Here is a 60,948-nt window from a genome sequence, read left to right as displayed (position 1 = left end):
TAGCAAAGATTTGCTACGTAGGCCTCCACACATAGGGACCAACAGGGGGGCAGTTACATCGAATAGAACAAGGAGTACAGTGTTTTTATTCATTACAGAATTCTCATGCTCTTTTCGAAATGATTTCCCATGACTCTGCTAAACCTCTCGTTTAGCCAATTGGAGCACGACGTGGCTGAACGCAGTGAAGCTTCTCGGAGATGACCAACTCATTTATATGAAATATGGCAATTTTAGAGCCTCGTCCCCCCCTTCCCCCTGCGCCCCCCCCCCAAACTACAGGAAAAATTATTTCTGCTGAAGTCCCAGAGTATGCTCTTACGCACGGGAAGCTCGTTTAGTCTATTCGGGGCGAGTGGCTGTGACGTCACGCTGAGCGAGTCGCAGCGACAGGAAGGGGCGATATCGGGACCGGAAGCGGCCGGGGTGATGTCGGGTATCTGGCAGTGCCAGCCACGCGGGCGAGCCGTCCAGTCTGCAGACATGAGGCGCTGCCTGTTCGTCGCCACTCTGGCCCACGTCGCAGGTGAGTGCTACGTTTCAAACTGCCGTGCTCATCTTCAGGAGTACCAATAACTAAACACTTTTGTAAGGTGATGCACAACTACAGCTTTTTTCGCGAAAGACACACACTTTCAGCTACTGTCATAAACATTATTATATTGCTGCTGGTTGTGGGCTTGTTTTGACACTGGTCAAAAAATTCGTAATACCGTGTTGCATCCTTGTACGTTACATGTAACTGCCTTAACATTACATTAAGTAGACAAGCGTTATTATTGACATGTAATAACAACACCCGATAGAACATTTATTTTATTAGCTAATGCAGCTATAAATGAAAAAAATGGCATTTTTTCACTCTGCCGTCCACCGAGCCATTTCTGTACCACTTTCAACAGAAAAGCTTAATGAGGAGATTAATTTACTTAAAAACATAGCAGTCCATAATGAATATACGCCTAACATAGTGGACGATATCCTAAAAAAGAAAACTGCAAGAACTACCACGCTCAACACCTCATGCGCTGAAATTAAGCCCAAAAAGAAAAAGTTTTTCTATTCCTTTCATAGGATCCATTTCCTATCAGATTCAGCGCATGCTTCGCAACAAATACAACTGCAATGTTGCCTTCTCTACTAATAATAATCTAAAGAGAAACTTCATTCATAATTTGAAATCCATTCGCTCCCCCACAGAAAGTTCTTGCGTTTATAAGATCATCTACGATACATGCTCCTCCTGTTATATAGGACAAACCGGACGTGCTTTCACCGTCAGATATAGAGAACATCTTTTGAGAAAGAACGGCACCAGTCCCCTAAATTCGTCCTTCGCCGATCATCTCTTAATTACTGGACACGTGCCTAAAGCCAGAGGCGGTAGCAGTATTCTGCATACCGAAAAGAAGGGGCGTAGGTTAGATGTCTTAGAGGAATTGGAGATTTTCAAACATCTCTCTCGTCATGATGGCCTCATTCTCAACAAACAGCTGCAGCTGCGAAATAAAAACTCTTGCGACTGCATAAAGCCATTGCTTGATCTTTGATTCAGATTTCCTCATGCAGTTTACCGAAATGTTGTTTTCCTGTTACATCTTTGCTGTTTTCTTGAATGTCATAACTGACTTTTTTTGCGTTACAAAATGTATTTCTGTTTAAAGCAGATAAATATGTAACTTCATCTTATTATTATTAGTGCTTACGTTATACCTGAATCAGCTGCATCACAATTTGATGTGTCTAATTTTGAATGTACAGTAGCCTAGTTGTTTCTGCGGCTACTAGATGGCGCTCGTAGCAACACCATGTTTACTTGGCCACACTTTCTAACGTGGGCACCTCAGTCTTGTTGCAACCCTTGTTCACTCAAGTACGAGCAGCCCTTAGCGGCTCGCCATCTTACTTACAACTATTCATGACGTCGCCTTTCCGGCTTAGATCTTTTTTTAATATGTGACTTGTAAGTACTGCATCTTTCTCCAGTCAGTACAAACTTTAATTTTATTAATGTATTATATACCTAATATGTTTTAGAACAGTTAGTCTAATTCTGAAGACGACGCTCATAGTAGCGTCGAAACCTGGTCAATTTTGACTCAATATTTGTGAGCGAGGGCTTATTTGTTCTAATATAAAATAAAGACTGCCTACTGATTTTCACTGTGTCCCTGAGACGAGAGAGAGAAGTAAATTATTTAACGTTATTACCTTTCTACAGATGTAATTTTGAGTGAGGTTAATTTTAAGGCGGCGCCTATGAAAATACAAGTGTTGGTTACTTGTGGATGCAGTTGGGGATAAAAATCGTGGGACAAAACATTCATCTACATCTGTATGGATACTCTGCAAACCATACTTAAGTGCCTGGCAGATGGTTCATCCAACCATCTTCACAATAAATTTCTATTATTAAAGTCTCGAACAGCGCGCGGAAAAGGGGAACACGTGTATCTTTCCGTGCGAGCTCAGATTTATTATTTTATTATGATGTCCGTTTCTCCCTATGGAGGTCGGTGTCAATAAAATATTTTCTCATTCGGAGGAGAAAGTTGGTGATTTAAATTTCGTGAAAGGATCTCGTGGCAACGAGAAACGCCTTTGTTTTAATTATGTCCACCTCCCCAATCCTGTATCATGTCCGTGAAACTATCTGCCCTATTTCTCGATAATACAAAGCGCGCTGCTCTTCTTTGAACTTTCTCGATGCACTCCGTTAAACCTATCTGGTAAGCCTCGCACACCGTGCAGCGGTACTCCGAGAGAGGACGGACAAGCGTAGTCCTAGACATCTCTTTACTAGATCTGTTGCTCCTTCTAAGTGTTCTGCCAACAAATCGCAGTCCTTGCTTTGGCTTCCCCACAATATTTTCAAAGTGTTCTTTCCAAATCAGCCGGCCGGAGTGGCCGGGTGGTTCTAGGCGCTACACTCTCGAACCGCGCGACCGCTACGGTCGCAGGTTCGAATTCTGCCTTGGGCATAGATGTGTGTGATGTCCTTAGGTTAGTTAGGTTTAAGTAGTCCTAAGTCTAGGGGAGCCATTTGAACCATTAATTACCTTGGTTCCTGAAGACGAGTGCGTGGTGCTGGAAAAACATCGGAAGCAACTTAATGCTGATGTGTTGAGTATACCTAAACATAGCGACTGCTTGCGGTACATACTTTGTTGTTGTGGTCTTCAGTCCGTAGACAGGTTTGATGCAGATTCCGCGCTCGTCTATGCTGTGTGAGTCTCTTCATCTATTTGACTCTCCTTACCTTACTCAAGGCTTGGTATCCGTATACAGCTTTGAAGTCCCACACTTCATTACCAACCGACGATTTTTGGGTGCCTCAGAACGTGTTCTGTCACCCGATGAATTCTTTTGTAAAGTGTCCAATAAATTACATTATTCCCAATTCGATTAATACAGAAACGTTTATTACAGAACACTCGAGTGAAATTACACTACTGGCCATTAAAATTGCTACACCACGAAGCTGACGTGCTACAGACGCGAAATTTAACCGACAGGAAGAAGATGTGATATGCAAATGATTAGCTTTTCAGAGCATTCACACGAGGTTGGCGCCGGTGGCGACACCTACAACGTGCTGACATGAGTAAAGTTTCCAGCCGATTTCTCATACACGAACAACAGTTGACCGGCGTTGCGTGGTGAAACGTTGTTGTGATGGCTCGTGTAAGGAGGAGAAATGCGTACCATCACGTTTCCGACTTTGATACAGGTCGGATTGTAGCCTATCGCGATTGCGGTTTATCGTATCGCGACATTGCTGCTCGCGTTGGTCGAGATCCAATGACTGTTAGCAGAATATGGAATCGGTGGGTTCAGGAGGGTAATACGGAACGAGATGCTGGATCCCAAAGGCCCTTTATTACTAGCAGTCGAGATGACAGGCATCTTATCCGCATGGCTGTAATGGATCGTGCAGCCACGTCTCGATCCCTGAGTCAACAGATGGGGATGTTTGCATGACAACAACCATCTGCACGAACATTTCGACAACGTTTGCAGCAGCATGGACTATCAGCTCGGAGACCATGGCTGCGGTTACCGTTGACGCTGCATCACAGACAGGAGCCCCTGCGATGGTGTACTCAACGACGAACCTGGATGTACGAATGGCAAAACGTCATTTTTTCGGATGAATCCAGGTTCGGCTTACAGTATCATGATGGTCGCATCCGTGTTTGGTGATATCGCGGTGAACGCACAATGGAAGCCTGTATTCGTCATCGCCATACTGGCGTATCACCCGGTGGGATGGTATGGGGTGTCACTGGTTAAACGTCTCAGTCATCTCTTGTTCACATTGACGGCACTTTGAACAGTGGATTTTACATTCCTAATGTGTTACGACCCGTGGCTCTATCCTTCATTCGATCCCTGCGAAGCCCTACATTTCAGCAGGATAATGCACGACGACATGTTGCAAGTCCTGTATGGGCCTGTCTGGATACAGAAAATGTTCGACTGCTGCCCTGGCTAGCACATTCTCTACATCTCTCACCATTTGGAAACGTCTGGTCAATGGTGGCCGAGCAACTGGCTCGTCACAATACGCCAGTCACTACTCTTGATGAACTGTGGTATCGTCTTGAAGCTGCATGGGCAGCTTTACCTGTACACGCCATCCAAGCTCTGTTTGACTGATTGCCCAGGCGTATCAAGGCCGTTATTACGGCCAGAGGTGGCTGTTCTGGGTACTGATTTCTCAGGATCTATGCACGCAAATTTCGTGAAAATGTAGTCACATGTCAGTTCTAGTATAATATGTTTGTCCTATGAATTACCGTTTATCGCCGTTTATCATATGCATTTCTTCTTGGTGTAGCAATTTTAATGGCCAGTAGTGTAAAAAAAAAAAAAGAAAAAATCCGAATCTATACTCGGTAAGGCACCTTACTGTGTGTGTTGGAGGATACTTAAGATACTGCTGTCTGTCCACCATATTCTGTTGCACCCGTGAATGCGCACGTGTTGTATCATTGTCGGAAAAACACGGTTCTCCTTAATTTCTTTTTTTTTTTAGTCTGTCTTCAGACATTCGTCTGTAGCATCATATCTCAAATTCTTCGTTTGTCTTCTACTCCGATTTCCCCACAGTACAGGTTTCACTACATTACAGTGCTCTGCTCCAAACGTATATTCACAGAAATTTCAACCTAAAATTAAGGCTTATGTCTGACACTACCAGACTTCTCTCTGCCGTAAATGTTCTTTTCGCCAGTGCTACTCATTTTTTCATGTCCTCCTTGTACCGACTGTCATGGATTATTTTGCTGCCTTTAAATTTTCCTCGTTCCTGTTACTTCTCGTTACTTTCGTCTTTCTTCGATTTGCTCTCAGTCCATATTTCGCACTCATTGGACCTATCATTCAGCGTTCAGCAGGTCGTGCAGTTCTTCCTGTCTCTCACTGACGACAGCTATATCGTCAGCGAATCTTGTCAACGATATCCATTCATCCTGAATTTTGATTGCTTTCTTTAATCTTTCTTTTTCTTTCCGCAATTGATTCTTCGATGTATAGATTGATTATTAGGGACGAAAGACTGCATCCATTTCTTAGACCAACTTTAATCCGAGCAACTCGTTCTTGGTCTCCCACTCTTATTGTTCCCTCTTGGTTCTTGTACATATCGTATATTACCCGTCTTTCCCTAGAATATCGAACTTCTTGCAAAATATTACATTGTCGAACGTTTTTTTCCAAATCCACCACACGTATGATTTTTCTTCAGTCTTACTTCCATTATCAACCGCAACATCGAAACTGCGTTTCCTAAAGTCAAACTGATTATCGCCTAACACATCCTCAGTTTTCTCTTCCATTCTTCTGTGCACCATTCTTGTCAGCAACTACGTAGGATGCATGAGCTGTTAAGCTGATTGTACAGTAATTCTCGCACTTGTCGGTTCTTGCCATCTACGGAATTGTGTTTTTTTTCTCCGAAAGTATGATGGTATATCGTCAGTCTCATACATACCAATATTAGTAGTCGTTTAGTTGCCACTTCACCCAGTGATTTTAGAAATTTAAGAATCTTATCTATCACTTCTGTCTTATTTGATCTTAAGCCTTCCAAAGCTGTTTTAAATTCTGATTCTAATATTTGATCCCCTACCTCTTCTATATTGGCTACTGTTTTTTCTTCTATCACGTCATCAGACAATTTTCCACCTCGTGGTTGCCTTTAATGCGCTTATTCCACCTATGCACTCTCTTCACTGCACTTAACAGTGGAATTCCCAATGTAATCTTAATGTTACCATCTTTACTTTAATTTCATCGAAGGTTGTTTCGAGTTTTCTACATGATGGGCCTATCCTTTTTCTATTTCTTCACATTTTCAAGCAGTCATTTCACCTTGGCTTTCCTGCACTTCAAATTTATTTCATTCCTAAGTGACTTGTATTTCTTTGTTTCTGAATTTCCTTGAATATTATTGTACTTCCTTCTTTCGTGGATTAACTGAAGAATTTCTTCTGGTAGCTCTTGTTTCCTAGCAGTTACCGTTATCGTACCTATAATTTTCTTGGAAACTTCTGTGTTTGCCCGTTTTAGATGTGTCCATTCTCTTCAACTGAACTGCCTACCGAGCTATTCATCTTCGCAGTTTCTATAGCCACAGAGAACGTCAAGCATATCTCGTCATTGTTTAGTATTTCCGTATCCCGCTTCTTTTTGCAATGATTCTCCCTGACTAGTCTTAGTCTACAACCTGCTCTTCAGCATTATTAATTGGTGATCTCAGTCTATATCTGATTCTGCATACGCCTTACGATCCAGTATCAGATTTCGCAATCTCTGCCTGATCATGATGTAATCTAAGTGGACTGTTCCCATATTATTCTCATTTTCACAGAGGATAGGAATGTCATCCGCAGATCTTACCATTGATAACTTTTCACCCACAATATTGTTCCAACTTCTGAAACTTCCTTTTATTTACTTTATTGCTTACTGAGCATACAACTTCTACAGTGGAACGGAAGCAATGCATCCTTCGCTTACATACTTTTGCAAACGACCGCTTCTCTCTTCATCTTCTGTTATTATTGATAAATATTGTTTCTTATAGTTCTTGTGTGTTATTAGTTTTCCCCTGCAGCGTGTAACTGTTATTCAAAAAATTCCAAATATCTAGCATAGCTTTATTTGGTTCGACAAACTTTATGAAATTGTGTTGATGTCTCTCAGATGTTGCTTCGATAATGAAACCTAACGTCAGAATTTTCTCTGTGCTCTCTTCAGATTTCCTATAGCCAAACTAATCGCTATCTACCACATACACAGTTCTGTTTTCAATTCTTGAGTGTACTACTTCTGTCAGCAAATCGGGTGCGTGAGCTATGAAGCTGATTGTACGATAGGCCTCGCTTTTATCAGTCCTTGCTATCTTAGGGACTGTGTGGATGATACTTTCCCGAAAGTCTAGTGGTGTATCTAGAGACTAGCGCGAAGTGAATACAAGCGAATGAGAATTATCTCTGGTGTAAACGGTAGGCGTGCGCGAGAGAATTGCATTCGGTCGTGTTCGGTTCGCACTTGTGTTCGTTCGTGTTTCGCTGGTTGTCGGTCTTTTAACGATTACGCAAAGGAATTTCCTGTCCTCTCCGCTTCGGCGCTAGCAGTACAGAAACGTCCGCTGTCTTGCCCGCTTCTGTTGTTGACATTATTGACGTGAGTGATAGTGTGTCGGTCAGAACTTGTAATGTTGCAGGTGGGGTGGAGTGGTCTGAAGAGAATGAAGAGAATGTAGATTAGATTTCTAAAACTACCGCAGGCCGAAGTAGACTATCATAAGTAAGAATAGACTACGGTAGTTTTACTAACAGCCCTGGTCACTTAACATCGTATACGCTTTACCTGTACGTTAGGAGTGTTGTACATCTGTCGCGCGTTACCTCATTTCGATCGCTTTGTATGCGTATTTACTAGATTCTCCGAGAAACAGACAGCCTTGAATTACTTAGGATATATAAAGGGCACCGTAACCTACGTAATATTTTTCTCCTACATAATTATTCTCCTGTCTTTTACTTAAAGATAAACATTATGTATAGCAAAACTGAAACTGTCAATGTTTCATTCTAGTTTTATTGTTGGTTTGCAACGTGTAACTGTGGGATGCGTATAAAAACAAAAACGAATACGGACTTTTGTTAATTTATTTATTTAACCTGATCAGATTAGGGCCATCAGGCCGTCTCTTACATCGGACCAGTGTTTCACACATGCAGCATTTCACACATCAGAGTTACATCATGACAATTGTTTAAATAAGAACATTAGATCTCTCTAGCGACAATATTAATAAAGAGTAATGACTAAGACCTAATAAAGTAAATGCTCGTAGTATTTTTACATCAGGTGCTATACATACAAATTATGATAAAAGCAATAATAATAACAGTTAAAAATCTAATAGTAATGATAAACATGAGAAAAACTGGCAATAGTAATGAAGATTTGTGCAGATGTACATTAATATCTTGGTGTGTAAAGTAGATGTTTACTAGCATAGCGAGTTTTGGGGAAGGGAGATTTAAGGAGGGGGGAAGAGGGAAGTAATGAGGTAAAGTGCATTCATGTACAGAGGAAGGCATTACTGTTGCATAAGTAGATACATTAACTGTATTTTGAAGCCGGACTTGTTTTTAAGTTCTCTAACATAACAAGGGAAGTTATTCCAGAGTCGGGTTCCCGCTACTGTAAAGGACTTGGAGAAGGTGACTGAGCGATGCAGTGGAACAGAGAGGATTTTATTATGACGGGAACGTGTGTTTCTATCATGTTGTTCTGACATAAGCGTTAAGGACGAGGAGAGATATGAGGTACAGTGTACATTTTTAAGGTAGTAGATGAGACAGAGTGTATGGAACTCTCTGCGTTTGTCTGCATGCAGCCAGGACAGTTTTGGATATGCTGGTGAAATGTGATCAAAACGTCGAACGTCGCAGATATATCGGACACAGGCATTTATGACCAGTTCCAGACGTCGCGAATTTTCCTGAGAGGCCTTGTACGATAATATCGCTGTAGTCATACGATGTGACAAAACGCATCCTCAAACAAAAAGGTTAACTTAAAAAAAAGACTGCAAACCGGAAACGTATCAGACATCGCTTGAATACTTCGTCTCGTTTGTATAAAACATGTTTCTGTTATTCACAAACAATTTTTCACTTGCCAATAACAGGAAACCATTGCCTTTGACCTAGTTGAAGAATATTCAGTTTACAAAATAATGTAGGTACGAGGCGTATTAGGAAATTAAGGTCCGATAAGGCGTGACGTGGAAACCACTGTGAAAATCCGATGAAACTTTGCACAGATGTGTTGGGCAGTGTCTTTAGTGTGCCTGTTTATCCCTTCATATCGCTCTTTTCAGTTCTGAGCACAAAGTGATCACGTAGAAAGGCCTAAAACAACAGCGTCTCCCGCCAAGTATGTGGATCTGGTGAGAGATTTCGCCTGAAGCAATGCAGCCCACAAAACATAAATGTCATGCGTTTCTTTCTTCAAGACAATTTTAAGCCGCATTCTGCAGAGGCAATAAAGACGCTGCCGCAGGGTTTCCGATGGGAAGTGTTTGATCACCCACAATACAGCCTTAATGGGCTCCCTTCACTTCAAAATGTTGGATGTGATTCACCATGAGGTATTAGGCTTTCGACGGGGGCTTATCACACGAGTCCAGTTGCTGGTCTATGTTTCGAGGCTGGAGAGCCTGCGCTGTCCATTCGGCGTCTTCTCCTTGTGGTACGGCAAGCATACACCTTTTCACAGCCGGCACTGGAACGTCTCTTCCGCCACCGTCCGAAGGCAACAAAGCCGTTTGGCATCCGTGCAAAGGAGAGTCTCGAGTCAGTACACCTGGAGGGCATTAAGGTCCTCCACCAGGGATGGAGTAGGGGATCTCCCTGGCTACTACAACGGCCGAGATTACTTCTTGGTCTGGCTGCTTCCAAGAATTATTGACCCCGGACCACCTTTTAAAAATTAAATTTACTGAGATTTTAGACAGCCATTCAGATTTTATTACTGTTTACACAGATGGGTCTAAACAGGGGGATTTTATGGGCTGCTCTGCTGTGTTTCCCGATACTGTCCGTAGGATGGGGCTCCCAGAGCAGTTCTCAGTGTACTATGCAGAACTGTTTGCCATTCTGAAAGCATTAGAGCATATGCGACGACATCGTGGCAAGAAATTCATCATCTGCTCAGATTCCCAAAGTGCTCTACCCGCTCTTGAACAGATGCACCCAGCAGATCAGATGGTGCAAGAAGTGCAGGACGCCCTCCTGCTCTTGCAAAAGCAGGGTAAGGATGTAATTTTCTGCTGGGTTCCAGGGCACATAGGGATACCTAGAAATGAACCTGCAGGCGCGGCTGCCAAGGAGGCTTGCTCCATCCCACCTCCTGCTCACTGTTCAGTCCCCCTGCAGGCAATAACTTCATTCGTGACTCGGAAGGTCATGCGTAGGTGGGAGGCTCAGTGGCTGGAAGTGAGGGACAATAAGTTGCGAGCGGTGAAGGATTCTGTCCGACCGTAGCTCACCTACTTCCGACAACGACGCGCTGAGGAAGTAGCCCTTACACGGCTCAGAATAGGACATTGTCCTTTGACACATGGTTTTCTGTTACGCCGTGAGGAGCCACTAACGTGTCAGACATGTGGCACACAGCTGTCGATACGACGTATTTTAACTGAGTGTGTTTTATATTCGTGTTTTAGGGAAGATTTAAGTTTCCCACCAGACCTGCCCTCTATTTTAACTAATAATGAGGCGAGTGTGGCTAGAGTTTTACGTTTTTGTGTGATGTCTGGACTTCTTCCCAAAATATTGGGATTGAGATCTTACTGTGCTGTAAAGTAGTTTGGTCACCCATTATTTGCAAGTGGTCACCCAGACACAGTCAATTATTTTTACCTGTTTTTTTATTAGTATTTTATTTTTAGTTTTATCTACCTGTTTTGAAGTGCTGTGTCCAATATTGAAATTTTAGCATTTACAATTCTCGCAAAGATCAGCTCTGAATTGATCCTTGTTCAACAGACCTTGACTGCACTCGTCAACATTTATGTTGGGAACGGGCGCTGATAACCTCGTTGTTGTGCGCCCTAAAACACTAATCATCATCATCAAATATCAAATATAGTCATCAGCTGTTTAGGAAAGCTGATCCAGTTGCTGTAGAGACCTTTGTAAACCTTATCAAGGAACAAGAGTGGCAAGATGTTTATAGCGCTGATACAGTAGACGATAAATATAATGCCTTTCTCAAGACTTTTCTCGTGCTCTTTGAAAGTTGCTTTCCGTTAGAACGTTCAAAACAGGGTACTAGCACAAACAGGCAGCCTGGGTGTCTGACTAGAGGGATACGAATGTCTTGTAGAACAAAGTGGCAATTGTATCAAAACGTTAGAAACAGTCAGAATCTAAATGCAGCAGCCCATTACAAACAGTATTGTAAGGTGCTTAAAAATGTTATTAGGAAGGCAAAAAGTATGTGGTATGCAGATAGAATAGCTTAGTCTCAGGATAAAACCATATGGTCAGTCGTAAAGGAAGTGGCTGGTCTGCAGAGACAGGTTGAGGATATAGAATCAGTGCGTAGTGGGAATGTCCGTCTTACTGATAAGTCGCATTTATGTACAGTATTTCATAATCACTTTCTGAATATAGCAGGTGAACTAAATAGAAACCTAGTCCCAACAGGGAATCATATAGCGCTCTTCGAAAAAAGTATTCCGAGACTGTTACCTGAAATGCTCCTCCATGATACTGACAAGAGGGAGATAGAGTTAATAATTAAATCACTAAAGACCAAGAACTCTCCTGGATATGACGGGGTATCTAGCAGAATACTGAAGTATTGTTCTATGTATATTAGCCCAGTACTTAGCCATATCTGTAACTTTTCCTGTAGGAGTGGTCGGTTTCCTGACCGATTAAAGTACTCGGTAGTGAAGCCACTTTATAAAAAGGGAGTCAGGGATAATATTGACAATTGTAGACTTATTTCAATGCCATCGTTGTTTGCTAAAGTTATCGAGAAGGTTGTATATACAAGGTTACTGGAGCATTTAAATTCACATAATTTGCTGTCAAATGTTCAGTTTGGTTTTAGAAATGGTTTAACAACTGAAAATGCTATATTCTCTTTTCTCTGTGAGGTTTTGGACGGATTAAATAAAAGGTTGCGAACGCTAGGTGTTTTCTTTGATTTAACGAAGGCTTTTGACCACAAAATATTACTGCAGAAGTTGGACCATTATGGAGTAAGGGGAGTAGCTTACAACTGGTTCGCCTCTTACTTTAAGAATAGAAAGCAGAAGGTAATTCTCCGCAATATTGAGAGTGGTAGTGATGTTCAGTCCCAATGGGGCACTGTTAAGTGGGGCGGTCCCCAAGGGTCGGTGCTGGGGCCACTGCTGTTTCTTATTTATATAAATGATATGCCTTCTAGTATTGCAGGTGATTGAAAAATATTTCTGTTTGCTGATGACACCAGCTTGGTAGTGAAGGATCTTGTGTGTAATATTGAAAGAGTATCAAATAATGTAGTTCATGAAATAAGTTCGTGGCTTGTGGAAAATAATTTGATGCTAAATCACAGTAAGACTCAATTTTTACAGTTTCTAACTCACAATTCAACAAGAACCGATATTTTGATCAGACAGAATGGGCATATTATAAGCGAGACGGAACAGTTCAAGTTCCTAGGCGTTCGGACAGATAGTAAGCTGTTGTGGAAAGCCCATGTCCAGGATCTTGTTCAGAAACAAAATGCTGCTTTATTTACCATTAGAACAGTATCTGAAATAAGTGACACTTCAACACGAAAAGTAGTCTACTTCGCATATTTTCGTACGCTTATGTCGTATGGTATTATTTTTTGGGGTAATTCTTCCGATTCAAAAAGGGTATTTTTGGCTCAAAAACGGGCTGTTCGGGCTATATGTGGTGTAAGTTCGAGAACCTCTTGTCGACCCCTATTCAATAGTCTGGGAAATCTGACAGTGCCCTCACAGTATATATTTTCTTTAATGTCGTTTGTTGTTAGCAATATTAGCCTATTCCCAAGAGTTAGCAGCTTTCACTCAGTTAATACAAGGCAGAAATCCATTCGGCATGTGGAATGCTCTTCCTTGACCCTTGTTCAGAAAGGAGTGCAGTATTCTGCTGCATCCATTTTCAATAAGCTACCACAAGAACTCAAAAATCTTAGCAGTAGCCCAAACTCTTTTAAGTCTAAACTGAAGAGTTTCCTCATGACTCACTCCTTCTATTCTGTCGAGGAGCTCCTGGAAGAGCTAAAAAATTAAGCAAATTCCAGTGTTACATTGTTGATTTTCTTGATTTAAACTTACTTGTCACCTGAATATGTTTTTTTATATTTCATTTTATCTGTTTCTAATATCGTGTTATAATTTCATGTATTGACTCGTTCCATGACCATGGAGACTTCTCCATAATTTGGTTCCACGGAATAATAAATAAATAAATAAATAAATAAAATCATCATCCGTTGTTCATCTCTGCTTGTATGAACCGCTGGCTACGAAGTCAGCCAGCCGGTGTGTCCAAGCGGTTAAAGGCGCTACAGTCTGGAACCGCGTGGCCGCTATGGTCGCAGGTTCGAATCCTGCCTCGGGCATGGATGTGTGTGATGTCCTTAGGTTAGTTAGGTTTAAGTAGTTCTAAGTTCTAGGGGACTGATGACCTTAGAAGTTAAGTCCCATAGTGCTCAGAGCCATTTGAACCATTTGAACCTACGAAGTCAACATTTTGGCACAAACAACGGAAGGCAGACCAGCGCAGAGAACTGGCGAAAAGCACAGGCGGCTGCTTTCTGTGACGAGGGTGCTGGGAAGTTTGTGCAACGCCGCGACAAATGTCGAAGTCGGAGCGGCGACTATTTAGAAAGGAAGCTGGAAAGTGTGGGTAACTGTTGCGAATAAAAAAGTTTTGATATTCACTGTGGTTTTCATATCGCGACCGAACGGACCTTACTTTCAGAGCAGCCCTTGTAAACTGCACTTGCATCAAAAGTAATTGCTTTGGATATGTGAGAGCGTAGAAGTTACGCCAACACCTAATTTTTATTATTTATAAAATATGTTTTTAAGGACATAAACAACACACTGGATTATCGCTGAATGACGTGCGGTTCTAAGGACAATGCAAGCAAACACGTAAACAAAAATCAAAGAGAGGTCGTCTGCTTCCATTTTCTCTCTCCCACATTCATTTACGTTTCTGTGCCTACCAATGCTACCGTTACTACCGGTAATGCTACCTTTCAGAACGTCTTTTATGTGTTGTACCAAAACCACCGAACCGTAGATTTAATAATATAGAAGCATGAAACAAATGCAGACAGAATATGTGATGATTCACCAAGGCTCATATTTTATTCAGGCAATATATATATATATATATACATACTTGAGGTCCAAATATGAGCCTTAGTGAATCATCACATATTCTGTCTGTGTGTGTGTATATATATTGCTGAATAAAATGTTTTTATTGAAGAAAGGGGAAAGGATTCTTAATGTTAATATTCTTGAAATATATGATTTCCAATACAGACTGTTGTTATCGCTCTAAAACAATTTCATAAATGCAAGAAAATAAAAATCATACAATAATTTCTGATAAATGAGAATTTGCTATTGTCGTTAAACAAAAATTTACGGAACGTTTTGTGATCAGTAATTGTTTCTGAGAATACATATATACATTCCACATTTGACATTTACTTTTCTTATCTAGGTATCGCAACCAGGTTTCCCGTATTTTGAGGCATTCCTTGTCTCAATAAAGTTTGGTAGATGGTCAACATTGTAAAATTAGACTTGTGAAACTAGTTGCAACATAGCTGTTCTTGAATTTTTATTCAAATTTTCTAATCATCTACATCTTCATTGTGAGAGGGATTCACTCTACAAGGGTGTATTCTCCTACCTACTGTCTCGACATCTGAACGCTCTTATGGCTTTCCAGTTAGTTTCATCAAGCTCGTCAGGACACACGTCATTCAAAAACGAGAATCCGTCATTTTCCCTACCAGATAATTCCGCATTGCCATCACTAAGGAGAGTTTCCGATTACTCATCAGCTAATTTCAGGCATTGCTATGTAGAAATAACGTTTATTTCATAGTTCCATTGTTAGACACCAAATTTAAATTAGCAGATTGGCATTATGACCTGATGCTCACGTACGAGAAACTTAAAAAATGGATTATTTCCTTCTAACAAATAAAACTGATACAAATCGGAAATAATTCTCGACATCTAGAAGAGTAAAAAACACAGATTGTTAGCCAAATATCTAGGCATTATAATTATTTACGCACCTATTGTAGGAGTAACCATTTTCTGAGTACGACCAGATGTAAAATAGCAGACAAATTGTTTCTTCCAAGTTGCTGCTTCCTGGTTTTTAAACTAACAACTAGAAGGTCCACACTCACTAACCATCGGTCTACGAGTTATGTTCGGGAAGTAAGACCAGATCGGCTGCGAAAATCAAAACTGTTTCATTTGCAACAGTTAACTACACCCTCCATCCACTTCTCTACGTAGACGCCGATCCAAATGGTTCAAATGGCTCTGAGCACTATGGGACTTAACTACTGTGGTCATCAGTCCCCTAGGACTTAGAACTACTTAAACCTAACTAACCTAAGGACAGGACACACATCCATGCCCGAGGCAGGATTCGAACCTGCGACCGGAGCGGTCGCGCGGCTCCAGACTGTAGCGCCTAGAACCGCTCGATCACTCTGGCCGGCGACGCCGATCCGACATAGTTACTTGTCGTAGCTTTGTATGCACTTCCCAATATCCTCGTCATAGAAACCAATGTCCTGTGCTTTCCTCCAATTCGCTACGCTGGTCTGCAACTCGTTGTCTGTGCCTAAATGTTGTCAAATTTTTAGACAACATAGTTGTGTTGGAGATAACAGCGACTGGTTTACTTATAATCAATTATTTATTTTGCCGCCAATCGGTTTCAACCCGCGATGGGGTTTCTTCAGGGCAATTTACACCATTTGGTCGCTCGCTGGAGTCGTCACCCTGCCTGTGGACAGTTGGTAGCTATTACCCATCGACAACGCTACAGAGCATATTCGTCGCCCCTGCAGAGTGCGGCCGAGAACTGTCATGAAGAAGGAAACGTGTGACATTTATGTTATGTGGGCTGCGTGACATCAGGCGAAATCTCTCAACAGGCCGTCGTATTTAACGGGAGTCACTGTTTTCTAGGCATCTTTACGTGCCCACTGTGCGTTCAGAAATGAAAAGAGCGACGTGACACGACAGACCCTGCCCAACACATCTGAGAAAATCAGATTTCCACTGTGGTTTTCTTTTAGTGACCGGTCAGAGTTGACTTTCCGATTAGCCCTCGTATAATCGGAAAAATACACCATTTTATGACGAAAAAAAGGAATGAACGGAGGTACACATGGGTGGATCAAGGGAACTAAGAGGTTAACACAAGTCTCGTCTAGAATCATTTATAGAAGGAGATATCTGGATTAGCTTTGCTCTCTGATGCTACTAACAAGGGAACCTCCCCATCGCACCCACCTCAGATTAAGTTATAAGTTAGCACAGTGGATAGGCCTTGAAAAACTGAACACAGATCAATCGAGAAAACAGGAAGAAGTTGTGTGGAACTATGAAAAAAATAAGCAAAATATGCTAACTGAGTAGTCCATGCGCAAGATAGGTAACAACAAGGATAGTGTCAACTCAGGAGCGCCGTGGTCCCGTGGTTAGCGTGAGCATCTGCGAAACGAGGGGTCCTTGGTTCAAGTCTTCCCTCGAGTGAATTTTTTTTATTTTCAGACAATTATCAAAGTTTAGGCACTCATGCATACTCAATTTCGCTCTCCAAAATTCCAGGACATATTCAGATTTGCTTGGACATATGCAGGATTTTACGGTCTAAACACAGAAAAATTTTAAAACGTTAAAAACATATGTTTTGACAGAGCACAGGGAAAACTGTGCGACTGTGAAACTGTTGCATTCATTTGTTGCAGTTTATGTGACAAACTCTTATGTTTTCATCACTTTTTTGGGAGTGATTATCACATCCACAAGAAAATCTAAATTGGGCAAGGTAGAAGAATCTTTTTACCCATTCGCCAAGTGTACAAGCTAGGTGGGTCGACAACATATTCCTGTGATGTGACGCACATGCCGTCACCAGTGTCGTATAGAACATATTAGACGTGTTTTCCTGTGGAGGAATCGGTTGACCTATGACCTTGCGATGTTTTCGGTTCCCATTGGAGGGGCACGTCCTTTCGTCTACTAATCGCACGGTTTTGCGGTGCGGTCGCAAAACAGACACTAAACTTATTACAGTGAACAGAGACGTCAATGAACGAACGGACAGATCATAACTTTGCGAAAATAAAAAGAATAAACTTTTCACTCGAGGGAAGACTTGAACCAAGGACCTCTCGCTCCGCAGCTACTCACGCTAACCACGCGACCATGGCGCTCCTGAGCTCACATTGTCCTTCGTATTGCAAGTCTTGCACATGGACTACTCAGTCTGCATATTTTGCTTATTTTTTCATAGTTCCACACAACTTCTTCCTGTTTTCACGATTGATCTGTGTTCAGTTTCTCAAGGCCTATCCACTGTGCCAACTTATAACTAAATCTGAGGGGGTTCGATGGGGAGGTTTCCTTGTAAGACTTAGAGACGTCGTTAAGTTAATTGATTCATATGGCTCTTTGCAATAAATCACTTTGACGATGATTAAAGACTGTGTTCTGATCTATCTTCTTTATTCTTCTTCACAACAGCAATACTTTCGTCTGCTTACGATTACGCTCAGAGCAGCGACGAGGAGTATGACGAAAACCCGTGCCTCCCGCAGATAGCAGACCGCTGCTTCAAAGACGTCTACGAGAACTTGCTGTGTCACGTCGACCCGAGCTCTTTGCCAGACTGCGTCAAGAAGAATGTGGACGACTTCTGCGAGTGAGTATTGTATCTATTACAATGAATTGAACACCCTTAGCTGCTTACAGGCGTTGACATAGTCAACGGGGAGACACGAAAATGTGTGCCCCTACCGGGACTCGAACCCGGGATCTCCTGCTTACATGGCAGACACTCTATCCATCTGAGCCACCGAGGACACAGAGGATAGCGCGACTGCTGGGATTTATCTCTGCCACACCTCCCGCGAAACCCACATTCTCAGCGTATTGTCCCGCACTACATTCGTAGTGCCCCCACCCATTATACTCATTACTCGCGGCGCGTTGCCGATTCCCGTAAGAGTTCGGGCACTGTTTGTGAATTCGCACAGAAGAAGAAGATGGCCAAGTGGCCGGTGAGCCTTAACTATATATATACTGAGATGGTATCTGTTCTTTCGGACATGTCCGAAAGGACGGAAACCATCTTAGTATACATATAGTATTGTATCTCTTAGTGGCAGTGAAGGTTGACATTGCGAATCCGCTCCAGCGCGTATGCTGTTGTGTACGTAAGAAGGCAGGTGGTGGGGCAATGTGTAATGGTACAATTATCTGAATGGGACGGAAATCGGTAGATAGGCTGTACATGTACAGACAAACAAATTGTTACTAAAAAATTCAAATGGCTCTGAGCACTATGGGACTTAACTTCTGAGGTCATCAGTCCCCTAGATCTTAGAACTACTTAAACATAACGAACCTAAGGACATCACACACGTCCATGCCCGAGGCAGGATTCGAACCTTCACCCGTAGCGGTCGCGAGGTTCCAGACTGTAGCGCCTAGAACCGCTCGGCCACTCCGGCCGGCCAAATTGTTACTATTTCAGAAAAATAGCATGATTTATTCGAGAGAACGAGCCTCACAAATAGAACAGGTCAATAACGCACTGGCCCACCATTGGACCTTATACAAGTTGTTTTTTTGGCTTGGCATTATTAACAAAGTTGTTGGCTCTCATCTCGAGGGATATCGTGCCAAACTCTGTGCTGCTGACGCGTTAGATCATTAAAATCTCCAGCTGTTTGGGGGGCCCTGCCCATAATGCTCCAAACATTCTCTATTGGAGAGAGGGTGACCTTGTTGGCCAAGGTAGGTGACACACACAGTGATTACGGTTACTACAAGCCACACCGCAAGTTGGGAAACGGGGCCAAATTTCTGGTAGTTGAATGTCGAGTTGAGATTTTCACAAATGTTTTATTCGTATCTTACAGAAATTAGAAGTACGGTAATAAGCAGCCTTTTAAACACGCCGCTAACGGCAATCAAGTAATTTATAGCAATACAACAATAAAATAATTTTTTTTTTAAATCACAGAAGCTAGCAGTACGGCAATACACCTTTGAATACACGCCGCTAACGCCAATCAAAGTAGTTTATAGCAATACAACAATTACAAAAATTTAAAGAACATTAGAAAACAGGCTACTAAAGTAAATACAGAACTTTGTTAATAAGGTACGGTGAGGTAGTTCAAATGGTTCAAATGGCTCTGAGCACTATGGGACTTAACATCTATGGTCATCAGTCCCATAGAACTTAGAACTACTTAAACCTAACTAACCTAAGGACATCACACACATCCATGCCCGAGGCAGGATTCGAACCTGCGACCCTAGCAGTCGCGCAGTTCCGGAATGAGCGCCTAGAACCGCTCGGCCATCGCGGCCGGCGAAGCTACCAACAGCACCATTAAAAAAAATTGAACTGGTCTCAGCAAACACACGATTAATGACAATAAAAGGAGCAATTTTAAAAAAAAATTTAGACAAAAGTGTCCTGGAATATCATTAGAACATAAGATATGACGGACCTGTGTAAGGTGGCCACAAATCACCCACTCAGGGATGCTCAGGCTAGGCAGAATACTGACTAATTTAAATACGCCCGTAAACACAATTGCCACTCTCGGGCTGGTCAATGCACCGACGTTTAGCCAGCGAAAACTTGTTATAAGATGGCTTAAATTGCTGACAGAATTAGAGCTAACCTCGTGCAAGGAAACATCACACCACACAGCGCTGAATGAGCGGCCACATGATCAACCAACAAGAAGCATTACTTTACTCATAACCCACGACAGAATAGCGAAACAATTAAACTGCCAAAACTACACCTCCCATCGGACAGTAACGAGAGGAGGAGGAAAGATCAGTTACACCGGTCCCGGGGATAGGAAACCCGGTCGCCGGAGGCCACAAGGCAGAAGAGACGCTGGTTACATAAAATTATTACTTAATGATTAAACGTTCCAGTAACTTAACTTGCAGTTATTCTCGAACAGGCAGTACACGACCTCCGATGGCAAGGATCCACACATCCGACCGCGCACACATCGCCAGCGTACCCAACACGCCACGGTCACGCGACAACACGCTCTGTCACCGGTGTTCACGTCTTCTCTGCAACGTTGACGGGTAGTGACCGCTCCTTCATGTTAGGTGTCTCCTTTTTACACTCCAGTGTCGAAACGGGGGATTTAAAGAAGCTTGTTAACGTCCCACCGAGGCGAAATGACCAGCAACTACTCGTGGGGCGATTCTGTATACAACCCACACGCGGGGAGCTCTTCCGTCAACTCGACCCGCTCGTTACACACAACCGACACACATCACGTGCCGACTCGGTACAACCGACCACGCCTGCTTCGCGCTGGAGAGCCACACTGCCCTCCCGTGTCCACCACTCTCTCTGCGCGCCACGCCCCTACTTCCGCGCCACCACACGAGGTTACAACCGGTCAAAGATCTCACTTCCTCCATAGCAGTTTCCCGGAAGCAAAAACGCAGATAGCAGAGCGAAAAGACAACCAAGGAGCCACTTAATGACAGACAACATATCAAACAAACATGTCAGGGGAAGACAAGGAAAACCAATGCAATCTAAACACAAGGTGTCACACGAGTCGATAAACGGCTCAGTAGGGTATGGCAGAGGCGAAGATAAGCGGAAGAAACTTTCGCCATGTCTGGGCGGGAATGATCTTGATCAGAGGTAAGCTTGCCATAAAGGGCAACAAAACGTTGCGCAGAATACCGTCGACGTACCGCCGTACTGTGAGGGTGGCGCAGGTGACAACCAGAGGGGTAGTGCTAAGAAAAGGAATGGCACCCTAGACCATCACTCGTGCTTGTCGGGCCATATGGAGTGCGACAGTTAGCTTGGTATCCCACCGCTGTCTCTGGCATCTCCAACCACGCTTTCGCTGGTCCTCGAGGAACAGAGGTGGAATTCATCCCTGAGAACAGCTCTACTCCAGTCAGTCAGATTCCAGGCGGGTGAAATGTCAGGAGAACCCAAACAGCGGTAAGATAACGAAGCTGATCGTCGTCCGCCACGACAGCCAGAAGTGGTGGTGTGGGGTGCCATTTGTTTTCATAGCAGGACCCCTTTGGATGTCGTCCGTAGCACCCTTACGACAGTGGTTGTTGTTGTTGTGGTCTTCAGTCCTGAGACTGGTTTGATGCAGCTCTCCATCCTACTCTATCCTGTGCAAGCTTCTTCATCTCCCAGTACTTGCTGCAACCTACATCCTTCTGTATCTGCTTAGTACATTCATCTCTTGGTCTCCCTCTACGGTTTTTATCCTCCACGCTGCCCTCCAGTGGTATGTCGGTGATATTCTACGGCCTGTTTCATTGCCCTTCATGGCAAGCCGTCCTAGGCTAACAATTCAGCAATACAATGGCCGCCCGCTCACGATGATAGTTTCTACTGCTTGTCTTCGTGCTTCCTAAAATATACTACTGGCTATTAAAATTGCTACATCACGAAGATGACATGCTACAGGCGCGAAATTTACCCGACAGGAAGAAGATGCTGTGATACGCAAATGATTAGCTTTTGAGAGCATTCACACAAGGCTGGCGCCGGTGGCGACACCTACAACGTGCTGACATGAGGAAAGTTTCCAACCGATTTCTCATACACAAACAGCGGTTGACCGGCGTTGCCTGGTGAAACGTTGTTGTGATGCCTTTTGTAAGGAGGAGAAATGCGTACCATCACGTTTCCGACTTTGATAAAGGTCGGATTGTAGCGTAACGCGATTGCGGTTTATCGTATCGCTACATTTCCGCTCGTGTTGATCGAGATCCAATTACTGATAGCTGAATATGGAATCGGTGTGTTCAGGAGGGTAATACGGAACGCCGTGCTGGATCCAAACTGTCTCTTATCACTAGCAGTCGAGATGACAGGCATCTTATCCGCATGGCCGTAACGGGTCGTGCAGCCACGTCTCGATCCCTGAGTCAACAGACGGGGACGTTTGCAAGACAACAGCCAACAGCACGAACAGTTCGACGACGTTTGCAGCAGCATGGACTATCAGCTCCGAGACCGTGGCTGCGATTACCCTTGACACTGCATCACAGACAGGAGCGCCTGCGATGGTGTACTCAACGACGAACCTGGGTGCACGAATGGCAAAACGTAATTTTTTAGGATGAATCCAGGTTGTGTTTACAGCATCATGATGGTCGCATCCGTGTTTGGCGACATCGCGGTGAACGGACATTGGAAGCGTGTATTCGTCATCGCCATACTGGCGTATCACCCGGCGTGATGGTATGGGGTGCCATTGGTTACACATCTCGGTCACCTCTTGTTCGCACTGACGGTACTTTGAACAATGGACGGTACAGTTCAGATGTGTTACGACCTGTAGCTCTACCCTTCATTAGATCCCTGCGAAACCCTACAGTTCAGCAGGACAATGAACGACCGTATGTTGCAGATCCTGTACGGGCCTTTCTGGATACAGAAAATGTTCGGCTGCTGCCCTGGCCAGCACATTCTCCAGACCTCTCACCAATTGAAAACGTCTGGTCAACGGTGGCCGAGAAACTGGCTCGTCACAATACGCCAGTCACTACTCTTGATGAACTGTGGTATCGTGTTGAAGCTGCATGGGCAGCTGTACCTGTACACGCCATCGAAGCTCTGTTTGATTCAATGCCCAGGCGTATCGAAACCGTTATTACGGCCAGAGGTGGTTGTTCTGAGTGCTGATTTCTCAGGATGTATGCACCCAAATTGCGCGAAAATGTAATCACATGTCATTTCTAGTATAATATATTTGTCCAATGAATACCCGTTTATCATCTGCATTTCTTCTTGGTGTAGCAATTTTAATGGGCATTAGTGTAATTTAAAAGGGGAGGCTCTGCACTTCGATGGCCCACTGCTTCCGATCTCTGAAACATAAATCAGAAGCGACAACAGGAACCTAAACAACCCTTCCTTCACCTTAATACTCGAACTTATACAGAAATCTACTTCGATAAAACTGACAATAATAAAACTGATTTCATTCCTTTAAGCAGTACCACGTACACGAGTGATGAAAATGGTTCATTAAAACCCAAGCATCTCATGCAAAACCTTATGTGGGTCTGTAAGGTAGCACACGGCAATCTTCGGTAAGGCTGCGCAGACGTATCAATGTTTTAGACACTTGCCAGCTCAAGTAAGAACAATACTATTAAGGAGCGAAGCACACACTTAATGAGAGGCGTGAAATATCACATCAGTCCTTGCAACGCTTTGCTGCCTCAACAGCAATTATCATTATATTTCACTAATCGTTGGTAGGACTTTACTTGATGCCAGCTGCTGGATCGATGTGGCGAAGACACCACACGTTGCTTAGTCCCATAGTAACAACATGTTCCTTCACGGAAGCGAACACATGCGTAGCTCCACGAGGTTGCCAAGAGGCCACAGCGCCGGCCCGCTGTTACTGACCCCAGTACGATCAGGTGCTAACTGCCGCCCGTATTCGGGCACACCGTGCTCTCTGCCGTCTCTCCAACGTCTCGCTGATACGCGCACTTCCGCGTGCCGTGCCCAACGTTGTTGTCCCTTTCCACTCTTTTTTTTTTTTTACTTTATTGTTATTTTAAAACCTGTACAAATCAGGTAGGCTGGCAGCGGCACACTACGCCGCTCTTCAGCCACAGTGTTTACAATAGTATAAGGACGGAGATTGATAATGAACATAATGACGGGCAAAAGAGAGAGGTCACAGAGACACAAAAAACACGGAGTCGTTCACATGTGACGATAACAACACTGAAAACATGTTGGCACGGCGCACAGAACACTGATGAATCCGACGGCACAAGTGAACGTAGTAGTGGGACGGCGGACACCAAAAACACTAAACGACGTCACACACACGAGACACAGAAGGCGATGATCTCCGGCGCGTGAATGTTCACCATGCGTGTGCGAGTCCGGGGACCTACAAGAGAGGAGGAGGAGGAAGGGGAGTGGGAGAGCAAGAGGGGAGAGCTGAGATGCCACGGGCAGGGGAGATAGGGGGGAGGGAGGAAGGGGGAGAGGAAGCCCAGTGGGAAGAGGGGGAGGGAGGGGACGGGGGAAAAGGAAAAAGAAGGGAAGAGAGGGGAGGGAGGGTGCCGAAAGGAAAGGACACCGGAAGTGGGGGGCGGGGCAGGGTCAAAGTTGATAGGAGGGGTAGATGGAGGGGACGAGGACATCATCAGGGAGAGGGAGCTGGCGGAAGCCACCTTGGGAGAGGGTAAGGAGGGTGGAGAGATGGAGACCGGGCGGGACATGGGAATACAGGCGCGGCAGCGGGTGGGGGTGGGAGAGGATCGGGGATACGAGCAGGTGAGGAGGATCAAGTTTATGGGAGGTGTACAGGATAAGTAGCCTTTCAAGGAAAAGGAGGAAGTGGGGGAAGGGGATGAGATCATACAGGATCCGCATGGGGGAGGGGAGACGGATGCGATAGGCAAGGCGGAAAGCATGGTGTTCAAGGATTTGGAGGGATTTATAAAAGGTAGGGGGGGGGGGCGCGGAGATCCAAGCCGGATGGGCATAACAAAGGATAGGGCGCCCTTTCCACTCCATACTGCCCACTATATCCTGAGCCGGCCCGGGCTCCAAAGACAAACATTGACCAGAGGGAGTCGATAGTGCCTAACCAAAGATAGCCCTGGTGCCATTCCCGCCCCGGGTCAAACCGTATCACACAGTTTTTATCCTGAAATGAGAAACAGTTAACCTTACAGTCTGCAAAAAGCCATTCAGGCCCTATAATACAGAGACAAATCTTAGTATAAGCTAGTGTAGACATTTATTGTATCTGTTTAGAATAAAAATAATGGCAATCTCTTTGTCCACGTTTACACATACAACCTACCATGAGCGGTACAAAATCTCAATATTATATTTATTCTTAAAAGGATCGGTAATAAACAAAATACTGGTGACGACGAGTGTACCATACGGACAATCGTAAGTCTGGGGAACAGAAAACGCATATCTCGTGACACAACATCGTATGTTGTACCATGGTACTGTGATGCTGCTTTTGTGACAACGCAGGTTGCAGAGAGGGCTTGTTTCGCAACAAAAGTAGCTAATAAATTAAAAAATGTTTCGACGAATTTTGATACGGCATGCAGGAACAGATTATGCATCTGCAATTATAAATAATGCAACATCGAGACAACATACACTACTGGTCATTAAAATTGCTACACCGAGAAGAAATGCAGATGATGAACGGGTATTCATTGGACAAATATATTATACCAGAACTGACATGTAATTACATTTTCACGCAGTTTCGGTGCATAGATCCTGAGAAATCAGTACCCAGAACAACCCACCTCTGGCCGTAATAACGGCCTTGATACGCCTTCGGATTGAGTCAAACATTGCTTGTATGGCGTGTATAGGCGCAGCTGCCCATGCAGCGTCAACACGATACCACAGTTCAAGAGTAGCGACTGGCGTATTGTGACGAGCCATTTGCTCGGCCACCATTGACCAGACGTTTTCAATTGGTGAGAGATCTGGAGAATGTGCTGGCCAGGGCAGCAGTTGAACATTTTCTGTATCCAGAAGGGTCGGTACAGGACCCGCAACATGCGGTCGTGCATTATCCTGCTGAAATGTAGGGTTTCGCAGGGATCGAATGAAGGGTAGAGCCACGGGTCGTAACACATCTGAAATGTAACGTCCACTGTTCAAAGTGCCGTCAATGCGAACAAGAGGTGACCGAGTCGTGCAACCAATGGCACCCCACACCATCACGCCGGGTGATACGCCAGTGTGGCGATGACGAATACACGCTTCAAATGTGCGTTCACCGTGATGTCGCCAAACACGGATGCGACCATCATGATGCTGTAAACAGAACCAGGATTCATGCGAAAAAATGACGTTTTGCCATTCGTGCATCCGTGTTCGTCGTTGAGTACTCCATCGCAGGCGCTCCTGTCTGTGATGCAGCATCAAAGGTAACCGCAGCCATGGTCTCTGAGCTGATACTCCATGCTGCTGCAAACGTCGTCGAACTGTTCGTGCAGATGGTTGTGTTGCAAACGTCCCCATCTGTTGATTCAGGGATCGAGACGTGGCTGACGACCCGATACAGCCATGCTGATAAGATGCCTGTCATCTCGACTGCTAGTGATACGAGGCCGTTGGGATCCAGCACGGCGTTCCGTATTACCCTCCTGAACCCACTCATTCCACATTCTGCTAGCAGTCATTGGATCTGGACCAACGCGAGCAGCAATGTCGCGATACGGTAAACCGCAATCGCGATAGGCAACAATCCGACCTTTACGAATCAAAGTCGTAAACGTGATAGTACGCATTTCTCCACCTTACACGAGGCATCACAACAACGTTTCACCAGGCAACGCCGGTCAACTGCTGTTTGTGTATGAGAAATTGGTTGGAAACTTTCCTCATGTCAGCACATTGTAGGTGTCTCCACCGGCACCAACGTTGTGTGAATGCTCTGAAAAACTAATATCATTTGCATATCTGGGCATCTTCTTCCTGGCGGTTAAATGCTCCAGTTGTTTCTGAAGCATGAATGTATCTCCTTGGAACTTGGTGAATATCTTTGCTAGTATATGCAACAAAACTACACGCACTGGGAAGAGATATATTATCTTTGCGAAACAATGATTTCATTTTGCATTTTATTTCACTGCGCTATGTTTATAACATTTCATCATGTAATGTTCCATCCTATGAATATTGTAAGTGCACTGTTAATGATAACGGTTTTAATGAATGATAAATTCAATATTTAACAAGGTTTCACCTTTTAAAGGCATTTATTCAACAGTAAGCACACTGGCGAATGACTGTCTAATACACTGACATATAGTCCACACAGAAACGTTAATTTCCAGTCACGCAGTTTTTGTGTAGAATTGTGGACAGAAACATCACAAAGACTGTCACCAAACCCTGACAAATTCAGTCCACTAGATGTGAAATGATATTCGCAGTCCAAAATGGACATGCCAACCTTTAGTCACCACTATTAAGAATAGTATTAACAACTTTCTTCTACACCCTTCAGTAACAACAGTCCATCTCCATGAACTTGAATCATGGAAAATATTTATTTCACTGCTGCATGATTTCGCTCTCTTTGTTATTGCTCGTGTGACAACTAATATATTGATAAATGGATGAGGTAAAATATGCTGCTACGAAAAGAGCCCGTAAATACGTTTTAGGGATGGTGCGCTGTGACTTTCTTTGGATCATTAATTTTCAACAAAACAAAACATATTATATTATTAGTCTGGATCTGGCTTTCTATAAAAGGAACATTGTTTTGTTAATGTAACTCGCTATAAAGTTCAACATGTCTTTCTTACTTTACAGATATTGAAAAGTTTACTGAAAATTATTTCGTTATCAATACTGATTTTACAGTATGCAATGTCTGTTCAACATCAAAATTTTGCGGTGGATTTTTGTTAACATTAAACTACCAATAAGTACCACGACTAACACGAGAACATGAGATTGTTATGAGAGAAAAAATGTTTTTACTATAATGTTTGCCAGACCAGAACTACGCACAGAAAGATTTCTTTTATGTCATGAAGGTGAATTATATTTTTGCCCGCATCTCGTGGTCGTGCGGTAGCGTTCTCGCTTCCCATGCCCGGGTTTCCGGGTTCGATTCCCGGCGGGGTCAGGGATTTTCTCTGCCTCGTGATGGCTGGGTGTTGTGTGCTGTCCTTAGGTTAGTTAGGCTTAAGTAGTTCTAAGTTCTAGGGGACTGATGACCATAGATGTTAAGTCCCATAGTGCTCAGAGCCAATTATATTTTTGGACTGTTCATATTATAACATCATCCGCAGCCCGCTTCCACCTGTAAAACACATCATAAAATCTGCTGCTCTGCCCTGCAATCCCGAAAGCTGAAAGAAATAATTTTAGTTCACTATTACCTGTCCGCTTCTTTGCGGTATGATTGGTTTCATTTAATGCAGTTTGAATGCGCCGCGGCAGAGGCTCTTTCGTTCGTAGCGCAGCTCTGCACCACGAATTATATTTAACTAGCTGAAAATGTCTTAAACGGATGGGATAAAGCACCAGGCAAGCTTATTATAAATCATAATGCAAGTTTTCATTAAGTAACCCTATTCAAAACATTTAGACAGATTAAGTTCTTACACACCTTTACAAATCAACCAATGCCTAACGGCGTCCTTCTCTCGATCTTGACAAAAGAATGCTACAGAAGCATACAATATAGCGTCACATCCTCTTCTTAGTCACGTAACTCCAAAAAGACGACAGAGAAATAAATGCTCGGTCACTACTATTTATACTCGGTCTAATACATTTACATCTTTGTTTGATATTTAAGCAGTATCGTCTGTGGCGGTTCCAGTACTCGCCGACACATTATCTTTAAAAAATCGCTACATAATTCTATACAAGTATAAAACATGACACTTACTGGTTTCTATGTATTACATAACATTCACACAGTAATTGTCCATGCAGAAATAAAATTATAATCATTCAGTTCAATTATTTTTTCTTTTTTTTTACCACATATAATACGTGTTTTGCCAGGAGACGTTACAACGAATTGTTTCAGAGGGTTTCCTTCACACAGTTTGTGCTATTGTAAGTTTAGTTACGAACATAATATAGTTACCATCCATTTATTTGTATCCCTTCGTCATTCTTATGCCTTCATAAATATTAACCATTTCTTCTCTTTTTGATGTGAAATTTAAGTAGTATTCATTATCAAACTTAAATTCAAGCAGTATTCATTATTGAACATGTATATGAGCAATGAAAATTTTAATTTTAAATTACTACTACGTTAACTAATGTATACTTGGTAAACTCAGAGGCATTGCAACAATTAGTAAGTTAAATGTTTATGGTCAGTGTAGGTCAGTTTACCAGCAGAGAGTCAAAATTTTTGGAGTAAATGCAATTTTAAATCAAAAGTTTTCTGCAAAACTATACCATTGTAATGAACGAAACTGCTTCAGTAATAAGAATTTGTAAAAACTACCCCGTGAAGTATGGTAATTTTAGCATCTACTAGATGTTGTGGTCTGAAAGGAAGAAAAGAAAGGCATTTGTTTACGTTCGTTTACGCTAGGAGTAGCTTTAAAGGTAGTGCTGCCGCTCCACTTTATTACACGTCAAGGTGGTATGGCCCTTTGCTGCTAGCTGCAATCATTATTTACGTAAGAACTGGAAGACTGGTTGATGTGTTCCTAGAATGAAATTTTCACTCTACAGCGGAGTGTATGCTGATATGAAACTTCCTGGCAGATTAAAACTGTGTGCAGGAACGAGACTCGAACTGGGGACCTTTGCCTTTCGCGGGCAAGTGCTCTACCGACTGAGCTACCCAAGCACGACTCACGCCCCGTCCTCAGAGATTTACTTCTGCCAGTACCTCGTCTCCTACCTTCCAAACTTTACACAAGCTCTCCTGTGAACCTTGCAGAACTAGCGCTCCTGAAAGAAACATCCCGGATGCTGTGGCTAAGCCATGTCCCCGCAATATCCTTTCTTTCAGGAGTGGTAGTTCTGCAAGGTTCACAAGAGAGCTTCTGTAAAGTTTGGAAGGTAGGAGACGAGGTACTGGCAGAAGTAAATCTCTGAGGACGGGGCTTGAGTCGTGCTTGCGTAGCTCAGTTGGTAGAGCACTTGCCCGCCAAAGGCAAAGGTCCCCAGTTCGAGTCTCGGTCTGGTTGATGTGTTATTTGTAGATAACGTTTTTGTACTGACTAAAATCACGAATGTAAAAAGTAAATGAGGATTTAACAGTTATGAATCATTAATTTCCAGTGCTGCTTCAGATGCGTTGGACTGTGCAGTAGCTATTGTCGATGGTGACTGCACAATTGCGGAAGGGTCTGATGTCTTCGACGCCTGGATCAGTGGCCTTCGCAATGTATACAAGACCTTCTGCACTGCTGAGAAACAACTGCTAAGAGGTTAGTAAGCAACTAGAAGAGGTACAGTTATGATTGACACCACAAGATGCGATCATGTGAACGCAAATGTGTTGCTGAGAAAATCTAAATGAGTAACTTTTCACTGAAGTGCGCTTCATTTCATAAGGAAGCGCAGGTAAGTTCAGTAAATTTCAAAAGGAACTGTGAGCCACCATTGATTCTACACAGTTCTTTTGATCACAAATTTAATGTCAGTACAAAGCTTCAGTCTCTAAACAGAGACAAGGAAAAGATATCTTGCCTTTTATGCAGGATGCATAGTTTATAAAACAGCTTGAAGTTGATGTTAATAGGGATAACACATATACTGATAGCCTCGCACAGAAGGTAACCTGCAAAAGACTTCCAAAAACTGTATTTGAGGAATAAGGTGACAAATGAATGGCGTGTTGATGTAAGTCAATTACAGCACATAATAAGACGTTCAATTTATCCTTCTGCACTTTCTTTTTGAGGTAAATTTTCAGCATTACCTAGTTCCTTATTACATTTATTTTTATGAAAGACTATTCTTTTGTTCGTATAGAAGAATATAAATCTGAACAAAATGACCCACAGTGTAAATACGATTTTTATGATGTTATTGTATCTTTTCTCCAAAGGTGTAACGTTTTTATGTACTTGAATCATTATTTCGAGTATAGTACAATTAATTTTCTCTGCAACATATGATGATGCAAGCTAATATTATAAATAAAAATGAAGTACAATCTCCGTGAGAAATGGTCGTCTATATACAGAAACCAGTAACCATTCCCACCCTAACTACTCTGGCACTGGCTCGCTAGCGCTTACCATCAGGTGCTAATAAGAAAGTACTGTGGTTGCAGTGTATACCTACTAGTAACGAACCTACCAGCTATGCTCTTTCATACTCATTGGTTTAATTTCAAAATTGTCTGGAATGTCGTAAGGAACAAAACCAAGCTAATTCCATGGTTGCAGGGTAGATTGTCATGAACCTTAAAGAACTATGTTGATACACGTTTGAAATTACGTCTGTTTCACAGTCATGTATTATCATAACAAACGTCAATATGTAAAGTAACATAGTTAATTCATTTATCCACCATGTCACCAAGATGGAACCTTCAAAAATATAAGTCAAGGTTACATGAAATTTGGATGTTATGGGATACCAGTAAACGCGAAAAATAACGCAAAAAAGCTAGCAAAACACTGCATTCAAATTTCTATTATTTTACTTTGAAAACTTTTTCGTCACACAAGGGACACTCAGCAGGTCTTTCGGCACAAGATAGTGCGAAGTCCATTTCAGATGATACATTAGAAAGGAAGGATTAATCATCGCCACTTAAGTCGCCCTTTGAAGTAAACAGTAATTTTTGGAAGAGATCCTGTTTCTTCTTTTGACGTGAGGAGTCTGGTTTTTTGCGTTTTGTTTTCAGCATTAGAGGTTTGTTGGTTCTGGGGTGGGCTTAGCTCTATTTGGCCCGTGATTGGCGTTAGTATGGAGAATAGGTTGAAATATAGATGATGTTTCAATTTTTCTACCGTTTTTCGATACCTTGTTCTTCGGTGGCAGTGTCGATGTCTCCAGGGGAAGATCCAAAGTTTTCAGTGAAGAATGTGTTGGTGTGCAATAATACTTACCTGAAGATGAACAAGAAACAATTACATCAGAACACTTAGATGTTCCATATATCACGACATGGTAGCTTGTAAAAGCGTCTTTTCTGCCGCTAAAGAAAAAGTTAATAATTAGAAACCGGCCCATGCACAATAACTAGCATTCCTTGAATATGCATCACACTTAATCACAATGTCTAAAACAAACGTATATTAGTTGACAAAATTTTTTTGAAAACTTGGCTGCGGAAGTTTTACGAAACTGAAATACAAACCTTTTAACAGGGAACAACACAGTGGTGGCCGGAGATAGTTACTGCAGAACAAGGGATCCTTCAAAAGTAGTGAAAGAGTCTTCGGTACCTAACAGTGCAGAAATAGTGATGTTCCATATCGCCAGACTATTCCGTGATAGTCACATCTCCTCTACACTGAAATACTCAATGGAGTACACTGCATTTACAATAATCGCTTAACAGTATTTGTACTTAGGCCAGCTAAATGTAATGAAGTAGATTAATGTCAAAGGCATTATTAAGAAATAAAGATGCTGTTTCCTCAGTTACACTATATAACTACTGTTCATCTTCTATTTTTAGCTTAATATTTATGTGAGTACACCAGTATTTTTCAAAGAAAATGTTAACACAAATCTGCAAATACACTGTCTAATTTACAGTGTGCTACCGATCATCACACTAAGATAAAGTGAAGACTTACACTTGCCATGTGGTTAAAAGAAGATTTCAATACTTGACTCTCGATAATTAGACACTTTGTTGAATTAATTTTCTCTGAGACATGGACTGAATTTAATTTTGAATTGGTAGTGATTATCAACTTCTTGGATATGCTTGTTAGGTGTTCATTTAATATCCTTGCACCAGAGCATATTATTTCTTTCTGGACCCAAGACAAAGAGGCTAAGTTTCTACTGAAATCTGTGTCTCGTATTGTTGTTGAATAAACCACAGTTCAGCTGAATCTGAAAAATAGAAAAAAAAACACACATTAAGGAGTAAAGATACTGGGAAATGAATTTAAGAATTGCATGATCCTTGAATAGGTACATTTCAAGATGTGCAGTTATGTACTTTAAAAATGTTCTTTCAGAAAAAAAACTTTGTTTACTTTAAGTGTATTGCCTCATAAGGTTATTCCATATGACAACAAGAATTTTAATTATGCAGAGGAAACCGGCACATGACCTCTGCACCAACAGGAAAAGAAAGGAACTTCGCTAAAATACTCCCAAAACGACTTCAAAATTAGTTTATCTGTGTGTTAACTTAATTAAACTTGATACGATTGTAACTAAGTTTTTATTGGTCCTGTAACTTACCATTTGTACAACTATGTACTTCCATTTATTTATTTACTTTAAATAAAACTCTTTTTCAGTACATACATCGTGCACGAGATCTTGAATGGAAAATCTTTTCACATGTTAGTTTAACAAGTTTTTTATAACAAATTTGAAACCATATAATGAATAGGCTAGTTAAAAATTTGAATAATAGTTTGGTTTACGTACACTGTACACTTACAACTTATTTGTGTAATTAATACATTGGATTACATTTTTTATGCACAAGCTACAGTCAGACTGTGTAAAAGCAGTTTTACAGCGGATAGGACGTCACAGATTTTTAAAAGTATGTTTTTTTATGAAGATATTTTGTATTTCTGGGTAATATACAGTTTCGCTCCTGCGTGATATATAGATTTCTGACACCATGTGGTGATGCCATAAATAACATGTATGTCGTTATTGCCTGGTATCATGAACTTTTCGTTTTCAGTAAAAACGTTTTCCTTCTTTGGTCTGCTTCTTTGACATTCGGTGGTCAAAGTAGATGTCACATATTTTCGAAACTTTTTAACTGAACTTTGTCATCCAGAAACACGTTATGATATCAATACATTGGCTTGTTTGAAACATAGCTCTAGCGAGACTAGTCCACGTTGCTGCAGTGAAGGAGGAGTGTGTGCAGTCTGTGGCAAATGTGTCACTCGTAAACATCGCAATATTTGTGCTGTGTATCTTCATGAGAGTTGTGTTGCTTCAGCATGGTTCGGACAACAATAACTTACATTCAGAGGCTTCATATAGTCTCTGTAATGGAGCACGTAATGACACACATATATATATAATACACTCCTGGAAATTGAAATAAGAACACCGTGAATTCATTGTCCCAGGAAGGGGAAACTTTATTGACACATTCCTGGGGTCAGATACATCACATGATCACACTGACAGAACCACAGGCACATAGACACAGGCAACAGAGCATGCACAATGTCGGCACTAGTACAGTGTATATCCACCTTTCGCAGCAATGCAGGCTGCTATTCTCCCATGGAGACGATCGTAGAGATGCTGGATGTAGTCCTGTGGAACGGCTTGCCATGCCATTTCCACCTGGCGCCTCAGATGGACCAGCGTTCGTGCTGGACGTGCAGACCGCGTGAGACGACGCTTCATCCAGTCCCAAACATGCTCAATGGGGGACAGATCCGGAGATCTTGCTGGCCAGGGTAGTTGACGTACACCTTCTAGAGCACGTTGGGTGGCACGGGATACATGCGGACGTGCATTGTCCTGTTGGAACAGCAAGTTCCCTTGCCGGTCTAGGAATGGTAGAACGATGGGTTCGATGACGGTTTGGATGTACCGTGCACTATTCAGTGTCCCCTCGACGATCACCAGTGGTGTACGGCCAGTGTAGGAGATCGCTCCCCACACCATGATGCCGGGTGTTGGCCCTGTGTGCCTCGGTCGTATGCAGTCCTGATTGTGGCGCTCACCTGCACGGCGCCAAACACGCATACGACCATCATTGGCACCAAGGCAGAAGCGACTCTCATCGCTGAAGACGACACGTCTCCATTCGTCCCTCCATTCACGTCTGTCGCGACACCACTGGAGGCGGGGTGCACGATGTTGGGGCGTGAGCGGAAGACGGCCTAACGGTGTGCGGGACCGTAGCCCAGCTTCATGGAGACGGTTGCGAATGGTCCTCGCCGATACCCCAGGAGCAACAGTGTCCCTAATTTGCTGGGAAGTGGCGGTGCGGTCCCCTACGGCACTGCGTAGGATCCTACGGTCTTGGCGTGCATCCGTGCGTCGCTGCGGTCCGGTCCCAGGTCGACGGGCACGTGCACCTTCCGCCGGCCACTGGCGACAACATCGATGTACTGTGGAGACCTCACGCCCCACGTGTTGAGCAATTCGGCGGTACGTCCACCCGGCCTCCCGCATGCCCACTATACGCCCTCGCTCAAAGTCCGTCAACTGCACATACGGTTCACGTCCACGCTGTCACGGCATGCTACCAGTGTTAAAGACTGCGATGGAGCTCCGTATGCCACGGCAAACTGGCTGACACTGACGGCGGCGGTGCACAAATTCTGCGCAGCTAGCGCCATTCGACGGCCAACACCGCGGTTTCTGGTGTGTCCGCTGTGCCGTGCGTGTGATCATTGCTTGTACAGCCCTCTCGCAGTGTCCGGAGCAAGTATGGTGGGTCTGACACACCGGTGTCAATGTGTTCTTTTTTCCATTTCCAGGAGTGTATATATATATAAACACCCGATGATTCACAATAAATAATATTTTAAGGTACATAATGCCACAAAAAACATAACGATTTATGATACCACATATTGAAAAAATACAATTTTGTGTGACATTATAATTTTTACTGTACATGATTGGCACGCTATAACTGTTGTGGCTAGTGCTAGTTCGCCTCCCCTTAATATGAATTATAAAATTAATCATTCACAGGGTGAACAACAGATGGTAGCTCACTGTCCACTAACATACTTTGCTGCACCACGGATTTCTTCTTCCGTCAGAAATTGTTTTAGAGTTGCAACGGAAGTCTTCTCAGTTTTGACGCTTTGTAATTCTCTTGGTTATGTTTGTATTAATTTGATACTCACATATTAAGACCCTCTTTGAAAAATTTGAAACCTTTGTAAAAGGCACCGCAACTATCTTCTGTTCCTTGTCTTTTATGACCAGTGTATCCCGCTCTTTAGTAATCGGATGTGTCATGTAGTAAAATAAATGAATCTTAGTCTGTTGTTGCATTACAAAAGAGAAGTGAAACAGGGCTGTGACCTTAGATAAGACATAGTTCCTTTCCACTTGTCCAAGAGAGTTACCCTTACTGACATCGTGACTGCATGACTGCCTGTTTCGGACACAGAAAGAAAACTTCGACATTAATTGCTACTGATAAAATTTTTGACCAAATTAAAAAAAAAAGACGGGAGAGCTATTTTTCTCTGCAGATTATTACCAGTACTTTCTATATGCAACATTTCCGTGTGCACTGAAAAGTCACTTTCATGAGGATGAAAGCAACTGCCATCAGAAAACTCACGGCTCCTTCAGTTACCACAGTTACCATATCACACCTACTGTTTTGTGTGTGTGTGTGTGTGTGTGTGTGTGTGTGTGTGTGTGTGTGTTTGTGTGTGGGTGGGTGGGTGTGTTACAGAGAGAGAGAGAGAGAGAGAGAGAGAGAGAGAGAGAGAGAGAGAGATGGTGAGAAATATGGGCTGTAATGTTGGTACAGAAGGAAAATGGAGCAGAAGATGGCAGAAAAGGTATTTGTGAGGAAACATTAGTGTGAAGGGGACAGGTAGTATGCTGCCTAATGGAAACTGATTCCAGAGGCTTTTGATGTCGGAGCATATGAGGCAGGCGCATTTTCCTCGTGTGTAGATCGGGAGGGGGGAGGATAGTTGCTAAGAAACATTCACAATGCAGCAGGTACTGCAACAACTGATTTAGTCATTTGTGTTATTGTGTGTACCATGTTCAGCATTCAGTTGCTGGTTAGCGCTCGCTGTTCATGTGAGTTCACAGCTGATTAGTTGCCATACCCCTACAAAAAAGCCACTAATATTAATGTACAGAGAATGCTATGTGCTGTTTCTATAATTTGCTGGCCATTAAAGTTACAATACCACGGCAGTGGCATGCAGTATGTTTCAAACTGATTTGTGCTGTACTATATACTTGTCCATCAAGTGGTAAGGATTCGAGTACAACCACGCTATGTAAATAAAAGTAGATAAGGCAATGTCCTGACTCAAAGACTCACCATCCTCTAGCCTAAACCGCTAAGATAGGAACTTGTGATTTGGAGAGGGTGTTGAGCATATAATGTATGCATCTTTGAGAAATGATTTTTTGAAATTCAACCACTAATGCTATAAGGTAGGAGATGGTTTTCGAAAAATGTTGCTGTTAAGACAGTTTTGAAGCTAGATTTACGAAAATTGGTGTTTGGTTTCTCAGATCTAAAGAAATATTTATTTAAGCACTTTTGCAAATTTAGTTCCAATTGGGGTGAAATAGAGGGTGACATATTTTAAAAATAGATCATTATTAAAGAACTGCTGCAGTACTTTCAATGCTTCGTCTACGATCATTGTTACTTGATTTATTGGTTACAAATAAAAATGTGTTTCAATATTTTCGGAAAATCAGCATATAAGGGTGTGAAATAGGGTATTAAATGCTTTATGAACAAATTTCATTATGAAAGGATTTTTTAAAGCTAAATCTATTAAAATTTAAATTTGGATTTTCAGTTTGAAATAAAAAAATTCAAGTTCCTCTGTTTTTGGATATAGGGGATGAAAGGTTTAGTATAATTACGTCATTATAAAAGCATTTTTAAAGTTAAATCTATGAAAATTTTTGTGCGGCTTCCCAATCAGAAATAAAAAAGATATGTATTCCCCATTTTTAGAAACAAAACCCTTAAAGGGGTGAGACAGGGACGAAAATGTTTAAGAAAATATTATGTAAATTGTAAAACTAAATTTATGTAAATGGGTATTTCACTTGCCAGTTAGATATAAAGAAACATGTGTTAGGGGATGAAAGTTTCTATGGAAATATCACCACAAGAAAGCAAAAGGTGTCATTAACAAAAAAACTTGAACTCCAGCTACCAGAATCACTTTATAGTCAGAAATACACTCGTAAAAGGCAATGCTTCTATGGCCTTTATTAGCATGAAAAATTTATAAGGTGATTCAATAACGTGAAAAATCGATTAAAGAAAAAAGAAAAGAATCTGTGCAGACTTTACAGTCTACACGAGTCAGGTAATGAGCGCTAAGCTGCTTCTATGTATAAGCAAAGAGTATACACTTAGTTTCATTCATAAACCACTTTTCCATGTTGATTATTTGTGAGAAGTTCGTTTTATGCCTTGTGCAAGAAAAACAAATGCCTACCAGTATTTGTCAGAATTCAGCAGTGACGGGACTGTGGCATACCAAGACCGCCGTTTATCTTTCAGCGATACTGCTGTTTGCACCGGTTGGAATCTGACGTTTGCCGCCACAGTTGATATACTGTAGCATAAAGCTGAAACAGCATGTAATGATGTACCCATATGTCACCCAAGCCCAGTTGCTTGCTGGAGGTGGAACCTAAGTGTACTAAATTTCTTGCCCTGTATACCCGCAAATCACTTAAAATATAACCCTGCATATTTCCTACTATTGTGTATACACACAGTAAGGTATTTTTTTAGTTTTCTATTCTTCCCAGTGTTGCAGTGTAAAAGACCAGTAGGGAAGTTAAAAACCTGTTTCACATGAACAGTAGCATTAACAGCAGCGTTAACAGTGTGTACAGCCTGCAGCTGAGCTAAAACGTATTCTGATAAATTTCTGAAGCAGTGGATAATAAGCTATTCAGGATGGGCAGTACTTCCATTGCAGGAGAAAAAATTCCAAGTACTGCAGACAAATATTACTTAAAATGGTTTTTCTGCTTTCAAAACTTTGTCAGTTGTGGACTGCTAGAAACTGCTTTTCCTGCAAGTAAGTACTGGCTTACTATTTTATATCCATGTTATGTTACACTTCTCTCAATTGCATTTTCGTTCCGATATAATAAGTTAATTTTTGTTTCGTTTTTGAATATCTGAGGATTTTCAGTTACCTACTGGTGTATATTGGCAAAATGTTGAATACTTTTGTACCACTACATAAAATTCACAATGAAACGTAGAGAAGGATACGTAGCCTAATGAGGATTATGTTTGCTTGTAGCACTAGGATACTGATTAAACAGTTCATCATGAATTCACTCTTACTGATGACCAGAATCACTATTACAGATGGAATGTGGTAGTTTGCATGGTCAGGAATTCCTAAGACCCACTCTTCTTTAGGATGTTCACTTGTTAACTTTGCACAACATTATTTTTGCGTACTTCTGTAGCATATATGTCGTTTTTATCGTAGCTATATCGCTCCTGAAGATTACTTGCTATTGAAGATTGCCCCATAGAATGTGTGTGAAGTGTGCTAGCAGTCTGCCATGTAGACCAACACAGTGTGCGACATTTATGAGTACAAGGTGTTACAGGACATTTTTTAGACAACTGCTGCATAACCTAATGAGTTCAAATTACTAGCGATGAACGAAAGTAAGGATGTAACTGAAACAATCATTTCAACATGGTGAAGGATATGTGTAATCAGAATAAAATCACTCTGCAAACATCCCCCAGGCTATGGCTAAGCCATGTCTCTGCAATATCATTTCTTCCAGGAGTGCTAGTTCTGGAAGGTTCACAGAAGAGCTTCTGTGAAGTTTGGAAGGTGGGAGATGGGGTACTGGTGGAAGTGAAGCTTTGAAGAGGAGCCTTGCTTCGATAACTCAGTCTGTAGTGCTGTTGCCTGCAAAAGGCGAAGGTTCTGAGTTTGAGTCTTGGTCCGGTGCACAGGTTTAATCTGCCAGGAAGTCTTACATGTGTAACTGTTTTCTGTAATCTGGGTCTACTAGCTGATTGTGAAGGATCGTTGGGGTACAACTACAAGTAAGTCGTAAAAATGTGTCTCGCTGAAAGCCAGAGTCCCGGCCAGGTACACGCTGGATGGAAGAGCACTGCAAGGGCTGGTGACACACGGTCTGATAAAAGTTTCACAGGGGGCTGGAAGCGACATTTGGCAAGCTGTAAACTTCCATTGTGAGAAGTATGGAAAATAATGTTTTCTGAAAAGATAGAGATATGCAAGGGGATGTGGAAACACAAGGCAGTCTGAGAGAGAAGAAGCTGTTAGATCAAAAGGAGCCCAGCAGTAACTGATGTTTAAATTTTGTTGGGGAGTCCAAGATTGGTTCACGATAATTATTTTTTGTAGCGAGGATGAAGACACGCAAGTAGGTACATGCAGCTGCTTTCATTTGCTGAAACATCGAACAAACCTCATTGTAGAGGAGAGTTTCTGCTTTCTGCCTCATTCTTAGAGAGAAATGTATATCACCGGTTAGTCACAGCAGATTTTTTAGGAGAAGGGAGACTGTTTCTATCTTCATAAGTTTTTCGTTGATCACAACCCAAAAGGTCTAGTTGATTGGTTAAAGAGAATTCAGTGCCGGCAAAACCAGTAAGATTTTGGGAATGAGAGGGGATATACACTTCGTCTTAAATATTCAAGGCGAGAGACACCTTTGTCCTAGAAATGCAGTGAGAACTTCAGCATCTGAATTTTAGAACGATGGTAATCATGAGACGCACTTGTGTGCATCATGAAGAGGACACCAAGTCATTCATTTCGAGTTAGTTTTGCTTTTCTCAATTAATTCACATAATCAGCTAGCTGAAGTGAGCATGTGATTAGGCTAAGTAACTAGTGGTTACATGGACTTTTCAGGATCTTTTCTCTTTACTCTCTTAACTAATTCAGGAGTTAGTGACAGTTTATAGGGACATAACTAATTGTCCTCTCCCCCATGAACCATGGACCTTGCAGTTGGTGGGGAGGCTTGCGTGCCTCAGCGATACAGATGGCCGTACCGTAGGTGCAACCACAACGGAGGGGTATCTGTTGAGAGGCCAGACAAACATGTGGTTCCTGAAGAGGGACAGCAGCCTTTTCAGTAGTTGCAGGGGCAACAGTCTGGATGATTGACTGATCTGGCCTTGTAACATTAACCAAAACGGCCTTGCTGTGCTGGTACTGCGAACAGCTGAAAGCAAGGGGAAACTACAGCCGTAATTTTTCCCGAGGACATGCAGCTTTACTGTATGATTAAATGATGATGACGTCCTCTTGGGTAAAATATTCCGGAGGTAAAATAGTCCCCCATTCGGATCTCCGGGCGGGGACTACTCAAGAGGACGTCGTTATCAGGAGAAAGAAAACTGGCGTTCTACGGATCGGAGCGTGGATTGTCAGGTCCCTTAATCGGGCAGGTAGGTTAGAAAATTTAAAAAGGGAAATGGATAGGTTAAGGTTAGATATAGTGGGAATTAGTGAAGTTCGGTGGCAGGAGGAACAAGACTTTTGGTCAGGTGATTACAGGGTTATAAATACAAAATCAAATAGAGGTAATGCAGGAGTAGGTTTAATAATGAATAAAAAAATAGGAGTGCGGGTTAGCTACTACAAACAGCATAGTGAACGCATTATTGTGGCCAAGATAGACACAAAGCCCATGTCTACTACAGTAGTACAAGTTTATATGCCAACTAGCTCTGCAGATGATGAAGAAATTGATGAAATGTATGACGAGATAAAAGAAATTATTCAGGTAGTGAAGGGAGACGAAAATTTAATAGTCATGGGTGACTGGAATTCGTCAGTAGGAAAAGGGAGAGAAGGAAACATAGTAGGTGAATATGGATTGGGGGGAAGGAATGAAAGAGGAAGCCGCCTTGTAGAATTTTGCACAGAGCATAACTTAATCATAGCTAACACTTGGTTCAAGAATCATAAAAGAAGGTTGTATACCTGGAAGAATCCTGGAGATACTAAAAGGTATCAGATAGATTATATAATGGTAAGACAGAGATTTAGGAACCAGGTTTTAAATTGTAAGACATTTCCAGGGGCATATATGGATTCTGACCACAATCTCTTGGTTATGAACTGCAGATTGAAACTGAAGAAACTGCAAAAAGGTGGGAATTTAAGGAGATGGGACCTGGATAAACTGAAAGAACGAGAGATTGTACAGAGTTTCAGGGAGAGCATAACGGAACAATTGACAGGAATGGGGGAAAGAAATACAGTAGAAGAAGAATGGGTAGCTCTGAGGGATGAAGTAGTGAAAGCAGCAGACGATCAAGTAGGTAAAAAGACGAGGGCTAATAGAAATCCTTGCGTAACAGAAGAAATATTGAATTCAATTGATGAAAGGAGAAAATATAAAAATGCAGTAAATGAAGCAGGCAAAAAGGGATACAAACGTCTCAAAAATGATATCGACAGGAAGTGCAAAATGGCTAAGCAGGGATGGCTAGAGAACAAATGTAAGGATGTAGAGGCTTGTCTCACTAGGGGTAAGATAGATACTGCCTACAGGAAAATTAAAGAGACCTTTGGAGAGAAGAGAACCACTTGTATGAATATCAAGAGCTCAGATGGCAACCCAGTTCTAAGCAAAGAAGGGAAGGCAGAAAGGTGGATGGAGTATATAGAGGGTTAATACAAGGGCGATGCACTTGAGGACAATATTATGGAAATGGAAGAGGATGTAGATGAAGATGAAATGGGAGATACGATACTGCGTGAAGAGTTTGACAGAGCACTGAAAGACCTGAGGCGAAACAAGGCCCCGGGAGTAGACAACATTCCATTAGAACTACTGACGGCCTTGGGAGAGCCAGTCCTGACAAAACTCTACCATCTGGTGAGCAAGATGTATGAGACAGGTGAAATACCCTCGGACTTAAAGAAGAAGATAATAATTCCAATCCCAAAGAAAGCAGGTGTTGACAGATGGGAAAATTACCGATCAGTTTAATAAGTCACAGCTGCAAAATACTAACGCGAATTCTTTACAGACGAATGGAAAAACTGGTAGAGGCGGACTTCGGGGAAGATCAGTTTGGATTTCGTAGAAATGTTGGAACACGTGAGGCAATACTAACCTTACGACTTATCTTAGAAGAAAGATTAAGAAAAGGCAAACCTACGTTTCTAGCATTTGTAGACTTAGAGAAAGTTTTTGACAATGTTGACTGGAATACTCTCTTTCACATTCTAAAGGTGGCAGGGGTAAAATGCAGGGAGCGAAAGGCTATTTGCAATTTGTACAGAAACCAGATGGCAGTTATAAGAGTCGAGGGGCATGAAAGGGAAGCAGTGGTTGGGAAGGAAGTGAGACAGGGTTGTAGCCTCTCCCCGATGTTATTCAATCTGTATATTGAGCAAGCAGTAAAGGAAACAAAAGAAAAATTCGGAGTAGGTATTAAAATTCATGGAGAAGAAGTAAAAACTTTGAGGTTCGCCGATGACATTGTAATTCTGTCAGAGACAGCAAAGGACTTGGAAGAGCAGTTGAACGGAATGGACAGTGTCTTAAAATGAGGGTATAAGATGAATATCAACAAAAGCAAAACGAGGATAATGGAATGTAGTCAAATTAAATCAGGTGATTCTGAGGGAATTAGATTAGGAAATGAGACACTTAAAGTAGTAAAGGAGTTTTGCTATTTAGGGAGTAAAATAACTGATGATGGTCGAAGTAGAGAGGATATATAATGTAGACTGGCAATGGCAAGGAAATCGTTTCTGAAGAAGAGAAATTTGTTAACATTGAGTATAGATTTAAGTGTCAGGAAGTCGTTTCTGAAAGTATTTGTATGGAGTGTAGCCATGTATGGAAGTGAAACATGGACGATAACTATTATGGACAAGAAGAGAATAGAAGCTGTTGAAATATGGTGCTACAGAAGAATGCTGAAGATAAGGTGGGTAGATCACGTAACTAATGAGGAGGTATTGGATTGGGGAGAAGAGAAGTTTGTGGCACAACTTGACTAGAAGAAGGGATCGGTTGGTAGGACATGTTTTGAGGCATAAAGGGATCTCAAATTTAGCATTGGAGGGCAGCGTGGAGGGTAAAAATCGTAGAGGGAGACCAAGAGATGAATACACTAAGCAGATTCAGAAGAATGTAGGTTGCGGTAAGTACTGGGAGATGAAGAAGCTTGCGCAGGATAGAGTAGCATGGAGAGCTGCATCAAATCACAACAACAACAACTAATTGTATTATTTCTTCTCCAATACCATCCTCCCATGGCAAGGTAGTAGGGTGTATCTTTTATAACGTATTTGAACCTTGTGCACTTAAGTATTAGAGTCAAGTCAAGGAAACTTACTAATAAACAGGATTTTATTATGATCTTTAGTTTTATTTCATACTTCGATGAGACTTTTTCTCATTGTATCTATGTAAGCTATCGTATCCATATCTCATGTTTAATTGGGACAAACCTGTTTAAATGTTCTAAGTTTGCGCTGTGACCTTGTCTTAACGTCTACCACGAGCTTACGGAGAGCGATCTCATTGCTGTGTAGGTCACTGGGTTCACATTTTGTCAGTATCACAGGTGGAAATTAAATGGTCGAACTGAGTCTCGCCGAAGCAGGGACATTAGATTTTGGATAATGTGTCCACATGATGCTTATGTTGCTGCCACCTCAGTTTGTTATCCATGATAACATGGCTTCTCGTGCTTATTGTCATGTAAAAAAAGCTTTTCACACATTCATCTTCCTATTTTATAGCTGAAACATAAATTTTCTCTGTTAGATGATATGACACTAGTAAGAAAACTATAGTTCGGATTCGAATACATTTCTTACATTGAGATGAGAAATACTTCTTATGCCGTTAGAAACAGAATGTATTACAACTGTCAAACGTTCATCAGATTTTGTGGAGATGTTTATTACATAATGTTTATCAATTGATTTGTTATGACCAGACGAAATTACAATGGTCTGGCTGCAACTGTGGGTCCTTTTGTTGCTCTGGGAGATAGCTCATCGAAACTACAACACATGAAATATTATTGTTTTTGATAATTGTAAAAGGAAAGTTATTTAAGATAGGCTGAAGATGCCAAATGAAGGAGAAACAGGTTGTTACTGAAAGGAAAAGTGCAACCAAGACTCTTTTTTTTTAAATATTAAATATTAGTACACTTTATTACATCAGGGATAAAAAGATTTACTTAACTTGATACAATTCTTTTCCACAGGACCGCTCGAAAATTTTCACAAACTCTTCTCTTGAAGTGCAATGTTAAACTTTTACAAGAAATGAATGTCTATCTGAGATTTGAATAATACTTTAATCCTGTTTGATGATGTTGGCTACTTTGGCCGAAGTCACGAACTCGGGCAGAGCGTTTTCCTGGTCGGCTCTGTATTGACCACTGTGGCCGGCCGCGGTGGTCTCGCGGTTCTAGGCGCGCAGTCCGGAACCGCGCGACCGCTACGGTCGCAGGTTCGAATCCTGCCTCGGGCATGGATGTGTGTGATGTCCTTAGGCTAGTTAGGTTTAAGTAGTTCTAAGTTCTAGGGGACTGATGACCACAGCAGTTGAGACCCGTAGTGCTCAGAGCCATTTGAACCATTTTTTTGACCACTGTGTGAGGGTGGTGGTGTGCTGAGAGAGAGGTGTGGCTTCAGGGTCGCCTTCCATTTGCAGTTGTGTACTGCAGCGAGACCTGGCCAACGTCTGTGGGATTGGTGTGCGTTGATGACTTTGGTGTGGCACTATGGTCTCTGGACACTACCACATGATTAAACTTTGATGTCATTCAGAACTGAAGGCCATCTTCAGCATCAGTACATATGTGGCTTCCACATGCGCAAATATACTCTTTTACTCACTCTGACATCCGAATAAATAGCCCCTGAATCTCATTTTGAACGTTTTCGCGCACACAGTATCAGTACAGGAATATTGTTGGCTGGAGGCTGGTACGAAAGATGATGCATCTCACCACGTCCCGAGGATGTCGTTTGGATGACAACTCAGGGGACCAGACAGGCGAGTCAAGAATCCATACATTTCTCGAGGCATCGGTGTGGGATACTGCATTGATGGATCTTGCATTATCCTGTTGTAAAATACCATTTGGAACTGTCTTCATGAAAGGATATGACAACAGGTTCCACCATTCTTGTCAAAGCTGTAGGCATTCAGCCTCCTTGCAGCAGGTACCAAAAACCAGTCCTGTTCTGATATACAATAGCTCCATATAGAGAATTGCTGTGATAGTTGACATGATCTTCTGTAGACGCCTTTACATTGATCTTACTTTAAATTTTTTGTTTTATTATCGCTGTTGTTTGTTTCTTGTGTATGTAAACAGATTCTGCTAGTAATTTTCGTGCGTGTCTGTATTGAATGTGATCCTCTATACTAAGAACATCATGCCTTACTTCGAATGATTGTATTCCATTAAGTGCAATGTGGCAATACACGTCTACAAAACATACTTTCGTGAAACGACGGTGTTAGTAACTGAACTTTCTGAAGTATGTAAAGGAGACTTGGATTCGAATGCCACATTGTGAAACTTTGATTTATTAATCATTACAACAATCTTCACAAAATCTATTTCTTATAAAAAATTATAATTCTGCCGTTTCATTAGTTACCGAAATTGTAAAGAAGTAATGACTCTATAACTCTGAGTGAGAATCATGTGAGAAGATAATTTGCTCAATCTCGTCTCGACAGTCAAACTGACTCGAACCAACAAAGAACCATCACACATGAAAATTTGTCTGTTTCAAAGTCATCACAAATTTCGAGCGAGACTGCAACGACAAAATTACCTGAATATCTTCACACTTTTCAAATCAATCTTAACAAAATGATATTTCCAAAAAGCAACATCCCCTGTGTTTTATTAGTTACTTCCAGACTGCTCTGCAGTGTGATCAACAGCTGACTCTGCCACTAGCTTCTCACTGAATGCTGTGCTGGCAACGACGGTGATATAGACAACCAAAGATCACACTGGAACCCCTGTGGCGTAACATATCGACTGCTACTTCTGTTTGAAAAATGTACAGTGCACACACATCGAATAAAAAGAGAGCTCTCATCACTTCCATCGAATACCAAAAAGCTTAGTTCTTCGATTTTATCACCAAAAACATAAACATTTCAGAATGCCACCCAGCCTCCCGGCTCACTCTTACTGCACCATGCAAATTCTCCATTGTCTGTGGAAGGCATCAGCTTCAAATGACTGCATGTAATCTCGAGATCTCAACCCAGCGTCCAACAACCTGTTCCCTACGGCTTCTTGGTGACGCTGTGCCTGTAAACTCTGCCCGAATTTCAGGGGTTGTCGTCCATCTGTTCACAAGAGCCAGCTGAACAATGCTAGGTTCTTCTTATGGTGTAGACCTTCTGGAAGGAACCATGCCTGTTCTTCTAGAGACACAGTTGTCCTGAGTCTATCTCGTCACCGATCGTTCTGGAGTCACGCCGCTGTAGCCAGCAGTCGGTGCAGTCGGTTGGTGTGATGCTCCCATCTCCCTCATGCCATTGATTAGAGCTTGCTCAAAGTCTAAAAGATGGCGATAAGGTGCACGTGCTTGTCCTCTTTCTCCGTTGCGTTGCGATCTCCATCTAAGAAGTTCCAGCAACGTTAGACACACACAGTAGGTGTCAGGTACTCACATCGTTCTTCGTTTTCAGGAACGGCTTTTTTCTGCACTACAAATAAGCTCTCATTAGGACGAAATTTTATCAACATGCCTCCCAAGCATGGAAATACTGGAGTATCCATCCGTAATCATGCACAAAAGACATTATTGCTATAACGCAATCCATCTGAGTCAATGCATTACATTACCGTCAGCTGGAGTAACATTGGACAACTTTTCCATCTTCTTTGACATGTTAAGCACTGGTTAGTTGACAGGGTACTGGTAAATCGTAGTATAATATATTTTTTTAATATCTGCCCCTCATGTGCGACTAAATCAATGGGATGTTATCATATTTTGCAAACTGTTTACGCGCAAAATAAATTTTCAAAAAACTGAGATGACTTTGTCCCACATATCCTAATCTGTTCACACTAAACTAAAAAATTCACCAGTTCCATGTTAAACCCACCAAAAATGATCGTACATTTGAGTGTCACACCAAAGTTCATTGAATTATCTCTTTCCTAAAGCTGAGGTAAGCAACTAAAATTTAGAGAGGTAAAATGAACTAGAAAATACATAATTAGCTTACTTCTAGTAAGTCAGTCTTTTGAAATAATGACGCAGTTTAAATGTTAACAAACCCGATTAGAAATAGCTATCCAGGATAGGAACAGTAAATGCGTTTGTTATAGAAATTTTTTGGGTTGGTTCATTCTGCACAACATTCTCCAATAACACATCTTTTATAGCTATTCTAAGACTTCCACTCGTATCATCTCAGCTTCATGTTTGCTCATTGGCAAGCGTTCAAGAGTCTTTTGGCTCTAATAATACAATTCCACACTTTTAAAACTCGGAGACAAAGTTTTGGACAATGCTCCGTTTTAGGCCCTGCATCAATTCATTTAATAGCACAAGAAAAACATGTCAGTATGATGGGAAAGATTTTTGGTTTAAAGGGTATAACGTTTTTAAAATAAATCCTGGTAAGTAACAAAATAGACAAAACCTTAGCCTAAAATTATCTGAGCCAAAGTTAGCATCAGAACACAGGACCACGTTATCCAATTGCGAAATGTAGTTTGTATATCGAACCACAATGAAGATTAATAAATTTATTGTTTTATACTTCAATCTAAACAAATGAACGACTAACAAATACACCTTAGAAACATTAATATAGATTTCTGTCAAATGAACAGATGAATGTTGGAAGACCACTGTACTACCTTCACTAACAGCCCTGTCACATAACAGGTACGGCAGCAGCGGCAAATCCGTGAACTACAGAAATAATGCAAATGCAACGTAGCTGTTACCTGTCGCTTAAGGCAAGAAACATCCATTTTTGTTGAGCTTCTTGGCATAGAAACTTTTTTTCCACCAATGTTATCTGCAAAGTGCCAGTGCCACAGCAGCCGATTACACTTGTTTAAATGTGATATTGTAGTAATAAGGAACAATGAGAAAATTTACCAAACATAATATGAAACTGTGTCTAACTTAGAATTTCTTTTCCAGTTCTGGTTGCAGCTCCTAACTGTTGGAACAGCATCTTTTTCTTAAAATGCGTTGAGAGGACAATAAGAGTGAACAGTACCGTGGACTTGATGAGAGTGCCGCTGGATCTGGCTATGTGCAAGTAAGTGGACTACTTCTTGTATGACACTGAGTGGGTTTCTCTTGTGAAACACATAATATGTATCTATAGAGCTCAAATGTCTATGTACAGGACAAATTGCTCCCTGTCTAATATGATCATTAGCGCTGATTGTAAATTATATAACTGGTTTCAAAAATTCAGGTTAATTATTAAAGCTGTGGCCTATGTGGCACTCCTTTACTTAATTTTTAACGCCCAGGGTTTCCTAATTTGCGCCATGATGTTGTCTGGCATAATGCTAAATATTCTGCACGAGTATGTAAAATTCTCTAGACAGGGATACATCTTTATTTACAGTTTTTCCTAAATTGACCGTTGTTAATGTGTACAAATACTATTTTCGAGAAAACGTATTGGCACATAAGTGCAAGAATTCCAGGGTCTTTAAAGAATCATATGCAAAATTTTCGATTAACAACTTTACACAATATTGATACAACGCAGTTTTACAGAGTACTAGTTTTTTGACATAAGTAGCTTTTGCCGAGAAAATAATACTACAAGACAATAATGAGTAAAAGTAAGTAAAACGCATGAGAAATGCCATTTGCAGGACAACAGGGCGAGAATATTTCGAAGTGAAAAGCAGCAGATTTAAGATTTTTGGTTGACTTATCCATATTGCTGGCGCTAACTCGGTTTAATATCTGGATGGCCGGAAATTTCGCTCGTGGAGTTTCATTTAATATGTGCCCTATGACCTGAATTGCTGCTCCTTGCAAATAGTTTTTATTTGTCTAGTATTGCAAAGTTTTTCTAAGACTGTAAGACTGAGAATTAAGCTGTTTGCTGTGAATTAGTTGCAAGCATATTCCATTACGCTCCTGGTTGTGTAAGTTATGAATGAGTTTCAGCTCTTTACGTAAAATGTGCAGTAACATAAACTGTAGTGTGATGGTTTACTTCACAGCTACATAACAGAAGAAAAAGGATAATTGTCTCCTCAGACACAATAAGTTATGCCTTAAAATAGATAACAGTAGTTGCCATAAGATGTCCCCAACGGCTCTATTCTTGCTTCTCTTCTCTTTCTGTTTTATGTCAATAATTTGAACATTAACATCAGTTCTGTTTGTACATAGTCCCTCTTTATTAACTGAAAATTGCCAGGCAGAAAAACAACCCTGCTTGCCTCTTTAATAAACTTGGTTGTCTAGGAATGTGGTTACAATTTTGCTCGTTAAGCGCTGTGGTTCTCTTATGTTCTGAAGGAAGACTTCAATTTCCTCTAATACTTGTAGGATGTATCCTCTAGGAGCTTTCGTAAAATTTCAAAATTATCTTGTATATGATCTATTTTTACGTATATCGGTCTTCACATGACTACCGATAGCACTCTCCTACCTATAATATGAGTGCTCCCTAAATCTAATAGTGAAGTGTATTCCCGTTTGGACAACACAATTTATTATCCTCCCGGCAGTTTATTTTATAAACACTAGAATCCACGAATTTATTACGTTTCTTGCCGATTCTGTGCCGTATTCTCACTCCAAAGATTCTTTTGATGTTAAAGCTCATTTTCACTTCAGCTTTTTCAAACCTATGTGCGATTCGTTCGTACTGTTCCCCACTGCAGTACGCCACTGCTACGTGTTTATTACCGCGACCACCCTTTTTACAGTCATCAGTTCCCTTTTGTTCTTTCAGCTTGTTGAATATTTTTTTCACATCATTCACATTTTATCCGTTGGCTCACATGACACGCCTCATTATACTCAGCTGTTTCTCAATGTCGTCAGTTTCATGTTGAAACTTAAGAAACGTGTGGGTCGCTGATCCATGATAGGCCCATTTGTACTATTTGGGTGGCTCGAGTTAATGTTTGTAATTATATCAGTGTTCGTAGGTTTCCTGAACACTCTAAGCAAAGATCTACCATTTTTTTTTTTGTCACAGAGACATTTAGTGAAACATGCTATTCTCTTTCTCGAACTCTACTATATACTCAATTTTGTATGCATTGCACTCATTTTATTCGGCTATAATGCAGACGTTACCCCGATGACTCCTGTAGACCAGTATGACGTCGTCAACATATGTTGTATAACAGATAATTTAGTCAAATATGTGCGGATTTGAATAAAAAAAGCCGTTCTCTACTTCATTAATAAAAAATATCAGTCAGAGTTCCTGCTAAACTATTTCCTATGGCTAACCGTTTTTTCTGATAAAATATTTTGTCATTAAATGTGAAATAGTTAAAAGACAGACACAATTTTAAAGTTCCATAAGCTCAAGGCACTCACTGCAACTAACCTTTCTCTTTACACGTTCAAGATATCACTGATTGGTATGTTTATATATAAGTTTTCTGTATCAAAGGAATCAAGAGTTGCACCTTCTGGAATCTCAGTATCTTTTACCAAGTAGGCGAATTCGTAATTACTTTTCATATTAAATGGTCTTTCAAAAGTGTGAAACGAATTCTCTTATTACATCTCCCATGAATTTTATAATTAAGACATGACATATTGTTACTTATTGGCTGAATAAGAATATAATTTATATATAGTTTATCTTGTGCTCTTAGTTCTGGAATAACTGTGTTAATTTTGATAAATATCTTTTTATATCTATAGCCATAGAACAAGAAATTACTCCTGGAAACTTTGATTACATTTTCTTAAACCTCTACGACATTATCATTGAAAAATTTCGTTGGTTTTTTGTACATAATCATCGTACATGAGTATGATGAAATTGCTCTTATCTGCCTGTTTTATTGAACATCTGTGTTGTTACAGATTAATATTTGATTTTTTTACTGAATCTGACCCTTTTATGTCTTCTTGTTGACACCTATAAAGCTTAGTCACATTACATGCGTTTTTGACTTCTGCGATAGTAGTCTTCATTAGTTTTAAATCTATTTGAGCATTTATTTTAACCTGAAACCCTTTGTTTTTCAATCAATTTTCTGCTTTAATCTTGTCAATGTCGGTATGGTTTACTACCCTTCAAAAAACTGATATGAAACACTTTGTCTAGCTTCGTTAGTATTTCCAAAACGCGTCCACAATCTGTTTTTTGTTGCTACGTGCTTATTTTGTAGACGTTAACTTGAATTTTAGTTGAGAAGTATAATTGCTCTTAACGCCGTCCAAAGACAGCAGATTATTATACAAGGTAGGGGGCCTCACTAAGCTGCTCTATTCATGGTAAAAGTGTACAGATGAATTGACGAGGTACAGGGTCTTGAGGTCCTACATGTGCTATGTCTTCGTTTTGTTCTATGCTAATTGTAGCGATCAAGACGGATAATTATTTGACCGATTTAATCTGCAAACTGTGTTGTGAATCCTATCAACAAAATTAGGTAACTTTGCATTTGATGTGCAAATATTATCCAGTACCACAAATATGGTTCAAATGGCTCCAAGCACTACGGGGCTCAACTTCTGAGGTCATCAGTCCCTTAGAACTTAGAACTACTTAAACCTAACTAACCTAAGGACATCACACACATCCATGCCCGAGGCAGGATTCGAACCTGCGACCGTAGCGGTCGCGCGGTTCCAGACTGTACGCTTAGAGCCGCTCGGCCACTCCGGCCGGCCCACAAATATGAACACAGATAAAATTCTACATCACTGTAATTTCAGACCAGTCATAAGGTATGGCACTGCCTTTAGGAGAAAGCTAGCAATTTCTTTCTTTCTTTCTTTCCTTCGCTGACGCCATAGTCCCGCAGCAATCGCAGGGTCGGTGTGGTTACAACGGATTTGGCAGTGTTAGTGCTAGAGATGGCCGCCACCCCGTGCCCCCCAGGACGGAATCAGTGTACCCCAACTGTCTGCTACTAGTGTAATCCATGGAATAGTGTCAAAGTGTTTCAAATGTCTGCGACGCGTGTAACTGAGGCGGAACATGAGGACCACCGCGGTATTCACCTAGCAGGATGTGGAAAACCGCCTAAAAACCACATCCAGGCTGGCTGGCACAACGGCCCTCGTCGTTAATCCGCCGGGCGGATTCGATCCGTGGCCGGCGCGCCTACCCGAGTCCAGGAAGCAGCGCGTTAGCGCTGTCGGCTACCCTGGCGGGTTAGGAGAAAGCTAGTAATATATCGGGTTATTCGAGGTCCAGAAAAGCAAGAGACGTCAGTGATCATTATGCAGGGTGAAAACTATTTAAACCGACAAACTCTGGGAGGTTGTAGGGGACATAAAAACAAATATTTTTCCCTAATGTCATTTTTTCCTATGAGGATTATTTAAACCGGTGGAGGCCGTATTACGATCTTCAGTTGTTAGAGGGCGTATTACGCTCTTCAGTTGTAGGCAACTGCTGTCCACCAGTATTTAAACCGGTAGAGGAAGATTTCTCTGGCGACAAATTAATTAAACCAACAAAAAAGTCCAGAAGGGCATATCTGGGGATCGAGCATGCCATGGTACAGGTCCACCTGTGCCAATCTACGTTTCTGGGAACCTTTGGTCCAGGAATCGACGCACACGACGACTGAAATGTGACGGCGCCCTGTCATGTTGGACTCGATGAGCGCTAGTAACTGTGGCATGTGGGTTGTCCTCATTCCAAACATGCGGATTGTGCATGTTGGAGACTCCATCACGCCCGAATGTTGCTTCATCGGTAAACAACACAGAGGATGGAAATGTAGGATGCATTTCACAGTGTCGCAGGTACTACTGCGAAAACTGTGCTCTGGGTGGATAATCAACTGGTTCCAGGTTGTGGACACGCTGTAAGTGAAAAGGACGTCACAATTCCTCTCGAAGGATTGTTCTTACATTCGTCTGATTCGTCTCCATGTCACGTGCAATTCTACGAGTGCTGATTGAAGGAGCCCGCTCCACATGCTGCAAGACAGCTTCCTCAAATTGCAGCGTTCTTACCGTGCGACGGCGTCCCTGTCCAGGTAATCAGCTAAATGACTCGGTCTCACGCAGACGTTGGTACACAGCAGCAAAGGTCGTATGATGCGGGATACTGCGATTAGGATATTGTTGTTGATACACGCGCTGTGCAGCTCGTCCGTTGTGGTGCGCTACGTAGTACGCACCAACCGTATCAGTGTACTCACTCCAGGTGTATCGCTCCATTAGTAAACAGAGACAGTGCACTACTACACTGGTGGACAGCAGTTGCCTACAACTGAAGAGCGTAATACGCCCTCTAACAACTGAAGAGCGTAATACGGCCTCCACCGGTTTAAATAATCCTCACAGGAAAAAATGACATTAAGGAAATATATTTGCTTTGATGTCCCCTACAACCTCCCAGAGTTTGTCGGTTTAAATACTTTTCACCCTGTAGTGCTTTCAATTTGAAAGTGCTTTCCATAAAGTAAATGAATGTAGTCATTTGCAACGATACGTTGCTTGGTATTTGAAACTGGGTTAATGTTTTTGTCCTGTTTTACAGCCAGATAGCGGTTGCAGCTTCTGCCTGCAACGTGAAGGCGACTCGGCCGTCAGAACTGTGCGAAGCGCCGCAGGGAGCCATAAGCGAGGCCATCCACTCGTTCTTCACGGGAACCAAGTGCGGCGTCCCGTGCGTCTCTTCAGCGACGATGGTTCTGCCGCACGCACTTTCTGTGGCTTGTTTGACCTGCTACCTGTGTGTGATCTCAGCAATGCTGTTTCACCTGTAGCTCAGATGAGCAACGCATTTACTTGAACTCTGCTGCAGGTAACCGCAGGCTTACAGGGAGCAGAGGCGAGGATGGAAAGCTACCGCTCTCACACTTGTATATTCCTGCTGGAATATTCTACCTATCTATATCCGAATCCCGCTCCAGCTACTGCCGGATCTGGGTGCTGATGAGTCCTCTCCATTTGGCTCGGTCCTCCCACCACTTTTCTTCCTCTACTTGCTGCCAGGTCACACCTCTCCTTCTACACATATTCTCACTCCCACTTTCCACCGTGTTCTTGGCCGCCCTATAGGCCTTTCCCCATCCATCTTTAATTCTTCCATAATTTTGGGGAGTCTCTGCCCATGCATCCTCTTAACATGCCCATACCATCTTAATCTCTTTCTTTCAATTTCTTCTCTCATACTTTCTTGTTTAAGGTCCTTTCTAATCTCTACATTCCTTACTCTGTCCATCCTTGTTTTTCCCTTAACCGCTCTCAGAAATTTCATTTCCCCTGCTTGCAGTCTGCTCGAGTCCCTTTCTGTCATTGTCCATGTTTCTCCACCATATGTGACAATAGGGATGTAATAATTCTTATACATAAGGAGTTTTGCTCTTTCTGAAACTTCATTATTCCAAATCAGGTGTTTTATTGTTTGGTAGTAATTGCCTCCCTTCTGTAACCTCCTATTAATTTCGTTAGTTATTCTTCCATCCCTAGATATTTCACTCCCTAAATAAGTCAAACTTTCTACCACCTTGAGGGGTTCTCCATTCAAGGTAATATTTCCGTTGATCCCTTTCTCTCTTCCAAATACCATTACTTCACTCTTATCTTTATTTATTTTTAATCCATACTTTTTCATTACATCCTTCCACGCATCAAGCTGTAACTGTAAATCTACCTCTTTATCACCCCATATTACCATATCAACTGGAAAAATCATATTTTTGTCTTTTTCTTTTACTATATCTTTAACTGTCCTATTCATTCCCTCCATCACAACATTAAAAAGTGCAGGACATAGAATACTTCCTTGCTTAAGTCCTTGTCTTATTTCGAAGTATTCAGAGTTCCTCAATGGTGTTCTAATTCTACAGTTGTGTCCTCTGTACATTGTCTTTATAACATTAATGTATCCATCTTCTATATCTATCTGGAATATTATGTAAAAAAAAAGACGTTATGTAAAAAACAAGTCTTCTCTGGTAGGCATAAGTTACCACTGGACCTGTGTTAAATATTCTGCTCATCTGAAAAGTGTTAATTGTGTTAGTGTAACATTTTCAGTGAGTAAATGTTGCAATGCCTTTGGCAGATAACATAATTTTACGTCATTCACAACTCAGCTGTATTTACACAAACAGCTACTACAAAATATTTTAGTTCTGTTAATTAATGTGTGTGTAAAAGAAATGTAATGACTTTCGTAATATTTTATACAGTAAATAAACTTACTTATCACTATAAATTGCGGTCAGAACCTTCAGACGTATTTTATTTACTGCTGTATATAATCCTGTCCGATACTGCCTCCGTATCATGCACATCTGAACATTGACCAAAACATTTATTTCTCTATTAATTATCTATCTGCGAAACGGCCTTGCCGCAGTGGATGCACCGGTTCCCGTCAGATCACTGAAGTTAAGCGCTGTCGGGCGTGACCGGCATTTGGATGGGTGACCATCCGGGCCGCCATGTGCTGTTACCTTTTTCGGGGTGCACTCAACCTCGTGATGCCAATTGAGGAGCTACTCGACCGAATAGTAGCGGCTCTGGTCAAGGAGAACCATCATAGCGACCGGAAGAGACGTGTGCTGACCACACGCCCCTCCTATCTGCATCCTCAGCAGAGGATGACACGGCGGTCGGATGGTCCCCATGGTCCACTTGTGGCCTGAAGACGGAGTTTATATATATATATATATGTAATATATATTTGCCGGCCGGAGTAGTCGAGCGGTTCTAGGCGCTTCAGTCTGGAACCGCGCTACCGCCACGGTCGCAGGTTCGAATACTGCCTAGGGCATGGATGTGTGTGATGTCCTTAGGTTAGTTAGGTTTAACTAGTTCTAAGTTCTAGGGCACTGATGACCTGAGAAGTTAAGTCCCAGAGTGCTCAAAGCGATTCGAGCCATTTCTCTATTTCTCTATTAATCTCACTGTTAACTTCAGAATTTTACATCGAAAAAACTAGGTCCACAGTTTAAGCATCCTGGAGGAGATCGAAATTATGACACCGAGTAGTCGTTTTACACACCAAACCCCGAGTACACAAACGGAGATGAAACACCGTAGCCGGCCTAGGTGGTCTAACGGTTCTAGGTGCTCAGTCCGGAGCCGCACGACTGCTACGGTCGCAGGTTCGAATCCTGCCTCGGGCATGGATGTGTGTGTGATGTCCTTAGGTTAGTTAGGTTTAAGTAGTTCTAAGTTCTAGGGGACTGATGACCGTAGATGTTAAGTCCCATAGTGCTCAGAGCCATTTGAACCATTTTGAAACACCGTAGCACTTTGGCATACTTCGACTGCCTAAGTAAGCTGAGTAATGCTCTGTTTTTTCTTTACCTAGTCCCCCTTTGTTCCTCCTCGGTCTGTCTATTTCGCCCCCCTCCCCCCTCTCTCTCCTCACATCACGTGGTTGCCTCCTATGTATCCGACAATTATCTTAGGTTTCCCACGTCGTCCTTCCAAGTATGTTTTAAAATTATTAACATTTTCTTAAGTTTTATCTACTCTTAATATGTGTCAAAATTCACTACAGTCTTGGATCCTTTTAACTGTGAAAGTGAAGAACTTTTTGAAACATTTGTGCGAAACAATAATTTTTAGAATTTTAATGTTCTTAAATTTTTAAAGTTTTGAGGATTATTCAGTTTAGTTTCCCTCTTATGTGCATATGATGTTAATCTTGTACACTCTAGCTTTAGCGTAACGTATGGGCTATATTAACGCAAAATATGTGAACTGTCACTATCATATTGTCATTCTGAACATCTTTATTTCTTTTTTCAAAAAAAAGCTTTTGTACTTTTTATCCCAATATTCCTTGTTGTCATTCACCATTCGTGTATCGCCGAAAAGGCCACTAATCATTCGCTCGAGTCATTCGCCGAGGCATTAGCGCATGCGCGAGGCGTCCGTAGGCGAGCTGTTTACTTTCTTGCCGTCAGTATGACGGGGCAAGCGGCTGCATCCCCTTGTAGGCGGCTCCATATAGATCGGAAAAGTGGTAAGTGCGCTTTTCAAGTTCTACTTTTCCGCCAGTAGGTATTTATTTGACGATTTTGTCCAGGTAGAACATCCCTACATTTTGTGCCAACCACTTCTTGATTTTTCAATCTGGCCCAAAATTAGATCTTAATACTATTGATTCCCTTTCTCCTTACCAGTGGATCACAATGATACGATCTGTGTAGGACTCATCCACTCTTTGGAATACGGCTGTTTTCTTCTATGACACGCCGTCTTTTAGCTGTGTTTTGTTCTGACGAACAACGAATGTTGCGTAAAAAATTTTTTCGCTCTAATGTTTTAGTCAAGTAATTACCAACATTTTGATAGCCTCATGTAAGAGTTTTTACTACTTAAAAAGAAATTTGATATCTTAAAATAATGTAATAAAATAATTTAGAGTATTTCTCAGGGTTGTTATTCCTTCTCGATTTGTTCTTATACAGAAGTTCGCCTGAAGATGTGGCTTTTAGTGCCGTGAAATCAGTAATGTTTCAATAATAAAGGACCAAATATAGCTGAAGCGATTATTAATATCCAATATGGCTTTATTCATTTATGAATAGTTTGTGCTCTAATAACCCTACCACAACAAAGGTCAAAAATTAATTATGATTGTAGTGTCGCTCACGCTGCTAAATATTGCATTTTCGGGCAACAACAAAGTTATATTATGTGGCAGGTGTCATTAGAGCACAGTTAATAAAGTCATTTCATGAAATAATGGATAAACTAGGCACTCATCTTCTCGTGTTTTCCACGCTGGTCTCGTTGTGAACTCATGGCTCAATCGTCGAAAATCTAGGTAGTGATGATTCCAAGTTCGGATGCAAAGAGGCCTAGGTGTTATTCTGCGATATTCAAAAGTTTTATAGATGTGTTTCATAAACCATTCTTGAACATTAAGCTTTTGCAAGTTAGGACAATGGTGATGTAAAAAAGTAAAAAAGTAATCAGCACACCGAATTTAAGTTACACTTCTTTTTTATTACTTTCGTTGCAATATCACGTAACTCGTTCCAAAACATCACAATATAAAACGTACTTGAAAATATCTTCCTCACTGTTAAAGTTCACATTTCATAAACTGACTACAATTTGTGTCTTTTGTGTTCAAAAGTCATTTTATAAAATGACTTTTCAACACTATTAAGGTAAATACATTGTTTGTTCTCTATCAATATCTCTTATTTGCTAACTGTGCCTATCAGTAGTTAGTGCCTTCAGTAGTTAGAATCTTTTATGTAGCTGGCAGTATTGGCGCTCGCTGTATTGCAGTAGTTTGAGTAACGAAGATTTTTGTGAGGTAAGTGATTCATGAAAGGTATAGTTGTTAGTCAGGGACAATCTTTTGTAGGGATAATTGAAAGTCAGATTGCGTTGCGCTAAATATATTGTGTGTCAGTTTAGTGTTGATTAGAATAAGTAAAGAGAGAAATGTCTGAGTATGTTCAGTTCTGCTCAGCTGTTTAAAAATCAAATAACGTAAGGGGTTTACCAGCACAGTCATTCATAAATTTTTCAAAGGGGACATTTCAATAGTGCTTTCAGTGCTTTACAGTTTACCAAATGAGCATAAAACACAGACACAGCAAATAATGTTTTAAAAACAAGCCAATGTGGTCCCAAATTAGAATTTCAAGGGAAGTAACCAGGGTTACGGCTGAAGCCCTTTAACGCCAATAACGGCAATTATAAAAAAAACTTAACAAAAATGGTTCAAATGGCTCTGAGCACTATGGGACTTAACATTTGTGGTCATCAGTCCCATAGAACTTAGAACTACTTAAACCTAACTAACCTAAGGACATCACACACATCCATGCCCGAGGCAGGATTCGAACCTGCGACCGTAGCGGACTCGCGGTTACAGACTGAAGGGCCTAGAACCACACGGCCACACCGGCCGGCAAAACTTAACAAACATACTGTAAAACAGAAATGCAACAGCAATGGTTAATTTAAAAAGACAGGCAACTGATCACCAAACGGGTGAGACAAAATGATGGTAAACTTGGTAGCACAATCAAACATGCTGTAACGCCAAGAATGGCAATTATATAAAAAAATTTACTAACATAGAATAAAACAGCTAATACAATGATAAAACACAAGGGCCAGTCACAGACAGTGCACCAGGAATCGACCTCTGAGAAGGTCTGGCAAAAAAATACTTTCGCGAGTGATGAGATAGGCAGCCAAGAGTTGCATTCACTTCACAAGATGGTAACTCAGACTAGTGGCAGTCTAACGAATGACTAATGATTATCTTGCTGAGGCTTCCTGACGTCCAATAAACCAAATGCAACGATGTAAAAAAAAAAAAAAAGGCAAAGCCGGAACCGACGGTCTGGACCGCCCAGATCGAGAAAGGAATCACTACCACCACATTAGAAGAATCACCAACCGGCCTACAATCAAGGAGGCTGTCGAACTACATCCCTCACAGGACAGCGGCGGCACGGTGAGGAAACGTACACTGCCGTTACATACACTAACCCCCAGGGCAGGTAACAGGGGCGTTAACGGCCACGAGGCAGGAAAAAATACCGCTGGTTGAACTTAATGAATAGTAACAAACTGAATGCAAGAAACAGAAATTAGAAGTCGAGGAAAGCTAATCAGATCCGCCTTCCCCAAGGACTCCACTCGCTGCTCTTCGCGTCGGCAGCACTACGAGCAGCAACACGAACCCAAGTCACTGGAGAATCGCGAGATCTCACAATGGTGCAGGTTTCTCTACTTGGACTGAAATGCACTCAACTTAAAGCTTGAAGGATCCTTACGACGAGGTCATGCGTCCTCGTGACCACAGGCCTTCGATCCGGCAGTCCATGTGCGCCGCCAGCGGTCCCTGTGTGTTCTCGCACTGCGTGGACCTGGCTTCTCCTGAGTCCCCAACCGAACTTCCACCCACTCAGATGTTTAGGACGGGTAGTAGGGACTTTATACTGAGTGCACTATCCGAGAATTACTTCGAGCAATTAAACAGAGAACCGACTCGTGGAGATAACATCTTGGACCTACTGATAACAAACAGACCC

The 60,948-nt window shown here is 41.7% G+C and overlaps 1 protein-coding gene and 1 pseudogene across 1 annotated transcript; both read left to right on the top strand.

The window, feature by feature from the left end:
- Positions 1-458: 458 nt before the first annotated feature.
- On the top strand, positions 459-54,924 carry LOC124717271. Its single transcript, XM_047244084.1, has 5 exons — positions 459-526; positions 17,861-18,038; positions 30,174-30,322; positions 48,923-49,043; positions 54,453-54,924. Exons 1-5 carry the CDS (start codon positions 484-486, stop codon positions 54,679-54,681), a joined length of 720 nt encoding a protein of 239 aa, XP_047100040.1. The 5' UTR covers positions 459-483; the 3' UTR covers positions 54,682-54,924.
- A 1,339-nt stretch (positions 54,925-56,263) lies between these two features.
- Positions 56,264-56,381, top strand: LOC124717597 (annotated as a pseudogene).
- Positions 56,382-60,948: the final 4,567 nt, after the last annotated feature.

Source organism: Schistocerca piceifrons, chromosome 9 (genome assembly GCF_021461385.2).
Source record: "Schistocerca piceifrons isolate TAMUIC-IGC-003096 chromosome 9, iqSchPice1.1, whole genome shotgun sequence".
NCBI lineage: Eukaryota > Metazoa > Arthropoda > Insecta > Orthoptera > Acrididae > Schistocerca > Schistocerca piceifrons.
The sequence above is the reverse complement of the archived record's forward strand: the minus strand, read 5'-3'. Positions and strand labels throughout refer to the sequence as shown.

Coding starts and splice junctions, on each gene's coding strand:
- LOC124717271 (XM_047244084.1), top strand. CDS start 484: ATGAGGCGCTGCCTGTTCGTCGCCACTCTGGCCCACGTCGCAG. Junction 18,039..30,173: donor AATGTGGACGACTTCTGCGA/GTGAGTATTGTA, acceptor ATTAATTTCCAG/TGCTGCTTCAGATGCGTTGG. Junction 49,044..54,452: donor CTGGATCTGGCTATGTGCAA/GTAAGTGGACTA, acceptor CCTGTTTTACAG/CCAGATAGCGGTTGCAGCTT.